The sequence below is a fragment of the Plectropomus leopardus genome, chromosome 8, assembly GCF_008729295.1.
Source record: "Plectropomus leopardus isolate mb chromosome 8, YSFRI_Pleo_2.0, whole genome shotgun sequence".
Classification (NCBI taxonomy): Eukaryota; Metazoa; Chordata; class Actinopteri; order Perciformes; family Serranidae; genus Plectropomus; species Plectropomus leopardus.
In genome coordinates, this window is record NC_056470.1 from 8,148,880 (window position 1) to 8,220,968 (window position 72,089).

General features: G+C 39.9%; 1 protein-coding gene across 1 annotated transcript; it reads left to right on the plus strand.

The window, feature by feature from the left end:
• The first annotated feature begins 30,270 nt into the window (after positions 1-30,270).
• On the plus strand, positions 30,271-57,919 carry LOC121947556 (tensin-2-like). Its single transcript, XM_042492660.1, has 5 exons — positions 30,271-30,397; positions 30,642-30,939; positions 53,754-53,859; positions 54,414-54,451; positions 57,881-57,919. Exons 2-5 carry the CDS (start codon positions 30,811-30,813, stop codon positions 57,917-57,919), a joined length of 312 nt encoding a protein of 103 aa, XP_042348594.1. The 5' UTR covers positions 30,271-30,397; positions 30,642-30,810.
• The last annotated feature ends 14,170 nt before the right edge of the window (positions 57,920-72,089 follow it).

The window sequence follows — 72,089 nt, forward strand, 5'->3', positions numbered from 1 at the left end:
AGACCTGGACTGAATATTAAATTACAGTGTAGATAAGAGAAAGCCTGGACCGCAGGAACGTTTTCACAGTTCTGAAAACAAAGCTCTAAGAACCTCTACGAATGCTCTTAGTATCGACAGTTTTGAGAGTATTTAGCCCCTAAAGAGAAGGTACTTTTTCAGAGCAAGCGGAACCATTGACAGTGAAGTCCAGGCTTTACTGATTAGTATTGATTTGTCAAAGCAAAATATGCTTAGGACAACTTACAACACTTCAGCGTTCCTATTGGTGGTGCAAATGCAAATGCAAACAGATGCTACAATTATCGCCTTGCGATTGTATTACAATCATCATCACATGGATGCTTCACACCCCCCCACCAAGAGCACAGAAGATCCATTCAATCACCACAGTGTCATGGTGTAGGTTTTTGTTATACCGTGGACCTTGTTTTGGAGTTTTCTGTTTTCTTGTTTTCCTTCTATCTTATGTTCTGTTTCCTGTTTTATTTTGTATTATCACTCGTCATGTGTCATCTGTGTTTTTTCTTCCTGTATCTGTGTTTGGTTCAGCTTTCTTATATCAGTCTTGTTTGTCCTTCCTTGTCAGTCTCCCCTGCACACCTGTTATTTTTTAGTCCCATTAGCTCCACCCCAGTGTTCCCTACCTCACCTTCATTACTTGGCCAATCCCTGTTTCCCTCCCGTTCCCTGTGTCCACCTACCACAGCTGTGTGTCGTTGTCTTGATTAGTTCCCTCTGTTTACATATACTTGTGTGTTCCCCTTTCTTCTTTGTCAGTTTGTCTGTTTTCCCTGCTGCTGTTGTTCCTTGCTGTGTCCTGCCGTGTTCCTGCCCTGTTTACCCTGCCGCTAGCCTTACTGTTCTCCTGCTGTGATTTTTCACAGTGGTGTCACCTGAGTTCTTCCTGCTTTGTTTCCCGCTAGTTTATTTTTCGATTCTTGCTTATTTTGGTACTTCGTGGTTTTGGTCACCTGTTTGTTTTTGTGGACTTGATTATCAGCATTAAACACACGCTTTTTGTTTGCACACCTGTCTGCCTGTTTTGTGCTCTGCATTTTGGGTCCTCATCCTGCCTTCAACCTCACCCAATCCTGACACCCAGTTTCATGATTATTGTCACCAATTCAGTACCTGATCAAATCTCTCCCTTTCTGTTCCTAAGTTATGATGTTGTAAAATGGCCAGAAAATATTTTTTTCAGAACATTACTATGTGACAGTGGAGTTGACCTTTGGTCATTTTGATGCATAAAATTATCACTTTGTTTTATTTTCATATTCAACATTTATGCTAAATTTTGTCATAACTGGGGTATGAATTATTGAGTCATGGCCAAAAACATGTTTAGTGAGGTCACAGTGACCTTTGATCACCAAATTCTAATCAGTTCAGTCTCTTGTCAAAGTGGACATTTGCCCCAAATTTGAGAAAATTGCTTCAAGGCCTTCTTGAAATATCACTTTCACAAGATTGAGATGGACACAAGGTCCCAGTCACCTAGACCTTTGATCACCCAAATCTGATCAATTTCTCATACAATGTAAGTGGATGTGAGTCAAATTTGAAGAAATTCTCTCAAGATGTTGAGATATTGTGTTCACATGAATAAAATGGACGCAATGTCACAATGACCTTGACCTTTCACCAAATTCTAAATAGTTCTTTTTTGACTCCAAGTGGAAATTTGTGTCAATTTAAAGGAATTCCCTCGAGGCATTTTTGAGATATCACATTCACGAGAATGTGAATGTGAAAACATATGCCTCTGCACCTGAGACAGCCATGGCTGAAGAGATTATGCTGAAAGCCCTAGTTTGTGGAGAAGCTCCCTAGTCGACAGTTGTCTCAGGGAATCGGCAGAACTGTTTGGTCCAAAAATACCAAATGATAAAACGCTTTGGGTGAACTGTTTCCACTAAATGCACTTCAACTATGTGGAAGATGCAACAGTGAAAACTTGCCCAAAAAGGCCCTACAATACAAAGACTGTATGTGTGATACTAAATGGTAAAATTTATGGTGATCTTGTTGCACTTACAACAATGGTGATTGCTCACCAAATGCAATGCAACACCAATACTTACCAAATGTTAAAATGTTCTCCATTGCTGTGATTGTCCCTTCTCTCCATACTTGCCCTGAAGTGACCCCTTTCTAAGAGGACTACACTGTAAAAGATGAAGGAAAAAATACACAGACCTTATTCTGTCTGAAAATTAATTTTATCATTTAAAGCTCTCACCAAAAGCCAAAAAAGTATCAACCTGATCCCAATTCTCCCATTAATAAGGACAGTAATCTTTTAATCTGTAAGGGTGGTGGCATGTGACTCTTAATGTGTTTGTCCCTGAGTGTCTGCAGCCAAGTCTCGGATAAATGTCGCAATCAGCCAAAAATGTGAATACATTTGGCATGTTAAAGATGAACTACCGAGTGTTGCAAGCACATTGCATCAACCAGAGTGTAGAAATTCATGAACGGCCTCCTTTTTCACTTGACAGAAAGATTGATCTTTTTCTAAAAAATTAACAAGAGAAGGCATGTAAAGGGTTATCAGCAGCTGTGATCAGTGAAGATAAACACTTTTAACTGGAACTTTGCAGAACCTTCTCCAAGCCGTGCATGAGTCAGAGGCCACTGTTTCATTTCTTTCTCCCCTTTCCCTTGTAAAACAGTTAACATAGATAAACCATGAATCATCTCTCACACTCTCTGTCGCCTGTATACACACATTCTTGATGTTTCCCCCAATCCCACACATCTGCTGGGTGTGTCAGGGTGTGTGTGAGTCAGTCAGTCATCCAGCGCTCCCAGTGCGCTCTGGGCCTCCTCCCAGTGGGAGCAAAAGAGGGGGAAAAGTGAGGGACCGGTGGTGGAAGGAGAAGGGTGTGGTGTGTCTGTTTGCGTCAAATTTGGGAAGACATGAGGACAGCGAGACTGAGAGGCGGTACATGTAACCAGCAGAGCAGTGACAGGACAAAGGAAGTACACTTGTGGAAAAACAAATAATTGATTAAAGCTGCAGTAGATTCGCTATATTTGGCAGTATAAACATGCAATGCTGGATGCACATGACAGAGTGCCCACAGGAAGTGTTTGTATTTAAAAGCTGCAATCTAACTCCAAACAGTGGCGGGTAAATGCTCTGCTCGCTGACATCTTGTCTCACCAAAGTGAGATCTTTGGCCTCTCTCAAAATCCCAGACAGATTGGTAAACAAACTAATGTCACCTTAAATGACTTTTTGGGAACAAACAGTTACTGGAAGTCTTGTCATTATTTTGAGCTGCCAGTTAAAATTGCGGAGGTTGAGGTGCAAGAGGTGGTGGGAAAAAAAATGTGAAAGGATGAAAGTGAAAGAGAGTGATTGGTGAAAAGAGGGGAAAATGAGTGTGTGGGAGAGCCGAGATGTGGAGGAGGCAGAGAAGGAGGAGCAGAGGGCAGATTAAGTAAGAACAAAACTGGGCATTGTGCCACCATCCAGCCACCGTTTTCTCTCCCCCATTTTCATTTTCCAGTCCAGTTGCGTGGGGAGAGAGAGATGGAAATCCAAACTTAAGAAGTGAATTGGCTGAACTTGTTGAATGACTCATTCGTCTGGTTTCCATGGACCAAAAGAACTTGGTGACCAGAAAGTCGCGAGCACTACACCCAAAGGAGTAAGATGATTAAGGCCTATGCTCGGCTAAAAATACAGCGGTGCAGCTCTTCGGTGCATTGGAACAACTCTTGCAGATTTTTCTTTTTCCAAAGCTGAGTTCAAGGAGTGATCTGCCCATGATGAAGCAAATATTTAATTTTCATCAAAGAAAAGTAGATCCTTTACTCCCTTTCAAACCTTTCTTTGATTCACGTTATCCGAAGAAGCTTCATTTACCTTGAAATTTTTTCAATGAGTAACTAGCTCACATTCCAGAGCAGAGGGTAAATGATTAAAACTGCTACTGGGACTGTGCTGCTCTGTCCTGAGATATATGTTAGGACTGTTTAGAGGATATAGTGTAATTAAAGGTTCCTTTTTTTTTACCTGTCGTGCAGACCAGGGCACAGTTCATATGGGTTTATACCACTAATATATACAGAAGGGTACGCTACATTGCGTTTATATACTTCAGTGACTGCATGCTTATACATTTTGTTTTTTAAAAAGATCAATGCTGAACAGCTAATGCAAGATTTGCAAAGCACTTTTCTTTCAGCAAGAATGAAAAATAAGCAAATGTAACACTGTGGGGTGTAAAATGTAGGCATTTGGAGTTTTTAGCAGCACACAGTGGCCAAAAGGGACTATATAAACTTTGACCACAGACCCAGCTCCACCCTAACTTTTCTCTGCAGCCTTGCTCACACACCCTCCCATGCACAAGACGAGGGTGGCCTGTAGTTTTGTGGAGTATGAGTGACAGAACATGCCATCCACTTTCACTCATTACACACTGTAACTGTATACATGATAATAACATCTTAGTGTAATAGGCTTAAAGCTGAGTTATCATCTAACTGAGAGATCTGGTTTGTCAAACTGCCATCATTCACTAACTTTACCCAGTTAAAATACTTTAGCTGTTTACTAGCAGTTGTACAGTAAAGTAATTGGCTTTATATCTGGGTAAGCTCAGCTCTTTAACCACAAACTGCAGCCCAGAATATTTTAACACTGTGTAAAATGCTGATTACAGAGGTTTTATTCATTAGTGTAAGATTTAATGACAAAATTTACCCATAAGTGCACGAGCAATGAATGACCTTGATGTAACATTATTGGTTTTACAGCGATGATATTTTTTTAGCATTGCGTTCCATTAAGTTAAGAGACTCAAAAAAAGACATATCAAAGAGAAAGATGCAAATCAAGACAGCAGATACTCTTAGTATAGGGAGTCAAAGTCCACAGCTTATAATAATAATAACTAAAACTCAACCCTTATTCAACAATATGCAGTGCTGTTCACTGTCTATGTTTAGATAAGGATTATTTTTTTTAAACAATCAAATGTAATTGCTTATGTAATACTTATAGTATTATATTACTATAATACTATTATAGTAATACTATAATACTATATTTTTACCTGCCTTTAACACCTCAGGCAATAAGCCTATTGAAGGTCAGGCTCGACAAAGAGGCAAGTCCACTGGTGATGTGAGAGGCTGCGACTAGTTCAAACATTGAGCATAGCATTAATTTAGGCAGGTCAGGGTGTCAACCTCCGCTGACATCTCAGCTACATCAGCTGATATCAAGCAGTTCAGCTGATAGATCAGCTGATTGATGGAAGGAAGTCAGCTGATGGGTCACATGATTCCTGATCTAATTCAGTGTGCTCTGTTAAATGTGCTTTAACTTTCCTACTGTACGCAACTTTGTACACCGCCTCTACCCCAGCCACTCCTTTCCATGCTGCATCTGATTTATCAGTGTCATTTCTGTTTGTCATCGATGTTATCTCTCTTCTGCACCTGGGGGGTCTTTGCTGCTCAGAGAGCTGTGCTCTCTCTGCATTAGGCTTTCTAGCCCAGGCACATGGAAGGGCAGAGGGGTACCAGAACAAAGTCGCACATCCAAATATCATACTGCAAATACAAATATAGTTTTCTTGGACTACAGTGATCCTGACTGAAATGTCTTTGATACAGCAGTACAGAGAGGACAAAACACAGATATTACAGAAATGAATTTTAAAAAAAGAGCACTGGTGACTTTTAAGGATATAGATGGAACCATGTTACAATGACATATATACCAGCACTTTCATGGAAGCTGCTGGTTTTCTTATTGTATAAAATGTTAAAAAAAAGTTTGTTTGTTTGTTTTTTTTTTTTTTTGCAACTTTCATTGTCTGGCAGGGAATGATTGGAACTAGGCCAGTGTATGCACTGAGAGGCTAACGAAGAAATGACAAGCGGGTGAGCAGGTGGATGCAAAAGGTCAGATGAGGGCAGGCATGAGAACATGTTTGATGGGTGGGGAACTCAGTGATGGAGAGAGGAGAGAAAGTCTGAGTGAACCCGATGGATGGATGAGAAATGGCGATGGAAAGGCCTGGAGAAAAGGCACTGTGTCTGGAGAGCGGGGACAGAGACAGACTGTGACAGTAGACATGAATTTGTGGGGAAATGTCAGAGTGATGAGGATGTTGTACAGCACAGTTAGGGAAGAGCAGTTAGGGGTACAGTTTCTCATTCAAGGACACTTTGGCAGTATCCAGCTCCCTGTCCATACTCCAGCTTACATGCCAAGTTCCTACAGACTGAACTAGAGCTGCCCCAGTAGGCGTGATAGAAAAATATGGAAATGGTTTTATTGTTCACTTAGATCAAATTGTCATTGCTGTTTGGGTTTTTTGATGTTCTCTGTCCCTGCTTTGCATGGGAGACTAAGAATATTGATGGAGCAAATAAAATCAGGGTCATTTAGGGACATTCTTGGAGTGCACCTCATTGGGCACAAAATATGAGTGTGAATCTGGCAAGGCCCCTTTACTCATACATACTGTCTTATTATTGTCTCTAAAATATTTTTTTTTATGTAATAGGAAGTCTTACTGTGGTTTTTAATGATTTTAATATCTTCTCAACGCCAACTAAGGATAATAAAAGCTTGGTTGAAGAGATAAAATGAAAACCACTGTTACATTTGATGTTTTTTTTCACTACAGTCATTACACTTTGTACAGAGATCTCTTTGTTTCCTTATTAATTCTCTTTATCTAACCTCAGATAATCCACTTACTGCAGGATGCTGTTTGAGAGGGAGCTCTAATTATAGAGATTGTTTGGGAGAATTTCTTTGACAGGAGGAATTCCACCACAGGAAGGGAGAGTCCACGTTTAAAGAGCTACGAAGGTTGGAATGACCCTTTGTCATACCAGCATGCCCATGAGGGGTGATACAAACACAGACACACACACACAGTTCAAAGACACACAGGCACACCTGCGTGCTCCGTTTTCCTGCACTTCGCTCGGATACAAAAGGCCTATGTAACATAATCTTGACAAAGCATTGGCTTGTAAGAGCTAAATCTAAGAAAATGAGGCAGAATGAGGAACACAGGGGGTGTGACTTTGGATTCTGGACAACTGAGGCTTCTCTGTAATGGTTAGTAGTAAAAACCAGGAAGATTTAAGAGGGGAGTGCAGTCTCCAGGAACACCCAGAGTGAATCATAAATTAATACCACGTGATTTCTCAGATAAAACTGAAAAGTTGTTTGGTTTTCTTTTTGGTTTTTTTCTATTAGTTTGTTACCCCCAAAAGGTTGGATTCGATCCTAAAGATAAATATTCTCAAGTGTGAAATTCCTTATAACTCCAAACATTTTCTAAGCTCTTTTGTCTCATTGTTTTGGTTCTCCAGCCTGCTCATAGTCAACAGTTTCAAGCAAGTTCCTTGGGGCCAGATAAAATCAAAAGCCATAAATGAAGTCAATTACACTGTTTAATTGTTCCTCATATATGCTGTTGTCCTTTTTCTAAAAAACACAAATATACGGTTTTAATTTGAAGCAGTAAATTGATTGTAAGGAACAAAACATTTACCAGAAAAAAGTCTGCTCAAGTTTATGACAGACTCATGGGTACTAGTCGAACCCATTTTCATTCACATGTCTTGAGGTGAGAGTTCCAGGGACCCATTGAAAATGGCCATGCCATTTGCTCCCTCACTAATGCCAAGCTGGTGGTATCAAAGAATGCTTTAGGTTGTCTAGTTTCACAAGATACCACTATCTTCACGATATGAAAATGATCACGCCATAGCCTCTTAAAGGCTATAATGTTTGCCTCCAAATATGTAAATTGTATATATGTGCAATGTGTCCTAATACAACTGTTCGATAGTAATCTTACAAATTAGTGACCTACGAACAATGTTGTCATGTTATGGACTTAAAATAAAGCTGCATGGGTTAGGTTTAAGCAAGTGACGTTACATAGGTTAGGTTTTGAAAGAGAAATGTTGTGACTCAACACATTCTCATCCCAAGTCATCACAATGCCGCTTTGCAATGGACTTCCACATCTACATAATAAACTCTAGGTATCCTTCTGTGTCTGTTCTTTATGTTCTGGGATGCTGCTACCGTGATGTCGAAAAACAGCCCATGATGGGGTTACACTGCACGCACGTGGTTTAGGCAACAACAGCACATGGCAACCACTGCAAGGACATCAACAAATGCACAAACTGGCACGAATGGGTAGGATTAGGTAACAAAGTCAGGGATGGTTAAGATTAGGGGAAGGAGTCACATGTTAAGGTGTAGAAAAAAAAACATTACATTCAGACAGGAAGTGAAGATCAGACTTCCATATGAAAGTCCAAGGTTTTTTACCCAACCACTGCCTCTCCAGCCAGCCCTCACTATAGGCGCCCTTGTGCTACTTATGTTACATTATTACCGGCTGCATTTTCACTTGATGCTATTCAGCAATGTTACATGTGGACATGAAAGTTGTTTTTTTTCATCCCGCACTTAGGGCAAAAGCACTAGCGCTGGTATTTTATGAGATTGGAATGAGAATGGGCGGGGTAACAAGGTACCTTAGAGTAACTTAAAGTTTACTTAATGACTTGATCTTGCTCACTTAGAGTTCCGTATGCAAAGTCCTGTGTCTGTTTGACCCAACCACCACCCCAACCTCCTTACCTGGACATTGGGTTATACACAATTTAGTGGCTCGTGATTATGTGCGTAATATTCAAATTGTGGTGCATAACTTTTCGTAGAAATACCTTCAGCAGGCTGAGGGTAGCGGACACCAACAGACTGAACAGACTGATCTGTAAAGCCAATGTGGGAGTGAAGCTGGACTATTTGACGGAGGTGTCTGAGAGGAGGATGCTGTCCAAGCTACGTGTCATTTTGGACAATGTGTCCCACCCACTCCACGATGGGCTGGTCAGCTACAGGAGTACATTCAGCACACGGCTGATAACACCAAAATGCACCACAGAGCGCCACAGAAAATCATTCCTGTCAGACTGTACAACTCCTCACTCTGAATGTCAGACACTCTGAGTCAATTAGTCTATTCTGGACTCTATAATGTGCAGTAACTACTTTGATGTGCAATAATCTAGTGCAATAAGTACATCCATGTGTAATACTCCATATTCAAATGTTGTTAATCTGTTGTTTTATTTATCACATGGTAGTAATATGAACAAGTGTACATTTCTATTTATACTTTAGTGCTTAGATATATTTATTTTATATTAGTACTTGTGTTTAAATTTTACTAATATATTCCACACTTTCCTACTTCTTTTAAGACTTTAGAATGGGAGCATCTGTAACTAAAGGCAATTTCCCCTCGGGGATCAATAAAGTATTTCTGATTTTAATTCAGTCAGTGCATGATAACAGCCTGCAAGGTGGCCATGAGAATATGCGCACAGCCACCAAACAGAAAAATAAGTCAGTTCCCATGTCAGTATGATAAAGCACAGAGCAGGCCTGAGCAACAATACGAGGCGTTGCTGTCGTTGGTGGTCGACAGATTAGAGAGTAGGTTTGGCCTCTCATCCTCCAGCATTAAAACACTCCGTACAGCTCATTGTTTGTTGTTCTTTGGAAGAGTCCTTGGCCTCAAAAAGCTCAGCATTCCTCTCATTAAGAGGTATTTCTTTCAAACCATTTCCGTCCTCATAAATTCTCAGAAAAGAAAAGGCCCTCACCTGACGTCATGTTTACCCAGGATGTTTTGGGGGGTCTGGTGTCGATTGAGTGGGAACAAGCTCAAAAACGAGCAGCAATTAATCTACTCGCTGCTGGTTGTACAGTTGCGAGTCAAAGGTTAGGTTCATTCAGGGATCCTGTTGCTCTGTGTTTACTCGGTTGCCATGGTAACACAGTGACAAGAGGACAGTGTGAGATTGTATGCTGCAGCAAACAATGACCTTTGGGGATTGCGTAGTATTTGCAGAGAGAAAAATCATGTGCCTAACAGGTGCATAGAATGTGGAAAAATAAATGGTGGATAATGATGATTTCAGGATGGTGCAATATTGGTATTTTTTCTGTCATATCTCTCCTAAAAGTTCATCCTTATTTTTTGTACTTGTACCTGAGTCTTTTCAAGGACATGTGTGTCATCTGTTATCTTTTTGTCGCTGCATTTGTACTCAATAGTGCATGATGATCCGTCTAGAGCGTTAACAGAGGCCAGCCAATGTCTGTCATCACAGTGACACCTTTCTGTAACCTCACTAAATGTGTGGGCATTACAAAACCGCCACACTCCTCTGCAGACCAGTCATGCAGAATAGCTTTATAAGGCCAACAGACCTCTGGACTCCTGTTATTGGGTCCCAGTGTATCCAATATTCTAGGATGTCCGTGAAAGCATGACGCAGTATTGCACTTAAGTTTTGTGTGATTTGCGTGGGACAATTGGGTTAAATAGTAATATCTACAAAATCAAAATCTTGTGGCAAATGTCCACCCTTTCCCCCATTCTTTAGCACATCCTCTCCAGTGGAAGTGTTGTCCCCAAGGGAGCCACTTTTAGCAATGACTAACAGACAGGAAGTGCCAAAGTCTGCTCCTTTCTTCTGTTAGTGCTATGCAGGATGTGCTGCTGGATTTCAAGTGCTATTCTGTTCTGGCATTACCTTAAGACAGATGATGGACAGTTTATGTGAATAATAGGCCATCCATAGTCAGACACCAGCTTGCAGACAGTATGTTAACAAGAACAGTTAAGTCAAGCTACAGTTATAGCTTGATGAGACCATTTAATTGGGTCCTTCCCCCAGTATGAATGCACCAGGGGAGAATCAGTTTATTGATGGAGGTATGACCGACTCTGCCCTGATATGTGGCAATATTCCCCCGGTCAGTTAGTTTTTATTGGACCCTCTTCTGGTTGACCTATAGACATGTTCACAATTGGCAAACAGATTGCATGTTGAATGGTGAAAACATGGATAACTTTTTGGCACTGCACATTTTGTGAATACTCTATGGTTTACTTGATGCCTTTGTCTTGTTTTGCTTTCCTATCTTCCTCCTCTTTTGTTTTTCCTGGCCTTCTTCTTCAAATTTATGCTGTTCTACTAGCAGGAAAAACCCAGCATGGGGACTAAGGAGCGTGCACAGAATGCCTAGGCCAGCTCAAGTCCGGTTGAGGCATATACAGTAAACAGTACATCAATCCCCAACTGCATTAGTAAAGTATTTTGAAATTTGACCCAGTTCAATTATAGTCAGACATCATTTTTATGTGTATTTTAAAAGCCTAGTTTAAGTCAGACTAACACAATAATTTAACTTTTTCTAACATCATGTAAACTTACTCAAAGTTATCTAACATTTGAAAAACCCAGCACTTCACTCCCCCCTTGTGTCTGTGAAAAGTCTGGTCATGTCTGTTCAACAGTATTTGCCAAAGATCATTACACAAGACACAAGTAAGCAAATAAAATTCTTGAGAAGTCATGTCCTGGGGGTGAAAATCCACTGTTTTATAAATCCTAAATTAATCATCAGGATCTAAACTATTTCCTTGATCCAAATCTCCAAAAAAAGCCCCTCTCAGACAGCCAGTGCATGCCGATGAATTTTGCCAGCAGTAGGTCAAGCAGTAATAATGCAGCTCAGTGCTGAGTCTACAGCTGAGTTCTTCCCAGCAGCTGGCTTATTTGGCCTCCGATTACTGTGATATGACCAAAAAAGGCTTTTCACTGCTCGCTGCTGCTACTGGGTATCCAGCCTTTATCTCTCACCCACATGGAGTTGTTGCAAAATGCTGCTGAAGGTCAATACTAGAGATCTTGAGGGAGAAGGGATGGGTCAGAAGGTAACAGTGGTTGAATTTAATTGCACGTACAACTGAGCATGTGACCTTTGAAAGCAGGTACATATGATGAGACCTTTAGGTCTTTAAACACAGGTCAGATAATATTTAACTAATCCTACTGATACAGTGAAGGTATGTGGGAACAAAAAAACACAGTAAAACTGTTATTTTATCTATCCTGGAAAACATTTACAACCCTGGAGATTACCTTGGCATGACAGCGACAGAAGAGAAACCTATAACATCATTTAGGGCTTAACCGAAGTGACGCCAAAACCAGGCACTGATCTGTTCCTCTGGTCAATGCCTTCTCTAATCACATTGTGCAAACAAGTCCTTAAAATAAAAAGGAACAACTTCAAAAGAGTGTGAGAAACTGAGACAGAGTGAAAGGAAATAGATTCAGATTACATTAGACGGCATGATCACAGCCTCTTAAAGAGCATTAAACTTTTCGTCTTGGCCCAAAAGCTGCATTGTTACGTCAGCAGGCTAAATAGCACTCTGGTCTTCCTGTGGTCTTCGGGGCCAAGTTTGTGCCTCTGGAGATATAAAGCACTGAGGCTGTGTGAGGGGGAATCCTGCAGTGATCTCATTTGACAAGTATGTTTACTGAGCTCACTAAGTTGCTCCTTTAATGTTTTGTTCTGACTTCACCTAATCTGGTGAACCTCTGAAAGGTTGGCTCTGTTCACAGATCATCACATCCTCCTTTGTGCTCAATTTAGGATGGTTAACTACAGGTCTTCCTTATAAGAGCAGAGAGGAGAGCCCTGGTGCTTGCCGCTGGGAGAGCCTTAAAGGAGTAACCTCGTATTTAGCTTGCCACTGACGCAAACATGTGACTCCATCTGTGAAACACATATGACGGCACCGACATTTCAACTTTCTGGTTCGATGCACAGCGACAGACGCTCTCACCCATTTCAAACCACCATAACTCAAAAACCAGAACCAGATGTGTGATGCAAAAACAGACAAACAGAAGAAAAGAACACTTATCCACATATTATAGTTTTGCAGCCTTTGTTGGTCTACCACAATAGAGTAGTGCAGGGGTAACGTCTTTGGAGGCCAGCCCGCAAGTTAGCGTCGCCCTTGTTCCCCTCTACAAAAACTCACAAGGGGGATTATTTACAGTCATATTTTATGTTGTAGGACAAAATGTGAAAATTCCTTAATCTTGTGTTAAATACAGACCATGTTTCAGGCATCTAACCAAAAACATACTGTCTTTAGGACCAGGGAACTGAAAGTACAAAAATTCTAACCCTGCAACATACTAATGGTCCGGATTAAAATTTCTCTGGTTGATTGACCTGAAATATGGGGACAACCATGAGGATGAATCCTGATTGTCCTATTTTAATTTCTGCAACCTTTGATATTTTATGAAGCACATTTTTAGCTTTAAGTGAAATAGTGTTAATTAGCAAAGCCAAATTGAAATAGTTGCCAAACATGAAATTACAACTTCGGGATCTGTCACTTGATGTCATGTAGCCCAAATAATACTTTTTCCTATACACTTACATTGTGAAAGAGACGTCTACAAATCAGTGGATACATTCATTGTTTTTTTATTTTATTTTTTTTAGTGCTAAATAACTTGTTTTACAGTCAGAATTTGTTCCATTGGGTCTGATAACATTTTGAAAGTCTACACGAGAAACATGATTAAATTCAAGTTAGAGAGCTAAACTGGAAGTTAGCCGCAACTATAAGTCTCTCATGTACTTGCCCCACAATGTGGAAGATATGGGTAATTGCAAATTATGAAAATCAAGCTTTTTTGGCTTCATGCACCACAAAGCAACTTTCATGGGAGTGAACAGCTTAAACCTGTAGCCTTCTTTGGTAGTTTTTTGATACGGCAAACAGGTTAGCAAGCACTTGCCTGTTTACACATCCGGCAGATAACGAGCAACAATAATTTTCATTAGAGTGTTTGTGTTCATCTGATGAATGTGTATAATTTTTACTCTCTTTTAGTTTTTGGTCTTTAGCAACTCCGATAAATGCTAGAATTGGCCACAATACAAAACTTATTCTTTAGTGTTTCATGCCTAATCCCACCTTGCTGTGCTATATTTGGCTAGCAGTAATCCTCACCCAGACATCTTTGCCCTAACCTCAACTCCACCTAACGCTAACCCTAACAATGATGCAGCATTGACTGCATATAGTCGCTGTACAGTAGTAGCAAGGCCTAGGCAAAACACTATTTTTTTTGTGCTAGATTCTAGCATCTGCCATTTCCTTCTGAGGTAGATACCTCACTTCTTAGTAACTAATGTTCCACTATGTTCACCAGCTAGTCGCTAATAGAGATGTACTTGAACAACTTCTTTATCAAATGTCATTTGATAAATATTTGATTTTACTGCAGCCTCATTCATAATGTGTCACTTGCATCACTATATCTTTTTCTCTGTTTTATGTCTTTACTGGGTTAGTTTGAACTCTTTCTGGCTGCTTGCCTCTGCATGCATTATGACATTATCACCATGTCAAGCTTTAAGTCATTCATTTTCATCACAGGACAGGATTATCCTGTAAACATTTCTTTTAAACCAGTCACTCCTAGATAGAAATCCTTTAAATCCCCAAATTGGAGCTTTGCTTTCCTTTCTCCCATAAATTGTGGAGACAAAAGACTGTTGTCCAAAACTAACATGGGTATTTTTTATGGAACCTCACCCAATGTAAGGATAATCAGGAGACTAGGAGCTAGATAATGCTGAACAAACTTAAAGATGAGATCACTGTCTGCTGTCTCAAAGAGGCCCTTGTCAAAAGCCTAAGCATGTCAGACAACAACAAACTGACATGTCAAATAAATGAAGGAAACCAAACAAAATCAGCTACTGTGTCTCACGGCAAGAACTCAAGGATTTAGATAAGAAAACACTTAGTTTCCCATCCAAAATTCCTGCAAAGTTTTGTATGTAGCCAAACTTGATAAAATTGTATTGCATAGCACTGACCAATCAAAGAGAGTATTAGTTGTCACTATTAATGAAAGACCAACAACGTTTTGGAAATCTTTCCAAAAGATTGATGTCAGTTTGTATAACCCAGCACCTTCCTCACAATGACATCACTGCATGATACTATAATCCCACAGGCTTTCTTTGAGTGGAGGGGTTCACATGGTATGTGTGCACAGGTGATGTAACCCATAAACATGGCAATGGTTTCATCAGCTGTAAAAACATTTAAACTTTCCACTTTTAACTTGAACTTGTCCGGTATAATGGATTGTTTTGCCTAGTTTAGGAATTTGTAATTTTCTACAGCCAGATTTTTTTTTAGAGCATAGTCAGGAACAGTTGGTATTTGACTCAAATCAGGGATAAATAACTGCAAGGATATAAATGGGACATCAAATTCCTCCTTTCTTTGATTCATGTCTTTTCTCACTTGACGCAAAATATGAACAAAACTGACATTTCCGTGAGCCAGACCTCTGGAAAACCTCATGAGACCAGTTTGGTTGCCAAGTTTATGGAAAAAAAAAAAACAGCCGAAGAGGTTGGGAGTAAAAGACAGAGGTAACAGAGGCGACTAGGACAGAGGGGAAAGGGTTTGAGAAAGTATTGAGATAAGAAAAGGGATGATTATGGTAGCTGCTAATTAAAATGCCTTAGTGCCGTGGTAAGCCTTTCACTTGAATTGCTTCAGATAACGCATAATGAACAGGCAAACAAGTTGTATCTCAGCAGGGAATCACTGTAAGGCCAATCAGCAAAATGGGAATTTTGTCATGTGGAAGTTCACATGCTTAGCCTGGCATCACCAGACCAATACGCAAATGCCAAACAGTTCAGAAGCTCTAAGTCCATTTTTCATTTTCAAGCAGTGTTATTAACGGCTTTAGATAGACTTACAACCAGTCACAAAAATGATTAATGGGAGGTAGTGCTGAGTGCTGTTAACAGACTACAGCATGCAGTGATGAGCTGTAATGGAGTAGCATCAATGTGTGAATGGTTGCAACATATCCTCAAAAAATGGTTCGAATTATATCTTACAGTTCCTACAAAGTCTCATGTGACTTTGAATTATTAGCACCCCATGAATGATGTTACATGTAAAGTTATATATTAAATATAGTTACATAGGTTAAGTGTTGGCAAGTAAAGTTACGTAGGTTAGGTTTAGGAAAAGAAACATGGTGACGACACACTTAACTGAGTTTACTTGGTTTCTGACAGTTCCGAATTGGTCTCCTTACGGAAAGTCCTGTGTTTGTTTGACCCATCCACCACCTTAACCTGCCTCCTTACACTGACTACGTCCTTATTCAATCATGTCAGTGCATTAATTATCTCATTGAAGCCATCCCAGTTTTGTTTGTTATACACAATTACTGGCTCATAATTATGTGGGTTATGTAGGAATCACAGGGGAATGTACAATACAAAGAGTGCATGAGAACAGCCTGATGAATGTTGTCGTTTTTGCCATCAGAATATGAGAAAAGTCTTTCAACAGAAAGTTCAGCATCAACTGCAGCTATCTTGGTTGTTCTCGAAAATGCTTCAACAGCGCTCCTTGTTACTAAGCTGGGTTTATGCTCACTGCATATCCATGACGTGGGGATGCGCAAGCCAATAATCTCATCATCACATATTTTATGTTTAGCACAAAGGCTCCGTAAGTGTCGGTCATCAAATCAACCATGCCCCATAGTAGATAATGGTCGGGTGGAAATGAAGCCTGCAGATTTTGTTTTGTTCCCAGCTTATCAATATAGGCTACGAGTATGACCATACAGATGTATAGATTAGGAGGTGGATTGAGATTTTCGAAAATATTCTTTGCTTTTTTTGCTGAGTGTTAGACAACAAGGTTGATACCATCTGTTTGGTATAGAACTAGAGGTAGGTGTCATTTAGCATATCGAAGCACAGAAACAGGAATCAAGGGGAACAGCAAGTCTGACTCACTCCAAGGTTTATAAACAATGATGATCACAAATTAACGCTCTATGTCATTGTAGGGGCCCTGTTGGCTCTAACTTCATAGTTACACAACAGAAAAGAGAGCACTATTGATCTCCTCTAACTCTCAGCAAGTAAACAATGAAGCACAAGTCAAACTATTTAGTTTAACAAGAAAATAACATTTGTTTCAAGCATCTGTCATGGAACTGTGTCCTCATTTAACCCAATATTAGCGAATGTGTTAGAGGTCATATGAGAGGTCATCTCCTCCCATTGTGCAGTAGCCATGTCATTACCTTAATCATTTTGTTTGTGATTGGTCAGAGGTCTCAGTATCTCATATTCGGGCACTTACAGCCTAACTGTTTTATGACTGCTAAACTACTGAGCGCCTCTTTTAGTCATTTTTATGTGGTAGTAAATCAAATGGGTTTGTTTGTCTGTTCTAAGCGAGAGGACGCATTTTTTTCTCAGACATGCTCCGTAGCAGCTCACCTTATGTAATGAAGCATTCTGTGGGGTTTAATCCAATCATGGTACAGCAAATAACTCCATCTGTAAGGAATGAAGGACACCTGCCGGTTTAAAAGTCTTACATGCACCACACACACACACACACACACACACACACACACACACACAGACACAGACACACACACACACACACACACACACACACACAAGAAGTCCCACATTCACACAGGAAGCTTGATTGCAAGCATGGCATTAAGAGCCTTCCAGGAGCAATTAATAGTCTTTGACTCTACAAATCAAATGATACAAAGACCATACTGTATTCTTCCAACAAACTCTAATAGCAAGATATTCAATAAAATCTTTAGAACAATTTAGTTGATTCATTTGTTCTGGACATGCTGTGAAAGGCTGCAGACAATATGGTCCTTTCACTGCTTGACCAGAGTGCAGCCTGGCTTGCCCGAAAGGGCTTATATGGTTGGGTGAATCTGAATTTCTGAAAGCCCTTAAGTTCAAGTTCACCAAAGAGTCTTTCTGAGCCACTTTATGCTGAGGAATCTAAAAGATGATTCTGCCAGGAACCACACAGAGATCTTACACAAATCAAGTCATGTTTTGCTCCAGAGGGATAATCACACTGGCATCTGCATTCAGTTCTGAGAGCCAGAAGTGGCTCTGACAACTCAAACTCATCCAGCATAAACCCCAGCTGGGGGTCCGATCCCAGACTGCCTTGACTCCCCGATTGGATCGACTTTCTGCAGGAAAGGGAGCATGCATCTACTATTAGCTCATTTAGCATCACCAAGCAAGTTAACTGTACAGTTCAGTCAAGAAGAAAACCATTGATGTTTACATGTCATGTTATTACTAGCACCAGCCTGCTAAACTAACTACCACACTGCTAAATAAGTGAGTGTAGTTAAGTAGAAAAAAAATAGTTCCCACATGAAACGAGCAATAAACAGGTTGGCATTTGGACCTAAAAGAACAATGTACATACTTAGGTGTCAATGCAGCCTGCCCTCACTCTGAACTAAAATACATCTGCTCTTACAGTGCTTTTCTGACGCCAAGCCTTATGCCAAAAGCCACCTTCTGCGTCCAACTGGAATGTGCCTGGGCGGCTTTAGGTGAGAACGTGCTTGGAGGGAACTAGTGGCATTGTTATTATATGTATGGCAGACCAGGCACATCCATATAAGGTGCAAAAGTGCACTTACAGGTGTGCTTATATATCTATTGCAGCCACCACACTAGCCGATATTGTTTCCAATTGAAGGCAACCTAAGTGTGTAATGTGAGCGATCTATGATTTCGTAGAGGAATTGTGGGTTCAGTTCTTCTGAATGATCCATTTAACTTTTTAGGAGTTATGTGATGCAGGAGGCGTGAACCCCCACACATTTCATGTAATCATATCATCCAATAAAAAATGATAGATGTGCAGCTTTAAAAAAATGAAAGGACTGTTTACTAAGAGTATACAGACCAAAACTGACATTGTCACTGACCTCTAACACACCTCAGCACATCATTATTTTTTATTTCCACCATCAATACACTGTCACGTAGCCTTTTATGTGGGGTTATAAATACAGACGAGCTGATGTAAACTTAATAGGTCTGATGTGAGCCTGATTATGAGCTGTTGTTGAAAGTGTCTCACCAAAATTCAAAATTCAATTAGGAAGCGATGACTGAAGCTTTGCCACCAACTCAGCATGAATTTCTAAATCACTCCCTTAAAGAAGCCTTTAGTATTTAGCGTAGTCTGGGTTCATCTAAATAATGTTTCTGGACATGTATAACTACATGACAGGCCTCTGCTAACATTCAATTTTTATGGAAAAAAAAAGCACAGGGGAAAAAATGAGAGAGTCAAAACCACTCTGGGAAAATTTCCACAAAAAAGTAGACACATCGCCTCCACACACACGGTCTATTCATAGCACAATCATTTATGTCTTTCCAAGCTCCATGTGTTTTTTTTTTTTTCTTACTGGCAGATGAAAAGTAATGACACAAAAAGGACCATCCCTGTGATTAATTAAAATTTAAGATCATCAAATTAGAAAATGATGCCACACACACAGTTCTGTTTGCAAGGTTCTCTTTTACAAACAGCACAATGTACAGAGAGTTAAATGTCAATGTCTAAATGTCTTCTGAGTCATCGCAGCATTAGAGAAAGTGTCTTTTAATACCAGAAACGCAAACAAAAGGTTCACACACAGTGACCCAAAGCATGGTCATAGAAACCCAACCAAAGTCCAGTGTTTAAAGAGCAATCAGGCTTGACGGAGTGGCCTTCTGTGCAGTGCAAATCACAGCAATGGCAGGCTAATTAATGAGTTTGTCTAGATCTGTGAAAACACCCTTTATTCTGTATTAGCGTCAAAGTGGTCTCTCTCCCACTCTCTCTCCCTGTGTGTTTCATTCATACAAATAATAAGAGCTTATTTCCTGTCTGGCGCTGAAGAGTAAATCTTACGTGTATTTGTGCTTTCAAGCGTTGTCATGACAATGAAAAATGAATGGGAAGTACTGTACATGTGACTGTCCTGACTACAGTTTCAAAAGCACATGGTGGACTGGCTGATAATGGGTTTCTTTCTTAGTACAGTAACTTTTTTAAAAAATGTAAGTTCCCTTTTCTTTTCTCTTTTTTTGACAGCTGGTGATGTGCCCAGTGTATGATTAGCCAGACAGAAACTGTAATGCCCGGCAGTAAGCACGGCTCATGTTTCCTTGGTGGTACACTATGAAAGCAATATCAAACTGTCCAGAGTACTTCAGGTCCAAGCAGCTACTGCAGGAATGTGTGGGGGAGCCACTGTTGTCAAAACAATGATTGAACTGTTTGGGAGTTACTAAGACTTTCAGGCTTCAGTTTTGATGACCAGCAGGGAAAATCTGTGAGAAGAAAGAAAAACCATCCCGAGCTGGTGTTCTTTTCTTCTCCCTATTTCAGGATTACCCTCATGTTCACACAGATTCTGGCCCCTATAAACACTTTTGTGGACTTTCCCATCCAGACAGACGTTTGCGTGAACTCACCTTGCCTTTTTGGAAAGGATTGCAAAAGCTGTTGCCATAGTGATATTGGTTAGGTTATGAGCAAAACAGAGCTAGATGGGGCAACAAATGTGTGACACTGGCACATGAAAAAGCGGTGTGACATGCACGCAGACAGAAACACAACCATCATGTGGGAGTAAGTGACATAAACCTGACAACCCTGTGAAACACTGACTCAGCTGCTGATATCACACCAGTATCACCAGTCCAGGCCAGTATCACCCCAGTCACAGGGTATATTGAAACCACAAAACGTCAGCATTTCATTTCATTTCCTCTAACAATAGAAATAATAATCAAAGCATGATACAATAGATGCTGATTCATTATGATAGAATATATGTGTGGTGAATGATCATTAATGCGGTAGGTCAAAGTAACTAAAAGAAGGTGATGGGGAGGACAAACACTCGAAGTGAAGATGCATATACACATTTTATAGACTCAAAAATATTTCAATAACGGTTATTTTCATTTTGTAATGACTTACTAAATATGAAACAAGAGAAAAGTACCTCTTCTGATTTATTTGCCTTTGCTGCTCCCTAGTGATGTTTGAGTAAAAATGTTCTACATCGCAGGATGTGGAGGGATATTGTGTACATTTCTACCACAAGATGCCACTGTTACACACTTTCTATGGTCCTCTCTGCATGGGAGCTTCGAATTGTATATCCATTTTAGCAGATTTCCCAGAGCTGTAACTAACATTTCACTTTTATTATCAATTAATCTGTTGATTTTATTTTATTAATTAATCATTGGGTCTGTAAAATACCAGAAAACAGTGAAAATAGCCATCACAATTTCCCATAACACAATGTCAACAGATGTTATTTGGTTTGACCGTCAGTACAAAACCCAGAGATAAACAGTTTACAACCATCGTTTAGTCAATTACTCATTTGTCAACTCTTTCAACTTGTGCATTGGAATTTAGTCTTTTCTTCCCTCTCCTGGCATTCATAGGCTGCAGCTGCTGCTTTTTAATTGCCCATGTTTCCAGACTGGCTGCAGTGTGTGTGTTTTTGGCAACCCAGATGGTTCAGGTAATCCATGGTTCCTGGTTGTGGAATGATTTAACAGTAGTTTGGGGTACAGTTGCTTCGGTTGTTTTACAGATTAAATCCACCACAGACTCAGTGAATTCATGGGTGACGTCAAAGATGGTGTCCTGGAATGTGTTCCAGAATCTGATTGGCTCTGACGCTCCAGTCTCTTGGGAAATGTTTCATATTTTGTTTACATATCTTGACCTCAACAGAACGTGATATAAAACAGAGAAAAGAAGCATCTCCTCACATTTGTGAACCTGGAATAAAAGAATATCAGGAGTTTTTGCTTTAAAAGAAATTGTACATTGATGACTTTTCAGATATTACATTAAAATAAGGTTTAAGTGGAATAGATTACAAAAAAACTGTCTGGAAAAATCATGGGGATTAAATGGTCATCATCATGTTTGCATAAGTCCAAGATGCATTTCACAGTAGAAGTAGTTTAAAAATTACATTTAGTACTGCAACCAAACTCTGTCATAAGGCCTGCTGTTTCTCCTATGTAGGAGCTGTCTGGGATTATAGGGACTTGAGTGCAGTGCTGCAGTGTGAGCTGTGTAGAGAACACTTTCTACCACATGGTGGTTCTCTTTCCATACAGAATAGTCCTGTAGTCTGTTTACTAGTTTCTGGCTCACTTGGTCTTATATGTAGGAGTCTTATGTACTATGCAGCATCATCACAATGCTAAACAGGACATAAATAAATGTGACTTATTATCTGTTGAACACAGTGCATCACTCACTGTCTGCAATCAGTTTCTCATTTCCTCCCAAAAAAAATTAAGGTGAAAATTTGCCTTCTTATTGCATCTGATATGCAGTTAGCATGAGGTGAAAACAGCATTAAAGTTATTATATTGAGTGACAGGCTTATATATTATATATATATATATATATATATATATATATTCTTTTTTTAAAAACGTCTTGATTCAGTATTGGCATGCTTATACTGAAACAGTTGTTACTGTTATTATTCCTCCTGTTTATACTAACCTTTAAGATATTTTTTCCTAGCGTGCTTCCAAGTAATGAGAGACAAAAAATCAACAAACCTCTCTCCGTGCAAAAATATATTCCAAAATTATTCAGAAGCTAATATGAGGCTTTAGCTGTCTCAGTTAACCCTGTAACACCCGAACTGACATCAGTTTTCTTGTGCTGTATTCAGACACATTTTTACTAGCTTTTAAAACTCAAAAAATAGAGAAAATTGTCTTGGTTTCCTTATATATTCAAAATGATGTTCCAAATGACAGAAAAAAATGTGGGGGTTTCTTAAGCTATCATTAATTCATTTTTTGTTTGTTTATTTGTTGGTTGTTTTTTTAAATTTCTTGTTATTCTTGTTTTCAGGTAATTTTATTGTAACTATTCTTTACTTGTTAATTTTTGGGCTATTTCTTAATAAGTTGCTCGTTGCCCTCTTGGACTGTGTTTCCTTGCTGAGCTGTAGTGGAGGGACAGTAACACAAACAGGAAACTTCATAATGAAAATAAAAATATGAGGCTTAAATTTAAAATACCCTGTCTTTGAAAATGACTATAGCAGGTATGAGTGTCCCAAAAATACAGTCTTTATTGAATGAGTTTAGAGCAGAATGGCATAAAACTATTGAAGAGATTGATGCTTTATCTAAAGTATTGTTTTGGTTTTACAAGAGAAAAGAATTCAAGGACTAACTCGTTGGTTAGTTAAACAGAGACCATCACACACAGCTGCTTTCCGCGAGCTTTTTTGAAGGCAATTTGGCAACAGTGCATTTAAACGTTATTTTTACCCAACAACATACCTGCCAACATTCCCTAGTTGTCCATAATGCTTATAAGAACAATTTTCTAATACTGCTGGACAGGTATGGAAATTTTCAAGAACCAAATCCTGATGATCAACTCCTGATGCTGTTTTCCAGTGGCTCGGATTAATTAATATGGATGTGAGGATTTCTTTACTGTGCTCATCTGCTGAGAAAGCTAAAGGAAAGGGTCTACCACATATTTCAGTCAATGGCCTTTTTAACTCATATCTGGTTATCACACTATATGAACCACCTCAGGCAGTGTGACAGCAGAGCATCAAATCTTTGTAATTGGCAGAGGGTTGGGAGAAAGCTCTTTTTCTGTCACAGACCAACTGCCTGTACAGTAAAGGCACGCACTGTACACATTTTCCCAGCCTCCCGTCTCTGTCTCCCATGTTGTGGCCAACCCCTCAGCGTCAGCAGGTTCCTGCCTGATTCATATCAGGATGCCGCATGAAAGAACTGTCAAATCCAATCAATCATGATTTGTTACTCGCAAACTGTATCAGTGCATCATAGGTCACATATACACCTTCTCGGCCACATCTTGGGGTTATGGGGATTGTTCTGCAGCTTTGAATATTTCATGACAGAAAGACGACGTTTGCTGTGATGGATTGTCTTTACCTCCCATTCTTCAAGGCTTTACAAGTTGATTCTTAAACCATACAGAAATTAAAAACACATGCAAAAAAAAAATCTGAAAGGCCACATGTATTGGAGGATGGTTTGAATTAAGGACATGCATGCAATGCTTGTAGCCTAATGTGCAGAATCATACAAAAGCCCTGTTATCATCCTTGTAACGCTCTCTCATACCTGAACGACAGAATATATTGATTTCAGTTGACTTCCACAGCAACATATATATCCCAAAATTACATATGTTATGATTCTAACGGACACAGTTTTAAACACATCCTTAATGTTATAAAAAGATAACTGTTATGCTATAAAACTCTGTGGTTAAGTTTAGGCAATAGCAGGTGGTTAGATTCTAGAAAAAAATCTTTGTTTGGAATTATATAAATTCTATTAATAATACATGTGACATATGTGCATCACATACATCACTCATGTTGAATGCTACACATACCAGGTACAGGTACATACAGGTCAACACCGAATATGGGGCACAAACACCAGTCTTTTGGGTAAAAGTCCTGTGTTTGTTTGACCCTTCCTTCAACCTCTTCTTGTATCGGTCAGACGACTTATTTCTGTTCAGATTATGAAAATTATGAAACACTGGGTTTCATCAATTAAAGCTTTTTAACTTTAACTAAAAGAAAATTAACAATAAAAGATCTCCTCAGAGCTACAGGAGTCCACCAAGCAGAATGCAATCACAGCACTATAACCTGCTGTAGAGTTACAGTGTACATTTATCATTTACTGTACGACAGTCTCTATTTGGCTTCTAATATTCTCTGAAACAATGAATGCAGTACTGGGCACTATTTTCTATCTGTCGGATCATCCAAATGATTTATAACACATTTTCAGCCAAGCTTAACTTTTATTTCGGTTTCCTCCCGTATTTTCCATGATGACTAAGCCAGAAACCTTTCAGACTTTGACACTCTGTTTCCGGCTTTTGTTTTCACTGTGTGCTCTGTGTCAAATCTGACGTCAATCTGAAAAATAAAGATAAATATTCCTGACCCTGCAGCATATGAGAAGAAAAAGGTCCTGATATATGAAATGCAAAGGTCTTTGTAAGCCACAATGTTTCTGAGTCACTAATTTGCATCACTTTTTTTCATTTCACATCCAGTACAGTTTTTTTTTCAACAATTATTAGGGACCCTGTTCTTACCTGTTCATAAGTCTGTAGTCCCTTAGAAGGCGGCACGGTTGTGACATTTTCATGCAGATATGTCTTCTGCTGATTCTTTTATGTTTTGTCCCAAAAATCCCAATTAATAAGGATTTAGGTTCTATGCAAAAGTTTTCTTATTCGTCCCATTATAAGACTGAAACTAACAATGTGCTAGTAGTCATCTCAATACTTTCTGACAGCCACAGCCTGTGTTACTTTGGCCACATGGTTCCCTCTGAATATGGAAATGTTTAAAAACTGCTACCACTTACACATTCCTCACATTACTCAAACGGGGGGAAATGGTGAATTTTTCTTAGGATTAAAAATAAACCACAGTGTGTGTTCATGGCAAAGAAGCTACAGGTAATACTGTGGCTCACTGATGTGTTTTTTGGACAACAATGGGGCTTTTCAGTGTGACAGACAAGAATCTCTTTCAGGCAAAAAGGTTTGATTTGGATTGGAAAGGGTTGATTTCTGTCTTGTCTCAGTTTTAACAGCATTTTCAGGACATTGATTTCCTTTTTGGTGGTTGATGTGTACTCATTAGTATTAGTCATCTTTGTCTTTGTCATGCCGTCAGGAAAAAGTGCTGGGCTTTGAAGCCAATTTGACATAGTTGCCAAACCGTGGAATTGCAACTTAAGGGTCTGTCATGTGTTGCCATGAGACACAAAAACACATTTTCCCATAGACTTACATCTTGAAAGTGACATCTTTAAATCCGTGGATGCATTTTTTTTCTGCGTCACAACACCCATGCAATGATTCATTTTACTATCAGCATTTTAAGGTTTCACATATTTTTGTGGTACTTAATTCTTTGAAACCTGACAAGATCAGCTTGATTTCTAACACATTTCTTTGTTTTTAATCTTTTTTTAGCAATTTGTGGGATTTCATGACAACTTTTTGAACGAAATCAAACTAATGTGCTCAGGGTTCAGGGGCTTAAATGCTTGCGAAAAACTGATGTTGATCCAGGTTTCAAAGGGTTAACCAGATGATCTGTGCTCCCTCTGCATCATTGGCCCCATAGAACAAGCACACTAGAGACTCAAGCGAGCCGAGCCAGCTACTTTCGGTTATGCGCTTCGCTCATTGAAATGGGGATAAAATGACTGAATCAGCTCAAATCATAAGAGCTTATGTGTTACCTGATTGAATGTGAAAAAATACAAAGAAAGGAGTGAAAGGAGTTAAATCCCAGGGGTTGTGATACTTAAAAAAATAAAGTATCCACTGATTTACTGATGCCTCTTACCAATAGCTCTCACCCAATATGAATCGGTCATGGTTGTGGGTTTGTTGTTTTTGTTTAAATTCTGTAATACTGTGGACTTTGTTTGGGGTTTTGTGTTTTCCTTGTTTTATGTATTCATCAGTTTAGTATATATCCTGTTCTCCTTTGAAAGTCAAGCTCCTCATGTGTCATTTCTAGTGCTACTTCCTGCCTTTGTCTGTTTCCCGCCTGTTTTCTGTCACACCTGTCTTTTATCAGCCTCATTAGTCCTTCCCTGATCTCAGGGTCTTTCCTGCACACCTGTTCAGTTTTAGTCTTGTTTGCTCCACCCATGTGTTCCCTTCCACACCCTTGATTTTAGCCAATCCCTGTGTTTCCCTCGTTTCATCCATGTCCACCTACCCCAGCTGTGTCTTGTTCTTGTGATAAGTTCTCTGTGTGTTTCCCTTTGTTCCTGGTCAGTTCGCCTGCGTTCCACACTGTTTCATGTTCATGACTACCCTGAGTTCTTCCCTGCGTTTCTCCTGTCTTCCTGGTTGGTTTCAGGTTAGTTTGATTCATATTTATTTTGTACTTGTGTTTTGTTACTCACTTGTTTTGGAGATTTCTACAGCTACATAGACCACCTGACAGCTTGAGATCTATGTTTAGGTCATTATCCTGAGCTTATGTACATTACAGAGTCAATGGGAAAAAGTATTTTGGGCCCAACTGCATCAAGTGAGGGACTCTGAAGTTGTAATTCGACTGTTTGTCCACTACAAATACTGGCTTCAAAGCCTGGTGCACTTCCTAGGGGGATTACTATCGACAAAACACAATTTGTAACACATAACTTATGTAAAACTGGACCCTGAAATTGAATTTGTTCAACCCATCCACCTCACTAACTGCCCACCCTATAGGTGCCCTTGCACTGAATGTCACACACAAAAGGTGAATTTTGACAAAGCAATTTACCACCTCTATCACATGCTCGGACATCGTAAACTATCTCAATTTTGGAGTGAGTGTATTCACTTTGGTAATAGACATAAAAGAGCACATAGCAGATGGCACCCCTGTCCGTCCCACACAGCGTGACATACCTTCACATAAATACAGTTTAGTAAATAAGAGAGCAGTATGTTGATTTCTTTATCCATCTCTCGTACTATTCTCCTTTGCTTTCGGCACAACAGTGGCACAAGTGATTCTGAGTTCATTGCTGGTTTTGGCCTTTTTGTGGAATTTGTTTAAAATAAGGAAAATGCCAAGTTATTTTTGCCCACTAGGGGGCAGACAAAACAAACTTAGATAAACACAGCTCTCATGTATTGTCAGTGTAGAAGGTGCATGTGTGTAACATTGCAGTAATCATCCTGTCCTTTCGAACCTGTGGCTTTCATGCTTGATGACACGTGAGCTTAACCAGTGCACACACCCTTGGCATGGATGTCCTCAGTCTGCGGCCTAAATTCTATGTTACTGCTGCACAAATTGAACACAAACCCTGAAGTTGTGGTAGCTCAAGACTGACCCACAAAAGCAGATGCTTGGACACAGCAAAGAGGCCAAATAGAGGGGGAGTCAGGGTTGTTAAAGCATAAAGGGATGTTAATGTGTGCACATGTGTAGTTTATGACTTCAGGGAAGTACCATTGAAGATAACAGAAGTCTTCAACTTGACATGTGAAAATAAACCTTCAGTCAAAGATGCTCTGATATGGAAGAAGGCTTAGATGGTGTCATCTCTGACATCATCACAAATGCGTCTATTTCTGTACTCCTTTTGTTTCTTTAGATTACAATCCCTTCTCTTTCTCCGTGCATCTCCATATTTGGACTTGGTTTATCTTGTCTTTTAAAAGTCTTCTCTAAGATGTTATCATTGCTCTCCCTCCTATCCCCTTCATCAAAAACTCAGAGAAATCTGCAATTAATCCTCACTGATCCAGACTGAAACTGACTTCTGCCAAGGCTAACAAGTGCCAAGTATGCTGCAAGGGATGGTGGCCAAATCTTTGCAGAGAAAGACATTAGAGATGGTAGTTGTGCTTTCGGATCTTACTTTTGGCATTGAAATAAGCTGTAAACACAGGCACAGTCTGCATGCTACCTCCTGTCTTTCTTCATATTTTCCAGACACAAAAGCAGGATTTTGGCAGGACCTGAGTTGATTAGAAGCAGTTAATTTCATGGCATGTAAAACCAGGGGAGGGTTTTTTTTTGTAAACACTGTCTGAAGCCTGAGCTCATGTCTGAGACCATGCCTGAAAGACATACATAGAGGAGAGAGGCAAAGCAAAAGGAGGGGCTGGGGTCGACTGGAAGGGGAGTTTAAGAGAAACAGGACTTGGGGGGGAGAGGGAGGAGGGATGGATGGATCGTTGGGGTGGAGCAATGATACTCAACTTAAGGCCCACGGGCCAAATCTGGCCACAGATAGGGTGCCAGATGGCCCCCCAACCATTTTCTAATTCATAATAAAAATAAAGTGATTCACACTGGGAATTGTTTTTGTACATTTAGTATACATAAAGTGCCAGAGTGCATAAAACAGCATCAAAATAGAGCTTGTTTATCAGAAAAGTCAGTGGAGCATCCTTGCATCCCCAGACAGAGGTCCTTGCTTAAGCCCCTTATGTCCTAAAATCCTAGAAATGTTCCAGAGACATGCTAAAATCCCAGAAACATCCTAAAATCAGAGAAATGCGCTAAAATTCTAGAAACGTCCTAAAATCTTCAAAATATTCTAAAATTCCAGAAACATCCTAAAATCAGAGAAATGCCCTAAAATCCTAGAAATGTCCCAAAATCCTAGAAACATCCTAAAATCCCAGTAATCTCCTAAAATCCCAGAAATGTCTTAAAATCCTAGAAAAGTGTTAAAATCCTACAAATGTCCTAAAATCTGAGAAATCTTCTAAAATATAGGAAATGTCCCAAATCCTAGCAAACTCCAAAAATCTAAAAAAAAAATCATCTTAAATCTAAAAAAAAATTACTAAAATATAGGAAATGTCTTAAAATCCCAGAAATGTCCTAAAATCCTAGAAACCTCCCAGAATCCTAGAAACATCCTAAAATACCAGAAACATCCCCTCATCCGAGAAATGTCCCAAACCCTAGAAATGTCTTAAATCCCTACAGACATTCTAGAAATTTTCAAAAATCCCAGCAACATGTATGCTGTTCCCTGGCCTGCTGCCATTTTACAAAAGTGGCCCCCAAGCAAAGCAAGTTGAGTATCCCTGGGGTAAGCTATAGGAAGGGAGGAAAGGAAGGACACCTGGAAGGCTTGTCTGGGGCAAAATGCCTGCAACAACACGAGTGCTTCACCACTGATGTCTGTCTGCAGTAAAGAAAAGAAAGAAGAGGAGAGTCCTGGAGAGAAGGAAGATGAGAACAAATGAGAAGAAAGAGGGAATGTAGAGAGTAAATACAAAGAAGGGAGGGGGTGCTTTTGGAGGCGCATCAAGAATTTGCCTTTTAAGGGGTACTGTCTCGCTCCTCCAAGCTTTGTGAGCTCTTGCGTAGAGGCCAAAACACTCCAGGGAGAAGAAATAAACAAGAGTAAAGAGGACATGAGGGGAAAAAAAGTCTTTCACACATAAGCAATATTGAAAATGACCTCTGAGCTTTCTTTAACCAGGCAGAATTCATCAAAAACAATGACAAGGATGCATCTGGCAATCCTTCATACAACTTTTCACATCCTTTGTCATATGTTAGGTAGTGGTGAAAGAGACCTTGTTCCACGATTTCAACAAACAGGCTTTTGCATTGTAAACAAGGGAAGGCTCAGTCTGAATCAGCCCAGCATCCTAACAGCTGCCCTCACTGTTTGGTTTTCTTGGTTGTTTTCTAGACAATACCAACAATGTGTCGGCCCGAGCTAAGGAGAGACTGCCTGTATCTGGGAGCAGGAAACCGCCGAGGAGGAGAGATGGGTGGGGGTGAGAACAGAGAGGTAATTGTATATGTAAGAGTGAGGCAACCCTTGCAGAGAGGTAGAAACAGGAGGGAACAGAGAGAGGAGGAAGGGAGAGTTGTGAGAGTGCTCTTGGGATGGGAGAGCTGGGAAAGTGAAAGAGAAGCAACAAGAGGGTTAAAGGAGAGCATCACCTGGATCTTTGAGCGACGAGCATCAAAAGCGTGAGGACACTGGGATGTGAGTAGGATTGACTGACAATAAGAAAAAAAAATGTAGAGAAAAGCAAAAGTAGGGAAGTGAGCCTGAGAAAGTTTGGGTGTTTGAAACAAAGAAGGGCAGAGAGAGGGGGTGGAGGCAGAAAAATGGGGAGTCCGCATGTGACTGACTTAGAGCGAGAGGTGTTTTGAAAGTGTGTATAGGAAGAGGGGGGGTGGGCAGAGTGAGCATGAAGAGTGTATCCTTCCCTCTGTCCCTGTAGCAGGGCTGAACCACAGCCAGGAAAAGGGGAAGGGCCTCCCTGTCCTCTTCTCCAGCTGACAAAAACAGCTGCCCTGGAGTCTGTTTAGAGGACAGAGAGGGAGTGCGGAGGCCAGAGGGAGAGAAGAGGAGGAGGAAGAAAAGTCCACAGGCCAGGACCCGTCCACCCGTCAATGGGTTGCGTCCTGAGTTCGGACTGGTGTGGGGAGGAAGAGGTGCAACCGGTGCCGGTGGTCAGAAACCCGTCTCTGAAGAGAAGGAGCCTGGAGAGGAGTGAGAGCGGCAGGATGAGGTTGACAAAGGTCAGTGTGCATGCATGTGTTCACGTGAGTGTGTGATGAAATTGCAGATAAACGTGGTGACCAGAGTTGGGCATGCATATGTTGGTATGCAGATCTAGTGGACATCCATGAGTGGTGTCTTTGTTTGTATTCTGGATATTAGATGTCACATTTTGCACAGGATGCAACTTTGTGGCTAGGTGAGTTATTTAAAATTAAAGGTACATTATAGGAAAAATATATTTAGGATTATTTTGCTTATCATCTATTTAACTGTATGTACAATGCGTATGATATCAGACTAAAACCAACATTTGGATTATATCATAGGCATGATGTTCTCTCTAACCTTTTGAAACCTGAGCAAATTTGAAAAATCTCTTTCAAAAACATGGGATGAGGGCAATGAGCAATTTGACAAGAAATGGCCCAAAAAAACAAGAAATTAATTTTTTAAAAAAAAAAGAAGAAAAATACCCGAAAGACAATCAAGAAAACAACCAACAAGTGTTGAAAAATACTTTTTTTTCTGAAACATATTTTAAATATATAATTAAAAGAAATTTTAAAAAATATAGTTTCCCAGGTATTTCTCCCTAATTTTTTGATAATATCTAATAATTTCTTAAAGTTAATATTCAGATAATTCCCCTGTCAGTTCATTATTTTTTGCAGTTTGGAGACATTTCTCGCCAAGTTGCTCATTATGTTGTTTTCCTTTGTTTTTGAAAGAAATCAATCAATGTTTCTTGCGTTTCAGAGGTTTTAATGCTTGTAAAAAGGTGTCTGAATGCAGCACAAGAAAACTGATGCTGATCCAGGTGTTAAAGGGTTAAATCAGCCCCACGTTTCTCTGAAATCTTCAACATTAATAATCAAATAATAATAGCTTTATTTAAGGGAAACTCCACTCACATCAAAGTCTGTTTACAGTTGTTGAGTACTACTGTATATTACTAAAAAAATAGTATAAAGCCCTTTGTTGTACCAGAGGGAGCTGCTTGAGATCTAAATAAAACCATTCAGTGCTGACACCTGTCAAAGTGTTAGATGGGACTGACAAGTTTTAAAGTGAAAATAAAGTGGTGTTATGGAGTTACACTGCATTCACTTACCTCGGAAGTTGGAGGTTGGATCAGGGAATCACATCACACCCTCGTTGACTGTGTTCAAGTACAAGTTGAAAATCTAAGACTTTTTTTTAGCAAAACCCGTTTGAGCCAAGTTAGAAAGTTTGTTAGAAATACCAGTTCATAACAACATATTATTTTGCACATAAGCGTTCCAGGAGCCAGACTTTGAAATCAGCTCTATTGGAGTCAATGAGGCGAGCATGACAATTTACAGTATCATGTCTTTGTTGTTCCAACTTTTGATGAAAAATCCCTCTAACATTAATTGAAAACATACATTACATGTTGTTACTGACATTTTTTTTAAATCTGGATATGCACATTCTTTTTCCTTGTTTTTGGTCTCCAAACAGACCATGGCTCTGTCCATGATCTGTTTTATTACATGACTTTCATATTTGATTATCATCCTTATTGAGGTGAGGTTTCTTAATCTTACCTGCACAACCTTGTCATCCTTGGTTGTTGTATTTCTCTTGTTTTGTTTTGTGCAAATAAATATCTCTAAAATCTTTAATATAGGCCAGCAGCTGCATCTTTATACCTTGTTTGGTCCAAGATAGCGTTACATCACGATATATAAAATAACAAGGCAGGAAAACAAATGCACATATTTAGCCATAAAGCATCAGTAAGCATCACTGATGGTTCATTGTTCATATCTAATGGAAGAATTTTTATCAAAGTTGAAACAACAACGATATGATGGGTTATCGTGTTATTGGCCGTGCCCATACTCCAATAGACCTGACACCAGAGTCTGGCCTCTGGAACGCTGCCTCTGACTCATGACATTTCCTTCTTTTTAGTTTCATGGTCGGAAATCTGTCTTCAGAGGGCGTTCCAGTTTGGAGTTCCCGGAAACTCAGAAATTCCAACTTCCTAGTGCAAATGCACCGCATTAACCCTGAAGTTACTGAACTCAAAGCTACATTAGCCGCTATTAGCGTAACACACCTGAATCTGTGACCGAACTATACACAGACGAGTTGAATTGTGGGATATGTAGGCGCCAGGTTTTGACAATGGATGAAAAATAAAAAAACTGTCCCTTGTGAGTCCACCAATAATATAGAAGTGCTAAATCAGTAGGTCCTCCCTTAATCCAATTTTGCAAGTAGGTTTATTGGAGTCAGTCCCATTAATCCATTTTGGTTTTATTTAGTAAAATATGTTGTATTTCTTTCTATGGAGAATTTTCCCAAAACAAATCAATAATCTCTTTCAGTCATTACTTATGACACAACAAGTGTGTGGCTGCATATTTTTCTGCAGAGACTCTGCCCTCTGCCTGAATTTTCTTATTTACTTCTTATTTTCTGTGCTCTGGATGTTTATGGGCGTGTGCCTTCACATTGTGCAGATGAGGTCTGGGCTTTATAAAGAGGAGGCAACCTAGTGCCAGACCTGAGGCAGCAATCATCCAAGAGACACAGCGTTGAGAAACGCAAATATAGCAAGACTGGGGTTGGCTTTTACTTTCACTTTCTCTGGCAAATGTGTTTACAAGCTGTAACCGTCAATCCTGCGTGGTATAGCTTTACTTTGTTACCATTCCGACAAGGATGTAGTAATTATGCCTCAGCAGCAACACATATTGGACCAACACTGTTTTTACACATACCAATTTTAAATAGATGAGTAGGGATATTATATGGCTGAGTATTTGGAATTGTCAGTTTATTTTTGGTTAAAACTAAAGGATGCATTCCATTTTTATGAGACAATTAGGAATTAGCAATGACGTCAGTGCTCGTGGTATACTTTTAATTACCTTGTGGGAAATTCTTTTCCCTGCCACCCTCAGGTCAAAGGTCAGCATCAGCTCAAGTTTGAAAGGGTGATTGTTTGTATTTGTAAAAGGAGTGTGAGTGTGTGTGTGTGAGTTTGTGTTAGTGTGTGTGTGTTTTTGTTTAGCCTTGATTTAAAAGATGATGCGCATGACGATGGCATCTCCAAGCTGAGGTCACATCTGCGCAGACACAATGGTGCTGTTGTGACGGTGTCAGCACTGCTGATGGAAATTACCATCATGTTAACAGAGGACAGCTTGCAGGCTGACTTAGATTGCTGTAAGCGAGAGAACATTAAGAACCTTGACCTCTCTCCACCAGTTTACATCACAGTGGATTACATTTAGATTTGAGTCTCTGCGGCTTTTACATCCAGATGTGTGAATTATCTGAGTGTGTTTGTGTGCATTTTGCCTCCCATCTTCCATCTGGCTTGTTTTTTTTTCTGTGTGTGTGTGCATGGTTGGTTGCACCACAGTCCCTGTGGCTTCGTATCACATGCTGAGCAGCGTGGGAATGTGGAGCCCTCTGGACGACGTCATCCAGCAGTGACCGACCCCAATATAAGGCTGTGGGAACCAGTTAAATCCCACTGATTATCCTTGGGGAGGAGATGTTGTCTTATCTTTTTATGGTCATTTTCTAATTGTTGTTTTTCTATTTCTTTTTTAAAAAAGAAAAAAGATTTCATGGTTGTTTTCAGTGGATTTGCAGACAATTGTAGGTGTGAGAAGATGCAACTTTTAGTGACAACCGTAAAAGTCCAGATTTTTTTTTTATATCCTGGAACACACTGTACACAAACATACCCCGTAAGACTCATGGCAAGTACTTAGTGGAAATATTTGGCAACAGAAAATTATGTTCCACATGCTGTTTTCAGTGTGATTACATAATTTGATTCATAATTCCGATGATACATAGCTCTGATGTTATGTCAGGAACATGGAAAAGGGATTGTTTTAACTTTTTTTCATTTGACTTTTTTTCATTGACTTTTTTGAAAATATCATATTGAGACATTTTTTCAAATAATATCATGTATTATATTAACTGATTCTTCACCTAGTTCACTGAAGACATTCACACATTTGCAATGTGCAGAGTGGGGTCAAAACAAAATCCCTCAGATTCATTAATGATTTTTTGTGAATTGTTTGCAAATTATTTGATTTCCCGTAGCCTGCTATGACTTCTTATTCTCATTCTGTGCAGTTAAAATATGCCTTACTCCCTCACACTCCAGTGATTCGTGGGTAGTTGTTGATAAAGAGTAGCTGAGCATCAATAAACAACCCTCTAAAAATGGGTTCCTGGAATAAACAGTTTCTGGTAGAGAGAAACAATAGTTCATATGGTTCTCCTTAAAAAATAAATCTCTGAGCCCTGGGAAATGACGCAGAATTCATGTGGGACAAATCAAAGTAGGCGAGCCTCGGACAGAAGTAATGAAACTGCCACCTCGAGGTTATATCCTTGTCATAAAATGATCTTTTGGGATCTGTCTTGTTGTGTGTTATGATCACAAACATAAAATATTGGCATTGAAAGCTAAATATCCTAATGCCTTGGCGGTTAATGTAATGAACACTCTCAGCCAAAGGTTTAAGTCTGAGAGTCATTACTGGAGTCACTTGGCAGTTGAGTTTTAATACGAAACATATTTTCACACAGCATCCGCTGGAATGGCGGGATCTTATTAGCCACGCTAGCAGCATGGCTCTAGAAACAGTAATGTCATCTGGTCTACCACTCTGGTCCAAACTGAAATGTTGATGAATTTTGACTGAAATTTCTCAAATACTATTGGATGGATTGTAATGAAATTTGTTACAACCATTCATGTCCCCCTCAGGTTGAATTGTACAAACTATGGTGAATTTTAATTTGTCCAAGAATTTGGTATTATGATCAAATACCTGCAAAGGTATTGGCATTTTCCATTAGCCTCAGCTATTCTTTGTGTTTATTACTAACTAGCAAATGTTACCTTGCAAACACTTTGTGGCTCAGGAGGTAGAGTTGTCTACAAATCAGAGGATTAGTAGTTCAATTGAAGTGTCCTTGGGCAAGATACTGAACCTTAATGCTTCCGGTGGCTGGGCCAGCGAGTGCATGTGAATAACAAACTAGTAGAAAGCATCTTGTACAGTAGCCTCAGTCAACAGTGCAGTTAAGTCTGTATTAATAGGTAATGGAGGCATATTATGTAAAAGCCTATCCCCAAAAACAAGCATGGACCAACCATGAATGATAATAAGACAATTTCTTACTTATCTTCTTCATTGTTGCCCTCTCCATCCTCCCTTTCTAACTTGTAGAGTATGAAACGCCCACTGAAATCATCACGGTTTGCCCTTCGGAAAACTTAATGGAAAATCTATAATTTTTTTAGTTCCAGTTTGGTTCCGATCATATTCATTTTTGGTCAAAATGGTCAGAACAGTTCAAAATTAGGTGAACAAACCTGAATGTAACCTGTTCCATTAGCATGGCTCTAGGGACATTGACCATTTTTTGTAATATAATACTGCTTTGCTTCTAGCTTTACAAGATGTGTTACAGCTTCCAAGGGCCCAGATACACCAAGCTAAAGGTTGGCTGTTCGTCAGTGCCGGGCCATCAGTGAGCATCTGTCTACTTAGCTTTTGCAGTGTGTCCTGCACCATTGGCTCTGTTTGGCTCTTGTTGACCCTTGTCAACCCCTGTCTGCTTTTTTTTGGCCAATTCAGCATGTTGAATTAGTGGTGGTGCTCGTCAGTGAAAATACACTGGTCGGCAGTTCAGCTCTGTGCACAAGAAGAGAAATGGAAGTAAGGAAATCAAACAAATGACTTGAGTCAAAAACGCAACAAACTTGTTATTTGTGGTAAGATTTATTTTTTTAGCCATTGAGCTCTTAAGCAGAAACAGTTTGTGACTTTTTTTTTAATTGTTCATGAGTGCATGGTAAATATCATTCATTCTTTTTACATCAGTTGGTGTTGTTATGTGCCAACTGGCTTACTAGCCCCTTGAATCAGTCCTGTCGGTAATCTGGTTTCCCTTTTTGAATGATGAATACAGAGTACCTCCACCTGCTGGTATGGAGAGTTATTTCCTCTCACACAGGTGCAGAACATATCAACTAGTTGGTGGTTGGCTGAAGTCTTTGCTGTGTGTTCATGTGCAAATTTTTGGCTGAGGCACAGGCGACATGAGGCAACGCAACAGTTGGCTTCTGTCACCGATAGTTCTTTGATGTCTGTTTGATCAGTCTGGGCCTTGAGATTGCTAAACTTACTGAGAGTTGTATATATAATACTCTTTCAACTTGCTGTTTGTCACCACTGAGGATAAAAGTTTAAATCTGTAATCAAACAAGTTCTGCTCCTTTTTTGTGTGTGTTGTTGACTCTAGAAATACATAGAAAGCTGGCGTTGTGACAGTGGTTTTATATGTATTTGTCTTGCTTCCCTGTAATTTCTCATGAGCAACAAAGTTTAGATTGGTCATGACCAATACTGAAGCCTTCAGCCGCAGGCATTCACTACAAACACACACCCAACACAGGAAGGAACACTGACCGGTTAGGGTTAAATATAGACCACCCCCTCAACATCCAGAGTAAAACAGAGTGGATTCTCACACTCCTGCACGTCAGAAAAAAAAGATGAATTCCTATGAAAAAAGCTCAGAGGGTGGCTGACTAGATTCCTGCGGCTTGAAAACAATGATCTGTCCCAAACTCTGAGCAGGATTTTAGGAATGCTTGTTGTTGTGTGTTGCGGGCACATGAAAGGTGATCGAGGGAAAAGGGAAAGACATAAACCACTTCCTCCCTTGGTATGTCCGCAAGACCCCCCCCCCCCAAAAAAAAATCCCAGCACCACCCTTAAAAGAAACACCTCGCAGCGAACTATGCACAGAATATTTTTGTTTTTTACACTCCAAAATGTCCAGCTTTGCCCATTTTGAGAGTGAGTAGGGATGGCTGACTGAGAGGATTTTATTGAGCTCATCGGCACAATAAATGTGAACATGTGTTTAACTGTGTCATTAGTATCTCTACGTCTCACCCACCGTTTTTTTAGCTCTTTTGGTCCTTCAACAGCTGCACCTTATCAGTCTTTGGCATAGTGCTGTCTTACACAATCCTTCGTCAAGCAACACAACCCCCTTTTCAAGTCTCCTCCTCCCCTCATTTCCTCTTGGCCCAGGTTCCCACTCCGTCCCCCTCTTTCTCATTTACCTCCAAGCTTGCTCTAAGTTCTCAGGACTCTAAATTCTCTATTCTAGTCAGACTAGAAAGAAAAACACACCTGGCATCGTACAGTCGTGCATCGTGCAGTATTTCATAAACCCAAATCAATCATTTTGCATTATTGTGTCCACTGCGTCCAGACCAGTGCTTCCTAACTGATGGATCAAGGTCCAAAAGCGGGAAATGGGTCCATTCTAAATGGACTGCAAGTGACTTAAGAACGTGTCAAATTTGTAAAAAAAATGCACCTTACTTATAAGTGCAGAGAATTTCCAGCACACAGCTTTTATTTTTGAAGTGCCACTTCTGTTTATTCTTGCGATATGTTGTATTGCTTTGTGTTCTAAGCCAACATGTTGACATTTCGTGAAATAAATTGAATATGTGGTAATTTATCTAATGTCTGGACCTTGAACTAATAACTTAGGGCAAATCTGGACCTGTGGCTGGACCAGTTGGGAACCACTGCCATAGACTGGATGGAGGGCATATCTCAACTTACTCTTATTCTACAAAAATGAAGACAAAATGTCTCTGATGCGGCCGCTACCATATTATGCTAGTGATTTAATTTGGAGTCATATCTGTTCAGTATCTCTGCGGTGTCAAGTTCCTGCCAATACACCCGACTGTAAAAAAAAAAACACACTTAATTTGAAGTACAGTAAATTTCTGGAACACTGCTTGTATTTTGACGTGCCGTTTCCTGCTGTAGATTAAAAAAGGGTTTTTAGTGCAGCAGCTATTTTAATGCCCTTTTCTTGGTATTATTTGGCCTATTTACATGCTGTGCATTTACAGCATTTTTCTTGAAGCAATAATATGCACATTTTTTGAGTGCTTTTTATTTACTAAGTTTTAAGCAATTGTACTTTATTCTTGCAATGCATTTTATTTCATTGTGTTTTAAGCCCAAGTGTTGTTTACATTTTGTGAAATACAATTGAATATGTGATTATTTATCCTATGTGTGGACCTTGAACTAGTGATTAAGGTGAAATTTGGACCCAGTGGCTGGACCAGTTAGGAACCGCTGGTGCAGAGAGAATACTTCATTCAGGATTCATTCCATATGTTTGCAAAAACGTCCCCTTCTTTCCTCATCTCCATCTTTCCTCCAGCATGACCCTCCCCCCACTTTACTCACCAACTCACCCCCTCATTCCAACCCCAAGCACCGACCTCCTGTCTCTCATGGTCCCTCAGTATTTTTTTTACTTTCACATGTGCCCCCCTCCCACTACCTTTTTCACCTAACAACTTTGTTCTCTGCGTTTTACCCCCCCTTTCAACATCCACCTTTATGCCTCCTCGCCATCCACAAGAAAGGGAGCAGAGAATTCCGCAAACAACTAGACCCCCACAAATCTATCAGTCCTCCCATTTTTCTGTCATAAGCCGGAAATTCTTGGGTTATGAGCAAAGGGAATGGACTGCATTACGGCACGTGTTGTTTGGGCGGCTGATTACTGCAAACGTCGTGACTCACAGTCACGTTTCGCAGTGATTGGTGGGGATATACTGTGCAGCCTTCATACCTGCACGTCAATCTGACACATATGGAAGAGATTGAGGCGGCAGACAGAAATAATACTCTATGTGCATTAGGAGTCTGAGGCTGGGGAATATTATGGGCGAACAGTTTAGGACAGGCAAAAGAAATGTACCTCTACATGCACACACGGGCATACAGAATAAAGAGTGTAATCACAACCATAAGCATGTACAGATAGTTTGGCAAGGTATCAAACATGTATATGGTCATGTATAAGGTACAAAATTTGTTCATGTTTTGATTATAGTGAATCAGCTCAGGCTAGTTTTTACATCTTAATGCAAAAATGCAGTTATACCTGTTCACAGTCTAATTTTAAAAGCTGACATTCACAGCATCAAAAAGCTGGACACTCTTTGTATCTATGAGTGTATGTAGCTGAGAAAGGATATGAATATTTTCCTCATTAGCTGCAGAGAAGTTGTGCCCATATGCACATAAAAAGGGATTCATATCAAGATATGTGTTTATTTATCCAAACTCTGCCTCACCTGGTGCGTGTTCTCTTAGTTCACCACTAGGTGCTGCTACCAACACACTGGTCACTACTCTGCAGCAGTGTCCCTGCAGATGTTTATTAAGGCATAACTCTGAGTGTGTGTGTGTGTGTGTGTGTGTGTGTGTGTGTGTGTGTGTGTGTGTGTGTGCTGGGGGTATACTGTGAAAGAATAGGCGTGCTTACCTCACAGTGCTCAAAATGAGGTAGAGGCTTAAAACAGTGATTCCTGACTAAGATACTTGTTGCTGAGCAGATACTCCTTCAGTTAATGGCGTACGTGCAGAGCAGAGTAGGTCAGATCAGATTTTTTTTTTTTAAAGATAATTTCATGGAAATATATAGAGATGTAAAATAAGTATGAATACCATTTTTCTGATCCTGTTACCTTCTAAGCTTCTATGGGGGAGGTCTGTAAGAGTTGCCGTCAAAGTATTGTTTGGGCCGTCAAAGTATTGTTTCTTTTTTTCCTGTACATATTAACATGACTCAAACACATTTTCCCTTTTTAATCAACTTATCTTTGTGAAAGAGTGTTCCTCACGAATGTTTGGAACATCCAGCTTCTGCCACTATAAGTTGTAGTAGTGCATATGCAAAACCTATTTGAACCCTCTTACAAAAGATAACAAGCCTTGGAAAAATATGAATAGCAAGAATTTCCACCTTTATATATTTAATGATGTAACATAACAGCCAGTTTAAAGGAGTACTTCACCCACAAAATGACCATTTGTGAATCAATAAGTTATGCTGTGTTGCCTTTAATTTGTAAATAAAACTTTGGGTCTCTGTATGGAAACTGGCCAATTGATTGATTTATTGATAGATTAGGGGTCCCATTCAGCATTAGCAAAAGTATATTATGACATCCCTTTACAAACTCTCACACAGCTTGTGCAGTAATCCAAGTTGATTCATCCAACTGTATACTCAGTACATCCAGAACACATGTTTTTGCTGAAAAAAACCTAGCATTAAAGTCTGATAAGTTTTACTTTCAGTTCAGATTTAAATCGTAAGGTTTTAGTGAATTTGCATGTTTTTGGGAGGTACTGTGTATAAAACAGAATAAATCAGACTTGGATTATGCAACATGAGAAGGGTAAGTTTATAAAAGAATATTTTCATATTGTTTAACTGTTGTTAAATGAAACCCCCAATCAAAAAATAAATAAATATGGTTGTCATTTTCCATTGAAACATGTCACCCAAAAAAAAAGGTTTCCTTAGGAAAACAACTCCACATGACTAATAGATAGAACTAATAGAAAAAAAATGGTCATTTTACAGGTGAAATATTCTTTTAAAATCTATTAAACAAATTAAAACAAATTTAGAACTTGAAGTGTGGATGTCAGATGAAAAAGGGTTGAGAACCAATAAGCCAGAGTGTCTTGACTAAAATCATCTCTTGACAGACTACAGTAAGTTCATGTGTTGACATAAACATGTCTGCTTCACATGCAAAAATTGTGGTGTGGGAGGAGGAGGCCCAGAGCCACCTCGTGCACACGGGGCCCATAATTAAAACGCCCCAGTATGTGTGTGTGAGCTACATAGCTTCATGTTTGTTTACATGTTAAGATTTCAAATGCCTTTCAGACTTATTTTGGACAAAGTCACACCCAGATCCACCTACCATAACATAATTCTGACCTTGCTGTAAAGGATTCTGGGGTTATTTAATTACAGTTATTTAGATATTTTTTAATTATAAACTACTGAAGTGACTATAATATTAAATAGCCACATCATAAATGTATTTAAAACTGCTGTCTGTAAATATATGTGATGAAATAATACTGTGAGATTATCAGGTAAAGCACATTCTTGGTTCATCACTACACACTAGAAGTTTTTTTCTAGGAATATTACAGTGATTAATTTAGCCAATCAAAATCGAGTATCCTTACGCACCCTCCAGAAACTGACCAATCAGGGGGCTATATCCCAGTAATAGTACTCCACACACGCTTTCAACTGAGTGTAGCCCCGCCCCCAGCCCTTGTACTGAGGGGTGGACCGGAGAGTAAAGAAAACAAGTTATCTCAGTAGCAGGCCATGTTGTTGATGGTCTTCCTGAGAATGAGGGGCAGCTTTTAAACCAGGGAATATGTTAAGCGGGAAAATGAACAAGGTAAGATGACAAAGTCTCATTTGTTTGGAGAGAAAGTTACTGAGTGGTTGTGTTTGTGTTGGATACAGTGTTCGGTGGTCCGGTTATTCAGTATTTGCAGTGTGGAGGATTTTTTTGGATGAATGTATGATGCTGAGTTTTCATGTGGGTTTTGCAGTGGCGCACTTTGTATGAAGTTGGCTGTCTTCTGTTGTGACGCCATAACTTTAAATTCATGCTCAAGTTTTGCCTGCATGAGCGGTTTGCTAATTTATTTATTTTTTTAAGTTATGCAGACTTGTTGAAGGCGGCTTCTTCAAGAGAAAATAGACTACTGTATGCCTTAAGTAGGTTATATGTTACCTAAACGTACCTGACATATGTTGAGTTACACTGTATGCTCTTTGCTAACTCCACAGTTAGCCCACATACTTAATGTTTTGTAGCCCATGAGAAACATGGAGACTTTGTTCTGTGAGAAGTTTCTCGAAGTGTCGCACTTAATTAAAGTGACAAAGTGTTCTGAATAGGGTCATATGATGCATTAAGCGCCCCCCCACCATCCCCACTGTTACAGTCAGGTATTGTTAATGTCGCAAAGTCATGTCAGAGAGGGAGAAAAAAGCATGTTTCTCACGAGCGCATGTGCGCGTGCAAGGTTTGGCGGAAGACCACCAGGTGTCAGGTTGTTTTTTCACAATAAAAGGTGCCATTACAGGTGAGTAGGGTTTAACTATTAACTTATATATATATATCAGAATCAGAATCAGAATCAGAAATATATATAACTCTTTCCCAAATCAAAAAACTAAGTACTTAAAGTCAAATTTGTGATGTCATAGGGTATAAAGTCTGGAGCTACTCCATCAAGAAAATAAGTGGGAATGATGAATATCAAAGCACCTAGGGAAATGTTCAGAATACATGGGTACATTTTGTCTTTCAGAAATAGGAACATAATAGGTAAGAAAGGAGAACAACCATTCTGTGGATCCACAAAATCAGCTTAGTCATTGTGGAACAGCTCCAGACTGTATACAGTATGACATCACAAGTTTAAGACTTTCCTCTCTGGTTTGTGGCTCTGAGAGAGAGCAACTCATGTTCATTGATCAAACTTTCCTAGGCGATGGAAACAACATTCTAAATTTAGGTAGTGTTTGCCTTTAAGACAATTAAAAAGTTTTTGTATTACAAGTTTTCTAAAATGTTATATTAAAATATTCAAATTATGCATTAAATATGTACTAATTTGCATGCATTTCAAGGACAGAAATCTGAACACTAAATAAAGCCAGGTACAGAAATCTTGTTTCAAAATCAGAGTCATTGTTTGTAGAGGAAATTTTGGATATTTTATACCTCCATTTATCAAAAAATGTTGTCAACCGGCATGGAAAAACACCACATCTATGAAAAAAAAAATAGATATATAAATCAGGCTGTTAATTATGTTTGAACAAGCCCCTCTGTGTAAACCTTAAGAATATAGATAAGAAGGAAAGTGGAAAGTTTGGTGTATGCATATGTTACTAAAGTGGAGATTTCTGTCTCAGACACAGATAAAACTCATTTTGAGAAAGTGATCTTGTGTTGTAAAGTTCCATACATTTTTAGATCAAAAATAAGACACTCAGGGTGATCTAGTAAACATTTTAAATAACAGATATCACAGTGAAACCTTCCCAGCCAGTCACTTCCAAATATTTTTTGTATTACAAGTTTCTGAAATGGTAGTTTTAAATATGTAAATTATGCATTATGTTATTCAATATGCAAAATTTCATACATTTCCTGAACAAAAATCGGAACAAAACTTAACACCTAAATGTGTATTTGGGAGGTTTTCTTTCACTAGTAGAAAAAAAGAATGAATGCACAAACAACTTGTTTTCAACTGAAAGCGCATGTATAATTGCAGGTGGAAAATGTATGTATAAGTTAAAAGCACTTAATATGAAAGTATCTGGAATCATTTTAAGTATGAATCATTAATGTGCAGATGAGTTGGGGATGGTCTCTTTATTTCCCCAGTAACAATCTCAGTGCATTCTTAGCTGTAAAAAGCTAAAGCTTCAGCCAAAGACAGGAGCTGAAGAGGTGTTTTGGATTCACTGCCACTGACTCTCATTACTGACTCTCATTTACCTTGTTGAAAACATTTCATTCATTACTTATGCAATATAAAATGTGCCCAAATAGTTGAGTTAGTTGCCTTGGTCGAAAACTATTACCTTGTTAAAGAAAAGTAGGCTTGAGTTACAGAAGCAATTTGTTCCTTTCAGTCTCGATAGATTGTGATGACAAGCTGTGGTTGTGTGTGTGCGTGTTAAGTACAGTTTTCCAAAGGCCAAACATCAAGAGCACAAGTTGACTAAAAGGATGCTGTGAACACAAATCTGTCGAGTGCATGATCACACTCGGTGCACTGTAGGTGTGTGTGTATATATGCATGCCTACACTGATTAATGACTGCTGCATCCGACAATTAGTGTTAGCTCCATATCATGATCCGTCGTCAGAGCTCCTATCCTGCTTTGCGACATGAGGAAAAACAGCTACGCATTAACAACAAGATAACATTGTCCAACTTCTCCTACCTTTCCTTTACTGATAAAGTGCTCATTAGCAATTTTTCTCTTATGCGAACCATATGTAATGTAGACAGGCCGGCAGATTGGAAAGGGAGCTTGTTATTTTAAAAATCACATTTTCTAAAAAAACTTGGGAAATATCAAATAGTGCTGCCTTTGAGCAAGGCAATAACCAGCAGCACAATAATGTTGTTGTACTTGGTGTACAGTAGGCATTCTATATTTTTAACTATTGGGTGTTAACTGAGAAGTTTGATGGTGCAGAAATGGTCCATGAGGGCTGTGTTTACTTGGGACGCCCCCTGCAAACTGCCAGGCCTAGAGGCTGAAACAGAGCCTGGTTCACATTCCCTTGTGCCAGATGCAGTTACACTGAGTTCAGATCTACAGTAGCGGCCATTCACTCTCATCGGGAAAACCCTGCAGGAATAAATGCAGGATGGATGTAAATGATTGGCATCTAGGAATAGCAACAGGTTTCCTTTAAATACACCTTCTGCAAGTCGTGTGTCTGAGTCTGCAGTCGGATCAGATCTGGTCCTAACTTACATGTTTAACCCTTTGAAACCTGAGCAAATATGGTTGATTTCTGTCAGAAACAAGGGAAAAAGGCAGGGAGCAACAAAAGACCAAATTATCTAAAAAGAAGCAAGAAATTAGTAAGAAGTACGAGAGAATTACTTGAATATTATTTTACAAAACAAAGCCAAGGCAAGGCAGCTTTAATTTTATAGCACATTTCATACAACAGGGCAATTGCTTTACAGAGCAAAAAAAAATAAAAAATGAAAAGAAAGATACAGATTTGAAAAAAGAGGAGTAAAGAGATAAGATATTAAGGGTGAAATTAATTACGAAACGATATAACATTTTAAAATTAAACTCGCCATTAAATAATATAGTATTACCAAGTTGCTCATTTCCTTTCTTTCCCCATGTTTTTGAAAGAAACCACATCAATTAACTCAGGGTTAAAAAAGGTTGTAACACTTGTAACATGGATCTGAAATCACAACAAGAAAAATGATGTTGCTCCAGTTTTGAAGGGTTAACCATCACTGGATGATATCATCACTGACTGAAGCCGCCTCACAGCGCCTTGATAACATTTTTAAGGGAAAAAAGATGGTGCAGTTTGTCAGTAAATATCAACAACTGTTGCAAAGGGGTGTAGGAGGTGATGCTGGGCTTGAGCAATAAGACCATTCAGTGTGTGTGTGTGTGTGTGTGTGTGTGTGTGTGTGTGTTTGCGTGTGTGAGAGCAGCAGGAGTCCCAGTGAACGGAAGTGTATCATGGCGGCAGTGCTGACCTCACCTCGGGAACAGGCAGTCTCTGTTCCCTCTGCTGCCTGTCCCACCCTTTGGACACACACGTGCACACTCACATACAAATGAATTGACACAAATATATCAACACACATGCTGGCCTTGATGCCAACAAATGATGCAGGAACTCGGATACCCAGACCCATGTGAGACACTTTCAATGGAGGGTGGGACTTAAGTGCACAAGAAGTCTAACACACACCACTGAATGACTGTGTGTGTTGTAGTGCATAAAACATACTGTAATAAGACATTACGTAAATGCTCCTGTCACAAAAAAGCAGACTCTGTATTTCCACTGAGGGTCAAGTCTGTAAATACTTTTAAGGACTTCAGAATTTTCTAACTTACTGAGGTAGACTAAGTATGTGATTGTCAATGGTAAAACCTGCTCTGCGATTTACGATTTACTTCCTCTTCATTAAAGAGTCAAAACAATTCATTGATTACTCTGCTGACAAGAAATTAATCAGTAACTCTTTTGATCAGACTGTAAATTGAGAATAACATATTCATTAAAGATGTGCCCAAAAACTTGCTTTGCCACTCAATGATTTGTCCCAGTCTTTAGTCAGAAAAAAAACAAGAAATCTGAACATACAGCTTGAAATGTAAATTAGTTTTTCACTATTTTCTGCAGTTTTAGACCATATGATTAAAGGGAAACCTCACTTATTTTTTTTGTTGTTTAAAGCCTTCATGCAAAGTCTGATAAACCACCTAAAGTGATGTCATTTGAGTCACTGTACGTTGGTGCTCAAGAGGTTTGAAAATCTGGGGATGTGCAGTTAGACAGAAGAAAGTGTACCAGACCTCTGTGACCCTCTCCTTATCTCTGCTCAGGGCTTGATACTCAAGGCTATGTCTGCCACTACTACCATAAGACACCCAAATCTGTACAGTGAAGTGAATCAAGTCAAGTTGCATTGTGGGTAAAGTAGGCATCAGGTTTCTTGGGGGGCAAAAAAGATACCTGCTCCATTGTACATCCAACAAAGTGTGCAGTTCAAAATCACTGGAGTGCTCTTTAATCAAGAATTTAATTAGCAGGGTATATCAGACATTCGGTTGTGCAGAACTACCAGTCACTTGCATAGTGAGTGCTTGGCCTGAAAATAATGATCTAAAGATCTGAAAACAAACGTCCATTATGAATGACAATCACTGAGTTCTGCTAATGGCAAAATCATTACGAAGAGTTTCCCCTCAAGGCTTCTTCCAGTGTGTGCCCTCACCGACCATCTGCAGCTGAAGCTGAGGTCACAGTGTCCACTTCTGTAGTCAGTAATGGACCACTCCCACACAATGCCCATCATTGTCTAAATATCAAGACTATTTTTAGAGAGAAAGAAGAGCGATGGAGCGAGAGAGTTTCCAGGGGTGCGCGAATGGCTCTCTGTCTCTGTGTATTTGTTTTTACGTTTGTATGCATAAATCTCTGCCTGTGTGTGCATCTCTTGTATAAGTGTCCAGCCCCTCCCTCGTTCAATCCCGCTACTGTTCTGTGACGGCTGGCAGACGTGCAGTGAGGAAGGGGAGGGAGTTCTGGTTAGAAAGCATTTCTTTGACTGCAGAGACCTCTGGTTCCTTTTTCTGCCAGAAAGCTAAAAATATTAGAAAAAGGAGCTTCTTGTGCGTAGCAGATGTTGTAGCTGAGGTAGGGTCTGTCCTGGCATGAGTGGGGGGGGTCACAGTGACGGGAAGAGGGAAGAGGAAAGCTGTCTGTTTCCACTGGCTGTCTGCAGGGATACACGTCTGCACGTGAGTGAGTGTTTGTGTGTGAAGAGGTTTTCTTCCTTCCAGGTCTCAGGTAGCTGTTTACAACTTGTGTCACTTCTGTGGAAATGTAGACAGGCCCCAGCTGGTGGAGGCTTTGTACCCCAAATGGTCACATGTACTGTATGCTTGTCAGGGTTTTTTCCATCACCATTACTCATTGATGATGGATGGATCCAGTTTGCGCTTTTACAGTATGAGTGAAAAAACTGACTTGTTAATTTCTTGCCATTTTAGTTTCTTGTTTTCTTATTTTGAGCATTTAATTCTGTTTTTCACTTCATTTTCTCTCAGGCAGCAGAAAAGATCTGACCACTATCTTTATTGGATCCCTCAGTACAAAATAACACGTGCTTTACTAGGGGAGGATGTTTTTGATCCATTACAGTGGTGACAGTAATTACTATCCTGGGGACAGCGCTCAGCATCACAGGTTGTTTTCAGTGCTCATACACTCAGGGTCTACCAGCTGTTTTCTACTTCCTGCGTTGTAATCTTCCTCGATGTTATAAAGCTGCTCCATAGAGGTTTTCTTTGTTGGACTCCCAAGTGGAGAAGAGTGGAGTGTTTCGATGGATTCGGTAGTTAATTAGTTTTTCATAATTAAGGTGATCATGCATATTAGTACTTGGATGTTTCCCCATGATACAGGACCAATGCCCTCTGTAATCTATTCTTTAATGGTTCTGCAATGGGATGTTTTTTTTTCTCTCTGACTTCAAACCACTCACATTGTTAAATGTTAAATAACCTACCTAACTGTGCTGTAGCTAATATGAATGTTGGCCACCTGTTTTCTGACAATGAATTACAAAACAGTCTCATCCAATGGTAAAGCTGAAATTTGCATGTTTCTATTTATTGTGGCACTAGCTAGTTGAAATGACTTTCTGAACTTAATATTTGTGCTGTCATTTGAATAAGCCACATAGCTAACCCAACTTCCGCACAAGGTGACGATGTGATATAGTTGGGTAGTAAAATACTTCTGTTTAGTTATCATGGCCAGCACATTAAATGTGAATATTGTTGAATGCTATTTTACTTATCAAAGGAAGAGGCATTGTCTTTGAATACTTTGTCCTCCTTATTTATTTATTTATGTTTTTCTTTTTGTCATTGTGCAATATTTCTGAACAAACTAACTTGCAGACTACTTGTTGAAGGTATCAATCACTCCCTGGTGTCTGGCTGTAGTATAGGTCATAAACCCCGCCCCCTCCCTGTTAGCCAATGGGACTTGGACCGAACCGAAAAAGTTAAAATACACATCAAATAAAATTTCCCAAAGATGGTTTCTGTCATTTAAGGTAGTTCTCATCCCCCTGATGTTTGTTTAAATGTTTTTTTTGTCTGATCGGTTTGGGTTTAAGTAGTTATATGATGCTATAAAAAGGAGATTTGATGACATGATAGACAGATGTGTGTGTACTCGCGATCAATGATGCTGCTCGTGATTGGTCGGATGGGTGTATTGGTGGGGACACTACCCGACGAAGATACTGTGCAGACTCAGGCTCTTAATGATGTGCAAGACCGTAGTGGCTGTATCAGGGGCATTTTGGCTTCATTTTTTGTAGAATGGGAGTAAGTGGAGACATGCTGTCCACCCTTATACACAATCTATGGCAGTGGTTCCCAACTGCTCCAGCTACAGGTCCAGATTCCTGCTTAGTCATTAATTCAGGGTCCACACATTAGATAAATTACCACATATTCAATTTTATTTCAGGAAATTTAAACAACATGTTGGCTTAGAGTACACGTAAATTAAACATATTGCAAGAATAAACTGAAACGGCACTTAAAAATAAAAGCTCTGTGATGCAATTTCACTGCACTTAAGAATAAGGCGTATTTTCTACAAATTTGACACGTTTACGAGTCACTGGCGGTCCATTCAGAATGAACCCACAACCCATTTTTGGACCGTAGTGCTTAAAATTACAAAAATGGCACCAAAAATCAAACAAACAAACAGGACAGCTCTGGTTTTGACAAAATGTTGTGAGCCAGAAAGTTGCAACCCAGAGCAATATTAGTAGGCTATATCTACTACTCTTAACACGCAGTTAAATAAATGTAGTCGACTCTTATTCCGAAGTCCATTTGGTAGCTGTTCTGTAGCTTTGGCCAATCATAATCTTGGTCGGTTGTCATAGAATTATGTTCAAACATCCACTTTTCTGAACACTTTAAGGGCTACTCATTCATGTTGGCTTGAAAAGTTTGTCGTACAAAATGGTCTGCAGTTTCCAACATAAAGAATGAGATTTGAACCTCAATGAGATAATTACTGTTTTCAAAACTAGAATAAGTTTCTGCCTCAAAAGTGAATATTTTTAAGTTTACGTGTAGTAACTTTTTTTTGGATCCTGTTTTCATTTATACAGCTGCATACTTTCTCTGGATATGGTTTTTGCAGAGATCAAACCTGCAGCTTTTCACAAAAAATAAGTGGTCACACCAACCACTTGGCTACCACTTCACAATGCCTTTGACACAGAAAAGCTGCCTTCCAATTGTTATTTTTACCAACCGCGACAGTGGGGTTGGTATTGTTGTCACTATGTGAGCCTGTGTGTGTGTGTGTCATGGCAAAATGTGGTTCTGGAGACACCTATTGCAACAAGAATGAACACAGAAGCAATTTTTAGCATTTTGCTAGCTGTTTATATGTCTGTCCGTCAGTGGACTGATTTTGTCAACATCATATCATCAAAACCGTGCAAGATACTTCCACGAAACTTTACAGGAGTGTAGTTGAGATCACAATGAAGGTTAAGTTGTAAGAGAGGTGTGATCTTAGCCAGGGCGCTGGAAGTTGGGGTAGGAAGAAGAGAAGGGGCCAGAAGCATATCATGTCTTAATTGGTTGGCCATGTAGAGAGGTGGTGTCCCTGGCTGGACACAAACTTTGGATGTTCTGGTTTTTGATCAGCGTCTAAACACCCAGGCCACCAGGGTACCGCAGCACACCAACTGTCAGTGAAATGAAATATGAAGTGGTTTCATCAGTGAAACTTCCAATCCAGTCCTCCTCCCAGGAACCAGAGTACAGCAGCTTTTATTGGTGTCAATCCATATGGGACCTTACACAGCATCCAGTAGCACTGTATCACTGTCTGACCATGATTGCCTGTGGTTGGACTATATAGTGGTCTTGATCGTGTCTGAAACAGGAAGAATGCTGCCAACCTCTCATCTATGTGTTTATCTCTCAGCCCACATCGCCACCACAGTATAGCTGACAGTAACTGGTTGCTTTTTTAAACTCACCGTGGGCCCCTGTGTATGCTTATGCATGCCTATACACACATACTTCACAACATTATTGCGCGAGTTCACAGATGAGGATAAGGACATAGAAGGCTGGTGTCCTTTTGTGACTATGTGTGTCAAAGATTATATCTAGCAAATGATTTCCCACACAATCGTTTGATTAAATCTTCTGCTTAACTTGTCACACTGTTGAAATATATACTTTAGCACAAAGCATATTCTGGGCAGAGACAGAGCAGCAGAACACCGAGCGCATTGAAAGTAAAAATTAATCGTTCATTCTGCAAGTTTGTGTTCACTCACAGTAGCTGCTCCTCTGATTAATCAATCTGATCTGATCAGCTGTGAACGGATCAACAGATCAATTGTCCACCCCATGATTCACAAACAGCTGCTCAGAAAAAAAAGAGCTTATTGAGAGCTCTGCTTGTGCTGCGTTCACAGACCTGCAGAAACCTCAGAATTTAAAGAGGGGGCACAGGTTATTACAAAGGGACACACATGCAATTAAAGGAAAACAAAACAAAAGATTATATAGTTTGGTTGTGATTGCATGACAGTCTCACAGTATGGAATGTGCTTGGCACAGACACAGCAGAAAAATGTCATACGCATTACAATTGAACTTCAATCACTCAAATTTTGCAGTCACCCGCAGCAGCTGCTTCTCTCATCCATCAATCTGATCTGATCTGATTATCTCTGAATTGATTGACAGATTAATTGCCTACCCAATGAGTTGCAAACTGCTGCTGTTTAAAAAAATAATAACAATTGAGAGCTCTGCCTGTGCTGCATTCAGGGACATGCACATTTAGGGAGGGGACACAGAATTGCACAAGGGGACACACGCATTTTAAAGAACTTGTCATCAGCTACTGCCTTACATACAGTCTCATTCTGTGGGAAACACTGTAACATGAGTGGGCAGCATGCATGAATGTCAAGACAGAGCTAATGAGCAACGTGAAGTCGTTAAAACTGGTCATGAGAAGCAAAATGAATGTTAAGGGTTCAGGAAAATGTGGAAAGGAGAGCCAAATCAAGGATTCATCAAAATGCGATCAAGATAAGAAAAGAAAACACAAAACATTAATGAAATCTGTGTAGATTTTGGTTTATAACTGCAAAAAAAGTATAAACCAGAAAAGGCCAAATCATTCTGAGTCAAACAGAAATAAATGAAAACATAAGAAATCTACAGCTTCCAAAAGTAATGACTGCACACTTTAAGAGAGGGACATCAATCTCCCTCACCACAACATATTACATAACAGCCCACCACCAGCCCCTCTGAGCCACCCACCCAGTCCACCTCCACCATCCAGGGTGCTGTGGTTATTGTGCACTTGTACAGGAGAAGGCCAGCAGCCGCTTCACACGGTTGGCAGAGGGTGATGCCAGGCAGGCAGCTGTCCAAACACTGTCCAGTCTGTAGAACAGAATCAGAGCAGCGGGATAATGGAAAAAGTGTGTAAACAGCACCCTTTCTTTGTTACCAAGGAGGAAAAGCACACACAGAGGAAACAAAAAACCCTTTATGTGAATGCATCAGGTTAATTATCCAAAGCTATGGAAAAGTGGACACTGAGTAGCCTTTGCAGCATGATCACTTTCTTGCATAGCTTTATTGTCATGGTGATGATGATGTTGATTGTGTGTCCCCACTCCCACACACACACACACACACACACACATTTATTTCCTCCTTCCATACGTGCAAGAAAACATGCCAAGCAATCCCCATACTTGGCCCTGGGTTGTTAGTGTTCTCATGTTCAAAGTCTCCACAGAGTCAAGTCAGGCCCAGTCATCTGTGGACGTGATCCCATGTTGGGAAACAAAGAGGCACTGGGCGGGATTGGCTACCACGCACACGCACACGCACACGCACACACACACACACACACACACACACACACTTCTGATGTACAAACTAAAACACACGCTACCACACATTGTGACAAATTTGGACACAAAGAAAAGCTGTACGTTTCTTGTACTTTCGCTTTTCATCACTCTTTTTTTTTAAGAAATAGACCAACACAGTTGCTCTTTTTCTCTTTCCCAAGACTTTACACACACACACACTAAGGATTACAGTGTGGTATGGGCGGGAACCACAAGGATTATTACTGGAAGACAGTTACACAACCAGAACAGAAGTTCAAGAGGCAAAGAGAGTAGAGAATGGATGTATCCACAAAAACATACTGTGCCCTCGGCCTGGCCTGTCATACAAAGCTGACAGTTCTAAGCGCCTGTCATTATTACAGTCCACATACTTTGTTTTCCTTCTTTTGGTGAATAGAGTTGGGGAAGTCCAATTTCTTTGTGCATCTTGTTTTCATCCTGTCAGATGTGTGTAGAGGGTTAACCAAATCAAATTCCTGGATGGAAGTCAAACTGGGATCCTTGCATTGTTCCTGAGCAGCTCTACAGACTGTGTTGCCATGTCTGGTTGTGTATCAGGTTTCTTTCTGAGTGTGAGTATGGTTTTCCCTTGTGTTTGTGTGCAGGGGGGGAAGGGAGAGCCCCACGTCTTCAAGGAAAAGACCTTTAAGAAGAAGCGCCAGTGCAGTGTGTGCCGTCAGAACATCGACAACGTAGGCTCCTTCTGCAGAGGTAAATGTCACAAGCATGTGTTGTTACTGGTGTTACAAGGTGGGCTTCCATTAACCCTCACACTGTGCAAATGGAAATTGTCAATAGATAATATGCCTAATGGAAAAACGTTTAATGCAAAAAAGTTTATATGCTTGCATGAGGTAGTATTTCAGGTGATTCGAAAAAGCTGTGTTTTGCAAAACTGCAATGAAAACATTTTTTTTTTTGCCTTTCCATCGTCGCTCGTAACCCGTCTGGGTTGCCTTCGATTATAAAAAATGACAATTGGTGTGCTGGCTGCAATAGAAATAAACCTGCTATTGTTTTAAACATCCATCGCCATGCTTTTTGGGATGTTATGCGAGAGGAGAAGTTGAATAACATCGCAAGAGAAGTCGATTCATCACTCAATTGAAACGCATTGTGTTTTTACCACATTCAGTTAACTCAAATGGAGATTGTAGTTATGTATGTAGACAAACAGAAAGAAGACCAAACTCATTTCTTTATACGTCTACAAAACTCATATTGTCTTATTTTTTTCTTTCCTCCCTCCTTCCTTATTCTGTTAGTATGCAAGACAGCCACCCACAGGAAGTGTGAGGCCAAGGTAAGGATCCATCTCACACACACCCCGTCTGAGTATGGCTTCAATTTAAAAAGAAGAATCAGTTGGGATACATTCATGGACTGTAGTGAAAGTTTCTTTTTGTCAGCTCTAGAACACACTATTATTATTACCAACTGTGCAGCTGATTAATTTGTGCATTTCCATCCACTACAAGAGTAACAAACAAATATAAGCAAAATATGACAAGTGCATTGGAAACATTTGCATTTTCTTGTGCCTTTTAACTGTAAATTTGGTTAAAAACTGTGCCACATATGGATGGAAACCTGACTACTGTCATGACCCACCAAATAAAATGCAATCACATGGACTAATAGAGTCAGTGACCCAAGGGATGTCTTATGAAACAAGGTCAAAACACTAAAAGACTAAATGGGATGAATGTAACTGTACACATCTAGGAGTTGTGTAAGCATAATGCTGCCAAATATACAAAACAGAAGACATTTATTTTCTTCAGATAAATATTATAAAAATAAAACATAACTGTTAAAAGAAAATTGCTACTTGTAAGACATAAAAGGATTGTATTGTCATTCTGTATATAATATATATTTAATAAAAGTAGGCAAAAAATAGATAATTGTTTTTAAAACAATTTTATCTTGTTGTTTCAGTAGTCTCACATTACAGTAAATCTTGGCACAATATATAAGATATTATACCATTCATACAATTAATACATGTCAGTCGTAAGTAAATCAGTAGTATGGATCACTATGGTAATATACATTGCTTGGAGTTTACTGTGTGAACACAAACTGCTCTATAGCAGGTTAAATGCCCAGTCATTGCCAGCCATCACCATGACCCGACTAATTCAAGGTTAAGCCCAGAGGCTTGACCTACTAATCTTAACAAGCCCCTGGGAGATAGCCATCCTTGTCCATACATTCATGTGATCGCATTGGACTCTGGGAAAAACATGTAAAATGCTTATCGGAGCTGTTTGGTGGATTGTTATGCCAGTGAGGTGTGAAAAGACACATGACAGTGGCTCTATGAGCTGAGAGTCTCGAGATCTCTGCTAATATGAAGGCCACTCAGCTACATTCCTCAGAAAGAGCTGCGAGCCTTGCTCAAACCCCACACTGCTGCCCCTGTGAAAGGATCATTGATGGAGGGATGGTATAATGAATAGACAGAGGGATGCAGAGGGGGAGAATGCCAGCCATGGCTGAAGTGATGAAGAGGTGGTAGAGGCTAAGGCAGGGAGCCTTGGCAGGCAGCAGGCGAAGGAGAGAAAGCCAAGGGCGTAGGCATGTGGCAAAGACAAGCCTCATCGCTCCATCCTCTTCTCTTTTATCTAAGCAGAGGAGAGCCCCGAGGATAAGTCCAGAGATGAAGGGATGGCTTTGAACCAGCACACGCAATAAAAAGTGACACTGCAACTTGTGATGGAGGCTTTTATCCTTGCTTGGAGTTTTCACGTTGGTTTGCTTCAGGGCGTGTTTATCTTTATACAATAGATTTGATATAAAGGAATATGTTCCACGTTGTTGGAGTACTTTTTTGTGAAACATAGTTAAAGGGACAATTCGACTCAAAATCAAAACTACCTGTAGTCCTATGTATCAGTCTAGATTGTTTTGGTGTTTTGGCGTGAGTTTCTCTCTTTATTAACATTTTGTGTCCCCCCTCTAAATTAAGACATTTTTGGGGGGTCTGTGTTTGTAGAAAATTTTGAAATAGTCATGATTTTTTTTTTCCTCAGCAGCAGATTGAGTCATGGTGGATAATTGATCTGTTGATCCAATCAGAGCAGATCTGATCAGATTGATGCATGGCGCAAGTGAAAGCAAACCTTTAGACCCAGCACAATGAGGGATTATGTTTCCTGTTAACTTCACCTGTGCTCTGCTGCTCCGTCTTTGCCCAGAGTACGTTCTGCACTTTGAGAGAGTGGTGAAATTATTCACGGAATGGCATATATATTCCAATAACGCTCCCAATGAAAGCATAAAGCTACAAAATGTAACCTCAATAAATGGCTGCAAATGTTTTAATTGTAGTGGGCAGCCACAAATAAATGAATGTGTGGGGGAATCCTACTCTCTCCAAAAATCATGACCCGGTACTCAAGATAATCCACATAATAATAATCCACTTTGTTGTGAGCAGCTTCATGGGAACTGTTTTCTTAATGAATGAATGAATGAATGAATTAATTAATGTTTACATCTTGTGCTGTCATCTTGGGCTTCTCTTCCATGATACATACTATCTTCTGCATGGTGATATGGTTGGCGGATGTAGATACATAGAAAGAAAATAGTTCCTACGTAAAACTGCTTACAACAAGGTCTGTGGATTATCTTGAGTAACCTGGTCATGATTTCTGGAAAGAGACATTGCTGTTGAGTTTTTCAATTGTATTTTTTTTTGGTGCTTTGAGCACTACAAGCCGAGTGCCAATTAGTTCCATTATGTTTGAGAAAAAGGCAGAAAACTCTACAGCTGATATCTCCAAACACTCAGCAACTCGCACCAAAGAAATCTAGAATATGAATGGCACTACAAGAGGAAACATTTTTATTTTATAATACCCTTAAATATTTTATAAGGGTGAGCTATGAAGTTACAGATACTATGTACCAGAGATGCTCATAGGTGTAGTTTGTTATCTTTGGACTGAGCAGCTATCTTTTTCCCCAAAGTGTTTTAATTGGCACAAAGAAAAATGAGTCACTGAAAGGCTACAGGTATTATCAGAACATCAATTTTAAATTTTTATCTAAAGAAACCCTATAAATGTTGCAAGCAAGCAGCTTGTGGAATATTTAATTAATAAAAAAAAGATTTATGGCTGTTCTCTAGAAATTCTAGATAAACTTTCATTATCAAGATTGATTACTGAAAGGAGCAGGATGTTGTTTATCAGCCTTACAGTAACTGTCTGATGTTTGGTTGTTGAGTCGTTGTTAAACAGCGATATCCATCTCTGCTGCCCAGGAAGGGAGAGGTCGGATAAGGCAGGGCAGAGGGGAAGGGGGCGTCCATCGCAGCTGTTATCTAACCTGTATGTGCTGCAGGGGTAAAACTGAGGCAGGATGGCATTAATCTGTAATACTGTGAACTTTAACACGCATGCTTTTTTTGGCAAGAAAGAGATCTGAATAACAGATCCCAGCTGCCTGGCTGGTTAGCTTTCACCTTTCTTCTACAGCGAGTGACTTGTTTTGTGCTGAACAGCTGTTATTACCTGTGTTACAAGTCTCACTAATTCAAGGTGTTGCCTCACTTGCACCTCATTCACATTTGGCAGTTATTACCTATAACCTTGTGTATAAATCAAACACCTCTACCCTCCTCCATGTGCATATTTACCATGATTGTGTGTGTTTACATGCACTTGCACATCTGGAGATCTGCCCTCCGTCATCTGTAAGCCATCCTGTTCTCCCACAGGTTTCTGTTTACATCTCCACCCTGCTGGCATTGCCGTAAGCTCGGTGACAAATCATCTCATTACAACACTGTCTAGTATCCCGTCAGTGGGTCTGCTTTTGTTCTCTGGAAAAACCCTCATTTAATTCTCAGACTCTCACGAGAATGATTGGAGATTATAGGTAGTCTATTTACAGTTCATGTTTTCTTGTTGTTTTCTTGGTCCCATCTGTCACTGTGTTCCCTCTCTTTGCCCACAGCCTCCAGCTGACCTATCTCTATTCGATTAAAAACATACACACACACACACACACACACACACACACACACACACACACACACACACACACACACACACACACACACACAGAAGAACTGAAGGACATAAATAGTTTTATTTCAGCATGTTCTTCTCTCAGAGAACAGTTCTTCCTTATCTTTGAACCCAAGTGGAAAATTTGGTCCATGGGGACCTAAGGGGGGGGGGGGGGGGGGGGGGGGGCTAAAGAGATGGAGGGAAGGTTGGGGAACAGTGGGAGGAGGAGGAAGGATTAAAATTAGTGAAATATAGCCTGTGACGAGGTGACTGGCCTGTCTGTCTAATTAGGCAAGAAGAGGCATTTCCGCTAGTTGGGAAAAAAAATCTGCATGCCTGACCGTTTCACTGAAAATCTTAGCTCACAGACTCACAGGCTGCTTCTTTCGATGACTGCATGGACGAAACTCTTGGACTCTTATTTGCGTGTTAACAAGTAGACTGACTGAGTGATAGGCTTGGACTGGACACAGTTGAATGGCTAACAGTTATCCCAAAAGAAGACCAAGTGTGACCAATTTACTGAAAGGTTTCTTAATGAGATTAGAATAAATCAGTTTACCAATGAATGAGCTCATAAGCATTATAAAGTGTGCTTATTTTGTACAAACCTACAAGATAGTTCTAAACACAAAGGATGTTGTTACTAAATGTAAAGTTAACATAAAGTTACATTGGTTAGATTAAGGCAAGTGTAGTTATGGATGTTAGATTTTGGAAAAGAAAGATAGTAACAAAAATCTCTTGAAGATGACTTGGTTTCACATGGATACAAACACTGCTGTTCTGATGGTACACAATGGTGATTTATCTTTCACAAAACCGTTTGTGGCCAAATGTACCAACACTGTAATATTAACCACACAGTAACCAGTAGCTACTCATGCAAAGGAAATTATGTTTTTGGTTGGTTTGCTTGTGTATTGCTTGTGTAAATGTTAAATTGTGGTTCTCCAGATTGGAAATTGGGATTTTTATATAAAAACAATAAATCATTCAGACTTTTTACTGTATTATTGTCACTGTACAAAATAGCTACTTATTTTCTTAATTTTAGATAACTTAAACTCATTAGTTTTATTGAGTAATCCATAAATAGTCTAAATATTTAGATGTGGTGGGATTTCAAGGTTAACAAGCTGGAAAATGTTATTCCAGATTTTGACCCTAACAGAATTGTTACTTGTTATTCAGATAGACAGATGTGACTCCTCACTATAGTGACTGATGAGTAGACCAATAGACTTAAACTCTAATAGTACCGACTGGAAAAATGGTTGGCTGATAAGCCATCCTACAGATGTTGTATGTTGGCAGAGCAGATCTTTGTATCACAGTAATGACAATCCCTGCTTCCCCTCCGTGTATCAGGATTCCCCTGTGTCTCTCGTCCTTATCCACTGAACATGTCAGAGTACATTTTACATAGTACTAAGCTGTGAACTGTTTGCACTGCTGCTGCTCCTCTTTACAAGAAGAGGATGTCCAATCAAGTACAGATAGATAGAGGGGAAGTGGGGAAGGATGCTGGGACTAGAGGAAGAGCAACAAACCCCTCCTGATGTTTCTCCAACATAAAAGCCTTTCATCAGGACAGTTGCGGTTACAGTCCGGCTCCCCAACCCCTCTTTATTTTTAGGACAGAGAATGCATTCTGGATGAAAGAGTGACAGTGAAGAAACAGTCTGCTTTTTCTTTCTCTGATGCTATTTAAGCTGTGTTCTTCCCTTGTTGGAGCATTTTCCCCGAAGGCCATGGTACTTATATTTTTGTAACAGAAACAGAACAAAGGAAGTGATGAGGAGATGGAATGATGGAGTAATGGCAGAAAAAAAGTGCACCATATGTCCGTGTTTTCTCAACACGCAGCTCAACATCACAGCTGACCCAACATTCCCCTCACTCTACAGACTTCCTGTCAAATGGAAACCACTTGGTTAAATTTCTTGCTGATTGTTGCAGTGATGTAAAGGAATATGTCACTCATTGCGGTTCAAACATGTTAGCCACAGTTTAGTTTTTTTTTTGCATTTCAGTGCCAAGGCATTAGAAATCACATTGGGGTCATTCTGTGTTCCCAGGGTCTGATGGTTCCCAGTTCTGTATGCTCTTTTAGGGTCCTGTGTTCCCAGAGTCCTATGCTTCCAGGGTTCTAGGTTAACCAGTCTACATATGAGCTCTCGAAGGACTCTATATTCTCAGGCTCTTTGTTCCCATGGTTCCTTGTTCCCTAGTTCTATATTTGCTTAATATGACCTTGGTTAGATAGGGAACCAGAAATTGTATTACCCTGACCGTGATGAAATTGTACTGACACGTCTTTGTCTAAATTTTGTTGCTCTCTCTGTCAGGACAGCAGTTCCCTAATTAATTACAGCCCCCAAAAATTAAAGAACTGTTACTTGAAAAAATAACAAGCAACTTTAAGAATTAAAAAAGGGATTAACTGAGGGTTAAAACAAGTCTACGGCTGGGCATAATTCTGTTTTTTCAACAGCTTAAGGTTGGGTAAGAGGCCAAAGGTTAGGGAATGGTAAAATATCCATAAAAATCTACTATTCCCATCGCAAAACAGGTGAGGGTTAGGAAAATAGACCTGGAAATGGGGTCCAAACCCTTTACACACATTCTTACTTGTCAATTTTAATCATAGAGTTGAATCTATTTTTGGCTCTTTGTCTGATGTCTTATGTATTATTCACATGCATGGAAAACCACAGCCATTTAAGGGACAGAGAGTGACAGGAGAGTAGCATGAACACAATAGACAGGTATTATGTCTCAACAGAATACTGGACTGGGGAACATAGGACCTTGGGAACTTAAATACATTCCCTTGCGACAAGCCAAAAAACAAAAAGTTAAGTAGTTTGTAAGTGAGTAATCTCTTGTTAGAGTTTTGTGGCCCTTGAGCCCAGACCTCTGGTTTCCCTCCTGCAGCCTCTGCACTTCACCAAATACTCATGTAGTCTGTGTGAGTCATTCAGGATAACAGGATCCAACTGCATCCTTTAAACATTACAGAGACTGTGACTGTCTCTCCTGACTAAAGGAGTCACCACTTTATCACAGACAGCTCTGGTAATTGCTGAGATAGGCTGGCATGTTTTGAGTTAAAGCTGTGTGTGTGTGTGTGTGTGTATGCGCATGCGCGTGCGCGCGTGTGTGTGCAGCAATCAGCGACTGCGGGTTGAGCAAGGGAATGAACAAGTGAGTGAGCGTTGTTGATGAGACTTAAAAACCATAAGCATGACAGCTAAGTTAGCCAAATTGGGAGTTCACCAGCATGCTGCGGTGTGTGTGTGCGTGTGTGCGTTTGTGTGTGTGTATGTGTGTATCAGCAGGGGCGTAAGCCGCACTAATTGGCCGGTGGTTTTGACCTTTCTTGAGTCTAACAGGAAGAGCTCATTTGGATATCTCCGTTACCAAGGATTTAAATATTGACACTGACACTGGTGCAGAACATGACTCACAGATTTTAGTGATATTCACTGTAAAGATTTGTTCTGGCTTTTAATTCCTGTCCTCGTGTCTTCTCGTCTGGTGTCCTGTCAGTCTACATTCATCTCCTCAGATGACGAACAAAAAAAAAATCAGGAATACTCTGCAGAGGGAGATGGGCCCTAAAGCAACTGTTGATAGTCTGTCTGAATGAAGGCATTTTTGTGCATATGGTAAACACTGTTAAAGCAGAGGAGGAGGGACATTATGCTTTTGGAAATCCTTGCCTACTTATCAACAGGATGAATAACAGAGACACAGAGGGAGGGAAAGACTGAAGATTTTTAATGATGCCCTGTGTTGGTTGGATTGTTGGTTCACAGAGGATTTTTTCCATTGCTGATGTCCCAATCTCTTCCCAGCCCATGTCATGCCCTGCTTTGTTTATTTACCCACATTTATTTTTGTCCAGCTTAAGCTTTCAGCCCGTGTTCGGCTGGGAAGGCAGGGAAGATGGGTGTGTATTCGCTTCAGCCTTCTATATGTGCCTAGAAAACCTCTGTACAAGAAACATATGTGCATTCCAGTTTGGACTTTCCATCTGCATAGCTTTATGAGTGCATGTGTGTGCAGTCCGTGTAGTCAAAAGTGTTGACCCCCAGCTCCATAACAGGGAATTGCATCCCTCTCGGTCATTAAAGCTCTGCTGCAGGGACCCATGTGACCTGTGATATCTTCGGCCTCCCTCTCAGCTGCTTGGAGTGAAAACGAAACAGCTCGAGACAGAGACTGCTTTCTTTCCTTTTGGGGTCAAAAGAAACTGTGGGAACAAGAAACAAAGAGTGAGAGGGGGAAACATGTTGAAAAAGGGAGAAAAAGAAAGAAAACACAGATGAACGCTTTGTTAGCCGGCCCCACATGCAGAAAAGTGTGATATGGGAATCCTGAGTCCAGAGGATAGAAGTGTTTCACCTATGGTTGCTATTTTTGCTAAGCCGTGGCCTTGAAGTCCCCTCATGTTGTGCTGGGTGCTTTCTGGTTTTCTCATGAAGTCCACCTTGTCATGATTAAGAGGTATTAGACATGTGGGGTGCATTTGAAGGATAGTCATGAAGCTAAGCCAGGTAACTCTCAAAACTGCCATAAAATGAGTCCTGCAGGTTGTGCAGTAGAGAGCATCTGCATGTTTTGCCTGCCAGACATACATGAAAAATGTAAGACATAAAAATAAGTTTCCTTCAGAGTTTTTATTTCCATGGGTGCATGGAGTTTACAGAAGATGGCAAATTGTTGAAACGTCAGATGCCTTTAGGCTTCTGAAGCCAGGACTTAAAACAGAGATGCTCAATTGCAAGAATGTGACAAACTATACAGTGGTGACTATTACAGAAGTCTTTCCCAAGTCTGTGTATAACCCACATGACAAACAGCTTTCCAAAAGATTCTTCTTGGGCGACATTCCAGTGAAACTGCAGTGGGATTTCTATCAGTTTGTGAGAACCAAATTGCTCCCCGAGCCCCTCTAAGCTCTTCAACACAGGCTGTTATGCAGACTGGAGCAAAAATAGTATTTCCCACCCATGTTAACCATAAGGCCTTTAGTGAACAGGTGGACCCATGTGAAAGTGTCCAAAAATAGAGCCTGTGATTGCAAAACTTCAGTCCAGTTGAAATTCCTTTTAGAAAAACCCAGCGCGTTCTCATTTCCAGAGCGTCAAATATGGCTGCCTGGTCAGTGGCCCTTGGCAGTGGTGTAATGAAGGGTATACCGGGGTGTAGGATGTATATATCCTCCTCTTTTTTAGCTGCTTAGGGTATATCCACCTATCAACCAGAAGTCATTGGAATATATAGGAGTATACCCACTTGCTCCTAGGTAACAGGCCCATCTACCTTGTAGTACACCCACCTCATAAACTACCACCACACCAGTGGCCCCAGACCATGCACAAGGGACCGTACAGCATATGTATAAGGCATCCTGGGCTTTTAGTTTAACTCCAATTTAATATCGTTCATGGCAATAACGAAGTAGAAAGAGCAAAGAAGTCCAAGTAGAGGTGGTAGGTGGGTAAAACACACTTGTTGAATGACATACTCGTTGAGTTACTGTAACAAACATAGTTGTTGTTTTGTTTGTCTAACCCTGACAGTTTTTGTATAATTAACCAAGTAGGTTTGTTGCTGAAACCTAAAGTAGTTTTAGTGGCGAAATCTGCATTTCCTATGACAGACAGAAGTTTGTTTTGAAAGACACTGTAGCATGTTTCAAGCACAAATTGACATAAACTATCACATCCAAAACTGCAACCAGTGGGGTACCAAGAGCATCATAGTATGAAGGCTGGGCCACTGACAAGCTGCAGTATTTGACGAGTTAGGAGAGAGGACTTGTTGGACATCACATCCTCGTCCTTTTTTTCCTTCCTTTTTAAAAAAATGTAATTGGCTCAGACAGTTTCTAACCAACATGCCTTCACTTTTTCTGTTTGGAATTTGAACTATGACAAAAAACAGCTGTAAGACTTAAATATATACCATACTGCTCAAACTCAAGACAAGCTTGAACGATATTGCCTTGAAAGCAGCACAGGACTCTGTTCTGGTATTTGGACCATGTAGTTAGCTTTTTTGGTGTATTGACCAGAATGTCTGCTTGGCGGGGTTGAAGTAATTGTTAATACAAAATATCTGACTGGTCAAATTAGTATGGCAGTTTTTTGTGATCTTCTATGTCTGTACTACTTTGTTGAGTCAGTTGTGTGAAGGTGCTTTATTGATGCTGACATACTTGGGGCACCAACATTGTTCAGAGAAGAAATTGCCCTCTGGGGTCTTATTGCTGTAAGATATCACTGTTCTCTCTTCACTTCAAGGCTCCCTGTATTCTTCTTTAGCTTACTGATGATGGTGATGATGAAAGCACTCAAGGTTGCAGCCAGCATCGGCTTTTACCGCTGATTTGTTGCAGCTTTCATCAGTGTTCTCTGATTGGCTCTCCCAAGGGAGTTTAAGAAATGGGGAGACTATTAAGCCTAAGGCTAACTATCAAAAGAAATGCTGCATTAGTGCTGTGTACATGGAGCAGATATGGTTTGATCAGGAACTGGACCAGTTGCAACAGTTTCTTTTCTCACAGATGTGGTGGCTATCACACCTCTGTACTTAGAGAATTACAAATTCTTACTGCAGGAATGCAGGGCTTTGTTACATTGTGCAACCATTTGTGTTGTTTTTTTATTCCATCTTGCACATTGCACAAGGTGGTTTGTTACATAGGTAAAAAGCACAAAGCAATCTACTGTGTGTGTTTTAGACATACTGCGACACACTGGCCGCCATGCATTATGACTGGCACGCTTTATCAAAGTTGCAACAACACATTTCTAGATAAAGGTGGATTGAGGTCAACACCTTGATTTTTGGTCATCTCTGGTTTTTGTTTGACTTTACTGTAGGTGAGTGTATATGCAGCTATATAGTATATGCTCACCTCCTTTTCTTTAATACCCAGCCAAAGAAGCCACCGGAATATATTTGAAATGTACCCACTGCCTTTTAGATAACGTATGCATCTACCTACTAGTAGATCAATTACTTTTACACCACTGATTTTTTTTTTTTAGATTATTTTTTGGGCTTTGCCTTTATTTGATATGACAGCTTATAGTGTGAAAGGGAAAGAGAGAGGGGATGACATGCTGCAAAGGGCCAAAATTGGAATCAAACCCTCAGCCGCTGTGGCAAGGACATCGTCTTTATACTCACATGCACTAATATGCACTAATATGCACGGCTGGACTATCTGCCACAACAAAAAACAGAGAAGCTCGGAGTACAGCATGCACACACAGAGGGAGCATGACTTTATTTTCTGCTCAGGGTGCCATTACCCCAATGCATCTTTACATAGCACATGGAGGTTTGTAGCTCTGAAGTCACAGTGACAGCCCTAGTTGCTGGTAACTGAGGTGTCCCGATCTGGGGAGTGAATATACTCAAACATTTTCTACAATGAATGTTAGGGCTGGCTGATATGGGCTGAAAATTGTATTGCAATACATATAATTTTATGTTTTACAGAATATATATATATATTTATATATATTTACCAAATTCCTTCTTTGATGTGACAATATTGTCATAATGACTAATGGTACTTTGAAATAATATTTACACAAAGGTAAAGGCAAGTATTAAACCAGGAAGAACTATCAGATAAGATATGAAAAGTACATCACTTTACTGTAATGCAACCTTTAAAATCATCTTTATTCCATTTAAAAAAAAAAGCTTTATTTCATATCAAGATATAGGAAAATCCAATATCTAAGACAATAAATAGTCTCATATCTCGACTGAATATAATATCTTTATATTGTTCAGACCCAATAAATTTATATTACCATGAATAACTTTTTTTTCTTTAATCATATACAGTATCATACAAATATACCAAATCGCTCTCATACATACTGTCACAGGCTCTCCCAAACATTGCCCTCACACAGCCATTTCTCACACTAATAATAACATACCAAGGCTGCTACCTCACCCCTCTCAAAGCCCACAGCTCTTAAGCCATGCGTTGAGAGGAGAGAGCTGTGCATTATCCATTAGCTATGCTTCTACTGGCTTTGATGGATCAAAGAGCATGTAAAGAGCTGGAGGAGCCAGGGCCACTGCAGCAAAACAAAATGGACAGAGAGGAGGAGGACAGAGGGCTGGCAGATGGAGATGGAGGGAAGAGGGCAGGGGAAGAGATGGAGGAAGGGAGGGGGTGGCGATATGGTGGAGAGGGTTATGGGGGTCAGGGCTCTCTGAGTGCGCCAGCTGGACCCACCTGAGAGGAGGCAGCTGAGGGCAACATTTTAGATTGAGGAGCTGCAGGAAAAGAATAGTATGTACAGAGTAAAATGATCACACCATAATAGTTAATAAGTAAGCACTATCATTGTTTTGGCCACATTGGTCATTCTGAAGTCATGCTACGCTTCTTTAGGTGCTTTTTTTTAACCTTGTTATTTTTTAAGACCATTTTAGGCATGTACAAGCACTTGAATACAGAGCAAGTTAGAACAAGCTTGTTGTGAGTCTGTCTTTTTCAAGGATATTTGGTTACTGGGGATCAAACCTGTGACCTCTCGGTTTTACAACACTTAAGGAGAACAACAGTGGGGGGTTAAAAGGAAGGTGCAGTGAATGAAAAGATTTTGAGAAAGCTAGGTTGGAAGGCGGAAAGGTGAGAGGAAGACAAACAGGAAGGTGTTTGTTAAAAAGCGATTAGAAAAGAAAAGGGGGTTGAAGAAAGGGGAAGGAAATATTGAGATGGAGAGAAGACGGGGGGTAAACAAACGAAGAGAGGGTGGTTGGGTGAAATGGAAGTGAGAGACTGGAACAAGAAAAAAGATGAAAAGAAAAGGGAAGAGGTAAAAAAGGCAGAAAAAGTACAGAGGAAGGGATGAAAAACAAGGCAATAGAAAAGAACACAATTTAAGAGAAACATGATAGCTGAAGAGTAGCAGAAACAAAAAATAGCAAAAGCACAAGTAACGAGGGCCATGAGCAGGGACCAAAAAATGGAGGGAGCAAGAAGAGGTGGGTGGAGGTCTATTAGCAGGAAGTTTGTGCGTAAGTGTTGGCCTGGGGAGATGGAATCTGGTGTGTCGTGTTTGTTCTGGCTTAGAGGCTGCCCTCTGCAGGCCCCTTCACTGGGTACCACAAGAGGCATACATTGAAGAGAGGAGGGAAAGATTAGAAAGAAGAAGAAACGGGTCAATGAACAGCGCAAAAATGTCAGCCCCCTTAAAGCCTGATTCATGCTCAGAAATAAAAGCAGTTAAGGGTACATGGTCAAAATTGGGTAAGTGTAGTCATAACAACTGGAAATTTGAAACAATGTGGACTACTTCCAGGGTTGGCCCTGTGAGAAGAAACTGGAACCATTAGATGATTCCAGAAGGTTTTCATCTGTCTTGTTAGAAGCTAGTTGCTGAATTGCTTGAATTTTCCAGCAATACCACCAGATTTCATTATAAGTTTTGTGGCATGGATTTCATCGAATGTTCAGCACATCAAAATCCACAAAGCAAGAATGAGGTGATCACTAACCCGGTGGCATACGGTGCTTGCCAAACCTCTCAGTTTTCCAAGGACTTAACCAGTTTGCATTGTCTGCTGTATCCTCCTGGGATAGCAGAAACTCTCAAAATATATTTTTCTATCACCACAGCTTTTTGAGACTACAAAGTATACATGCAGTTTTACCCATTCAAGCAGAATGGGTAAGGTAAGCAACTGTTAAGCAAATAAAAAGATGTTCTGAGAGCCTGGTTAAACCTGGTACTAACGTGCGTTTTGGTTACCTGAACACAATGGGACAGCTGAGACATGTAAATTTGTCTATTATGTGTCTTCAGCTGACCACTGATGTTCAGATCTCATTACTGCCTATGTCACTTATGCTAGAAAGTCAAAGGGCCCTTGCACAGTTATTATGCCGCACACTTGAAAGGTGCTAGCTTGAATACTCCCTAGCCACATTACCAATTTTGGTCTTTCACGCTTGGATTTAGCGCTGTCCACTTGTGATCGGATTACCTAAGATGCATGTTACTACCAAGCAGGAACCTCTGAAAAATGAAGCAAGTGAAGTTTTACAAAAACTCAAATTTACTGACTTGAGGCTAGTTTCAAAACAGAGTCGATCACTTCAAACACCGGTCCTCACTCACTTGGTCCAATGGTTTAGTCTAGTGCTGCCAAAAAGGACTTGGTAAAATTACAACTGGTCCAAAATAGAATTGCACATGTAGCTCTGTGCTGTACAAAAAGAACGAACATCAACAAAATGTGTGCCACTTTACGATGGCCATTGGTAAAAGACAGACTTCTTATCCCTCTGCTTTCTTTTGTTAGAAACATTTCATCCACTACGGTCCCAAGTATCTTGTACAACCAGCTCAATTTTAGCTTTGACAAACACTCCTACGACACCAGGCATGCATTACAAGGCCTCTTTATGCTTCCCTTCTCAAATACCAATTCAGTGCAACACACAGTAATGTACAGAGCCATGAAAGAGCTGAATAGTCTTCCATCAAAATTCACAGTCAAAAAGTAAATCAGATTTTAAGAAGAAATTACCAACATCTCATGAAATGAGAATTGTCTTTTGATTACAGCTGACACATACATTGTTCAATGTTTCTTGGGTGAATAAGACTGAGTAGTGTGTGTTGTGCTGCAAAACTGAAATTGTACAGTAGTTATGTTGTTGCCTAAAGTATCAGGAAGAATTTTATATTTTATGAGTTACCAAACCATAGAATTTATTTATTTTTTGTTAACTGTCTTATGTACAGTACTGTCATGTAATATACTTTTAATGCTATGCAATGTAATTTTTTTGTGTGGACCCCAGGAAGAGCAGCTGCTGCTGATGTGGTAGCTAATGGGGATCCAAATAAACAAAAAAATAGACCCCCATTGTTAAAATGCCCAACTTGGCAGCAAAAATAAACATGTTTATAGCCTGGTAGAGGAAGTAGTTTTGGTCTCTGTCGCTAATTTCAGCATTCATGACAGCTGTACAGAGTGTGACTTTTTTCACAAGTCTCCTGTTTACATTTTATTAAAGTCCAAAATTGCACATATCTAAGGGCGGGGTCGCTTGAGTGACAGGCTGTCTGTGAGGCGCCACTACAGTCTGTTGGTCAGATCGACCCCTCACTCCTCCGTGGTATCCCCGTCTCGCCCAAATATGGTTACTTCTAGCTCCAAAAAAACAGGCTGATGACAACGGAAATGCAGAACTCTAGACTTCAAAACAGAAGTCCACAAACCAGTGGGTGATTGTCATGGTTGCTACGTCCGTTATTTTTACAGTGGATGGTTAATGCCAGGTATAAAAAGGCTCTGAGGGACAGAGAAAGGAAGGCCATACATTTTGATTCCAGACATCATTTAAGGAGTATATCCTGAAACATATGCTGGTATGACCGACTGTGAACAAGCATGTATACCGATGTTATTCTTATATTTTATAGGTGATGTTAAATAATTATCAGCAGAACAACCATTGACTTGATACAGGATTTAGGTGTGTGTTTGATAAAACCGCTTGTTGAACCATCACCTGATTCTGTCCTTAGCTTTCTTTACTTCAACTAGAAAATACTTGAACACTCAGCTGTCTAGTTGAAAAGTAAATCCAGTTTATTACTGAGACATTTACATTTCAAGATCAGACTTAATCTCTCAAAGTTGCATGAAAGTATCAGTGAAGTTTGGAGGAGTCTCCTGTTGTTCGTTATTTAGTCTATGATAGTCTTCGGTATGTGAATGCACACAAACAAATAAGCACATACATTGTAAAAATCCCAGGATCCGAGATTTATTTATCCTGGGAAATGGTCCAGATTTTGCTAGAGTTCCTGGGAGATGCAAGGTCTCAAATCCCTGTACACCCAGCTGTAGATGTGCAACATGTGGAAAAATAACAGTGTTGTTCAAAAAGACACTAAACACCTATCTGCTCACCATTGCAGGCTGCTGTGCCCAAACATTTTGGCCATTGCCTGATATGTAAAGGAAAGTAGAACATTTGAAAGGCAGAAGAAAGCAGACAATTGAAGAGAAAAAGAGAGGGGAAGGGAGTTTTGACTGGAACAGGAAGAAGGTAATTACTTGCTTGTGGTTGTAGTTGGAAGTTTTTGACAGAAGAGAGGTACAACATGCAAAGTATCATACCCAGACCTGCAATATTTGAAAATGGACCTTTGTGAAAGCCACATTTTTATCATGGCAGGTGAGTTTCATGTGTTGCGTCACTATTAAGCTCACTGTCTTTTTAAACAGAGACTTTTAGATAATGCATTGTTTCACATGCTCGTATTCAGAAAAAAAAAAGAAAACAGAAAAATAGAACGAAACTGATCTGTGTCAGCCAGAGGGAGCTAAGACAAATCAGAGCCGGACCCATCTCAAACATATCTGGTCACGAATTGGGTTCAGGCTGGGATTAAAAAAGAACCACAACACAGGATAAGTTTGAGATTCATTTCCCAGCGGAGGTGGGGAGAAAAACTATTAATTCTCATAGTGAGTCATACAGGAACATTGTCCAGTTAGTCATTTGATAGGCGAACCTGAACCTGTTTCCTGTGACTTCTGTCAAACCAGGCGAGTCTCGATTTAGCCCATTATCTGTTCCTCTGCCTTCCTGTTGATGTCTGTAGTTACGTACAAGCAACAGTAAGAGACGGCGGTTGGTGCTTAAGGAAGAGGGGAAGAAAGAAAGATTAACACAAACTGTTAGCACGCACACTGTGGTGACACACCCACAGGTTCAGGGCCTGCGCAACTTCCCTTTTGTGCACAATGAGATATACACAAGCCCTTGCCCTTTTCCTGTATCCAAATAAACAGTCCAAAAAGCTCCATGTAGCGAGAACACTGCTTTGTGTGTATGTGTGTGTGTGTGTGTGTGTGTGTGTGTGTGCGCACGTGTGTGTGTGTCCATGTGTGTGTTACATAAGCATGACCATGGCCCTTGGGCCCCCTTCATTAGGGCTGCTGTTCAGCTTCCTTTGGTCACAGTTCATTGACCTGTAGTCCCATAACAGACACGGGAGTTGGACGTGTCTCTCTGTATGTTTTTCTGTCCCAGTGCTGCTCCAGCTGTGTAGCTGTGCGTTTGGCTTCACATTTGCACATACTTAGCATTTTCTAAACGTGCTCTCAAACATCAGTGGTGCTTGTATTTACGTGGCACTTAGGCGCATCTAAGTGGTTTCGCAGACAGTGTTTTTGCTCCATACATCATCATAAAAGTGTCCCTCTCTGTGTATTCCTCCCCCAAGTCTGGCCCCAACAAGTTACACTGCTGAGCTGTCTGATAGTGGTGAAATACTATCTTAATCTTAGATGGGCAGTGTTCCCAGCAGTAGTTGACAAATTGAGTTACAAGGTGAAAAGGTCATGATTTTTTTTTTTTTTTTGGCAATTACACATGCCTGTGCAACTATACAGAGGCAGTTATTGTTATTATTGCTTCTTTGTGCAAAGACTTTGGTCCCCTGCATTGTCTGATGCACCAAAATGAAAAACAGTTATTCACATTACTTAATTAGTGACTCATTTCAAGTTTAAACATGTTTGTTGTTTCTCCAAACACAATCATGTCAAATATCTTAGCTGGGAGGCTCCACATTAGAAAAATGCTAAAACACTAAATATATATATGTAAAAGCATATACATTCAAGGCAACATGAAATAAAATACATTTTAAAGATACACGCTATTGTGAAATCTGGAGTTGTTTTGTAAGGAAAATTTCATTTCTACATAAAAGTAAAACTAATAAAAACAGATAAACAGACCGTGATGTAGCCTTATATGAGGGAAAGCAGCTAAGCTAGTTCAAGCAAGTCTCAGCAATGAAAATATGAATCTCAATGCTAATTTTCTGT

Excerpts from the sequence above, each read along its gene's own strand:
- LOC121947556 (XM_042492660.1), top strand. The coding sequence starts at position 30,811 with ATGGGTTGCGTCCTGAGTTCGGACTGGTGTGGGGAGGAAGAGGTGCAA. Across the intron at positions 53,860-54,413 it reads CGTAGGCTCCTTCTGCAGAG|TATGCAAGACAGCCACCCAC; the intron begins GTAAATGTCACA and ends TTATTCTGTTAG. Across the intron at positions 54,452-57,880 it reads ACAGGAAGTGTGAGGCCAAG|GTTTCTGTTTACATCTCCAC; the intron begins GTAAGGATCCAT and ends GTTCTCCCACAG.